Below are 72089 nucleotides of genomic sequence, written 5' to 3'. Positions count from 1 at the left end.
CGGGCCCACGTCTCGAAATATGACAAAATTTACAAAACTAGAAAGCTCATTCAATAATGAGTCTAACCATACCAAATTCATCAAAATCCGACATCGTTTGGTCCCTCAAATCCTTAAATTAAACTCTTACGAATTCCAAGCCCTAACCCCCTACTTTCACTCCAAAATTCTACTAATTAATGATGAACAAAGCCATAGATTCACGAAATTTATACCATTATGGGTTAGAATCACTTACCCCAATATTTCTCCTTGAAAACCTTCGAAAAATCGCCTCTCTCCCGAGTTTCTCAAATCCAAAAATTGAAAAATGAAGACAAAACCACGAGCTGGGGCTTTTCTGCCTAGCACAATCGCACCTGCGGCCTCTTTTTTCGCTTCTGTGATGCCGCACCTGCGGAAATTTCCATTGCAGGTGAGGAACTCACTAAAGAGCCCATATTCTGCATCTGCGGCCCAAAGCGCGTGCCTGCGCTTGTGCACCTGCGCGATACTCTTCGCATCTGCGAAGCCAGCCCAAAATCCTTCTCTCCGCATCTGCGCTCAAGGCCTCGCATCTGCGTGCTCGCAGATGCGGCCAATCCTTCGCACCTGCATTCCTAGCCTTGGCCTTCCATTTCCGCATCTGCAGCTTCCCCAAATGCAACAGCGACCTCACACCTGCGACTCCTCCTTCCGCAGGTGCGGAAATAGCAGTAGCAGCAGCTTCAACTGCATTTTCCAACTTCGATAAATCCGTTAACCACTCGGAATCACCCCGAGGCCCTCGGGACCTCAACCAAAAATAACAACAAGTCATATATCAACATACAAACTTAGCCAAACCTTCGAATCACTCAAAACAATATCCAAACACCAAATTACTCTCGGATTCAAGCCTAAGAACTTCTAAATTTCCAAATTCGGCAACCGATGCCGAAACCAACCAAACCATGTCTGAATGACCTCAAATTTTGCACACACATCAAAAATGACACTACGAGCCTACTCCAACTTCCGGAATTCCATTCTGACCCCGATATCAATTTTTCCACTGCCGACCAAAATCGCTGAATTTCCAACTTTCGCCAATTCAAGCCTAATTCTACCACGAGCCTCCAAATTACATTCCGGTTGCGCTCCTAAGTCCAAAATCACCTAACGAAGCTAATGGAACCATCAGTATTCCAATCCGAGGTCAAATGCTAAAGAGTCAAATTTTGGTCAACTCTCCCAATTTAAAGCTTCAACAATGAAATTCTTTTTTCCAATTCGATTCTGAAATACCTACAACCCAAAATCGACGATTCACACAAGTCAAAGTACATCATACGTAGCTACTCATGCCCTCAAACAACCGAGCGAAGTGCAAATATTCAAAACGACCGGTCGGGTCGTTACATCCTCCTCCACTTAAACATATGTTCATCCTCGAACATGCCTAGAGTTTTTTCAAAGGCTATCAAATCGCTGTGTAGCTTTCACATGCACATACCCGGGGGTGATCCCACGTCACCCTATCCCATACAAGTCCGATAGCACAGCATAACTGGAATTTCTCAATTCAAACTAGCCCACAAGCCTTCGAATCAAATTTCCAACATCCAAAATTTCCTATAAGATGAGAAGTTTGCATTTACATACCGTATAAGTCTGGACAATCTGTACCAAAAGTTGTAACCATAACTCAAATACTCAAATTCAATACCGCATAGCTCGAATGCTCAAAGCAATGATTTCAAATCACAGTATCGACTCAAATCAACCCAGTGCTGGTAATAAACCTCATATCAGACAAAATCGCGTTCTAAAACCTTCTTACACTGCCGATGATGAAAGAAACATACCGAATTCATAACCATTCATTAGACCAACAGGTCATGGAGCTCCCGTTCCTTCTACCAGAACTATAGCTAATTTTAAAATCGACTTCCGATATTATCCTCCCAATTATACCACAATCAAATCCGATAGCATCTATTCTATGCCTAATGACCTCGTCTCATCCCACACGACCACTCTAGTGACATGACACATCACTACAACCTAAAGCCACAACTCGTGCAATCCGTGCACCAGATTGCAACATTCCAAGTGTACCCAATCGTAACAATGACCCAAACAGGAGAACCATTCCACAAGCTTGATGGGTACCACCCCGACGCAATGCTAAGAACCCATCATACACCGCAGAACCATAACACACGAATCTTACACAAAGGATCATATTTCCGCATAACTCTGCTGCAATACGTGACCCTATCCAAATACTGGTCCATATGAAACACCTCAAGCCACCCTGCTAAAATCAATAACCCTGCGCAATTCGACATCAAGTACCCAAAGTGCATTACCATAACCACGGAGAAGCAAACGACACCATGCCACACAAAACCCGAAAGAACATGACCAATACGCTATCAACCAAGCAATATCCAATACTATTCTCGCTCAAATTCCGCTATAAGGCCACAATAGAACCGCACCATATGTGCATATAACCAACAAATCACAAATCTTCGTGGCATAGAAGAGTAACTCACAGATCATTCCAGAACACGAATAAGCTTCACATCAACCGAATGGCACATCCTTCAACAATAGTAGTATGGAGCCAATCAATCCGGCTTGGTGTAGAACACACATCCTAATTGGGCCTACCACTGGGCCCCAAATCAACTATGGTCAGCCATAAATAGATAAATAACCTCCGAAAGTCCACAATGACTAAATCATAACACATTCTATCATCTGGCTAGCTCTGGTCACAACTTCACAGTCCATACCCATGAAATAATCTGCTCCTGACAACTCCCAATCTCCAATTTCATAGAACACATGAATCACTATATTTGATTCCCTCTCCACCGCCCGAATGCCTAACACCTCTCTCATACACAATCATCCCACGAGAAATTGCAAAAATTTGAATATCCACAGTCGATCAACCAGGAGAGTGCCGCAATACCAGCGAAGTACCCATAAATCAAAACATATTGCTCCTTCTGAAATGTACACTCTCATCAAGTTATACCAGATAGTAATATCATTTATCTAGTCATCGGAAACCGTTCATGCTGCCTAAGAATTTATGTCCTTCCCTTCAAAACTAAACTGTGACCTTGTACATGTATATCCTATTCCCGCACAACACCACATCTATTACGTCATCGTATGACAAGCATAAGAATCCCATTAACAACTCTGAGTCACTAGCAAATTACATACCTTGTTAAATCAGAAACCTCTTTCTTGCTTCTTTCTAGGAAGAAATCATAACACACAACACGCTCCGTACATCGGTAGAAAATATCCGGTTCAAACCATGGTATAAACCATCATGAACATTTTGAAACCCATTTGCACATAACCAAGCTGTCCTATTTCTCCAAGTCCTTGCCAAATTACCTTCAAATTGTTACTTTTTCCTTGTTAGAACACTACTATCCTTAACTAAAACTTGCCCCACGAACTCTAGCATAGATTCATACCGCCCTAAGGCTTATAAGCCGCTGAATTCCCTTTTCACGTATCCCATAGGTACCACAACCAAAAATGCTTACTCCGAAGAGACTTTATGTGAACCTAAAACTGTTTCCTTTACCTTCTTGATACTGAAATGCATAATTCACAATGATATAAAATGCTATAAGTCCCAACACTGTTCAATGCAACTCCTAGTTTTCTAGCCATATATATAAATATTGAATCCATTAGAACCATTCTCGAGAGTCATCCACTCTACTCAATTCTCGAATTAACCGACCAAACGGACCGAAATGACATGTGCCCCATTAGCACACCAACACCCAAGGGAATAAAGAGTAACCCACACTCCTACGCATCTGAGCAAATTCCCGCTCCATGTACCCTACATTCTTCGTGAATAACTACTCAATTATTTTATGGTCCTCCTATAACCATAGAGTGTAATACAACTTGTGCCCAGAAATTCTTTTACCCGAGTCATCCTCGATATCGACCTCTGCAAGTCATAACTGATTCACCAGTATACCCTGAACCGAAACTAATACGACACATAATTATGCAATCAACTCGTCGATAGCATACTCCCCCACTTAGCCTTAAGCTACAATTATATAAAAATTAGAACCCGCAAGGATTTATCCTTCTCAAATGCCAAAGTCTCGCACCATTAAACCGCCATACTTCTCGAAGTCTTTTGTTAAGATCCTCATAAACATTCTGAATCGCTAGCCACCATCACACACGCCGGAATCCATAAATTCTCTTGAGTTCATGCTCGCCCACCATTTTTATAAGTCTGCACTTTCCCTATTGACATCAACTACACGTTCAACAATACCTTCCGAACTCAAGTCATATTGCACCTGACACTATAATCAGATCTTCACGCCTTTCTTAATTTCAAACACACTCCTTTTTGCCCTATTCAATCTTCCTTTGTACAGTAACCATCACTCCAATTAGAGTCTACAGGCCAAATCACATACTAGTACGATTCCAAACCATTCTACACTTTCTCAAGGTGCACAACTAACCTACCAGTGAATTCATATGCTAATCTGTCACTCTTACTTCGATTAAATCATCTCCTTTAAGAAACTTCTCAACCTCTACTTCTCCTACTTGACCCGCTAGTACTTCAACCACCGCGAAAAGCTTCCCATCATGTCTTCCCTCATTCCTTGCTGCCTAATTGCTGCATCAACTCGAAATACATCTCTATCGTACCAGAACCATTAGAATGCTACCGACTCTAAGTCTCTTCGAAGATCATCTTTCTTGAGCCATCAACATCAGATATACCCATTCGCAACCATAATTACTACACAATCACTTACTCTTCTTGAGTCCAAACTCATTGACAGACATGAGAATTTAATTTTCCCCAAAATTTAACAATGTGAAAGATCCTTCTAAACATTCACACTCGAGACTGTACATCACATCAAAACGAAAATCAAGCGCCAATGGCCTTCCTTTACATTTCAAGAAAACACTTTTCATCACATTTACATCGTCTTAACACATCCCACAGTTACATCATACTCATCACAAAACCATTCCACCGCTCATCGAGCCACGAATTCCACTCGTAGGGGCATTACCGGACATTTGAGTCCAAATGTACAGGTTACAACTGAAGCTACCGAGCCAAAACTACGGTTTAAACCTGGCCTTAAGTCCTCCAGACTAGCCAATCACCAAAACACATAATACACATCTCGAACCTCATTCATAGAATCACAAGCCGGTGATGCACAACTGATACCGAGCGCTCGTGTGCACATACGAGATGCATGGAAGGAATTCAAAGAGTTATGTCTCAAGCTGAATCAATTTTGCACGATAGAATACAAGAAAGTAAAATTTTCCTATGGGTTCTGCAGCCTCTCGAAGATAAATACAGACGTCTTCGTACCGATCCGCAAGACTCTACTAAACTCGCTCATGACTCGTGAGACCTATATAACCTAGGCTTTGATACCAATCTGTCATAACCCAAACTAAGCCTTGTCGTGATGGCGCCTATCGTGGAACTAGGCAAGCCGGCTTATTTCCAAAACAAATCGATATTTTATTTTAAAGATAATTTCAATGTTATTTACATAAAAACCTTCGTAAAGGAGTTCAAATCAAAATAATAGTGCGGAAGGAAAAACCCAACATCAGGGTGTCACTACTCATGAGCATCTACTACAATCTATCTAATAATATCAAGGCTAACTCAGCCTAAAAATAGCTAAATACAACTAGAGGAAGATAAGAGGGAGAAGAGCAGGGGCTGCGATCGCCAAGCAGCTACCTTACTACCTCCGAGGAAAAAATCTACAGCCAGAATAATCAACAACCGCTACCGTGTCCAGCTACACCTGGATCTGCACACAAGGTGCAGGGAGTAACGTGAGTATGCCAACTCAGTAAGTAACAACAATAAATAAAGACTGAGCAATAGTGACGAGCAATCAAGCATATAATGTTCATATCAGGAAAAATCTCAGTAGAATATCACATACTTTTAAAATCAGGATTTGAATCAAAACATCTCGTTTAAACCCAGTTTCAGTAAAATCATTTAAAGATATTTTTCAACAGTTTTCAACAGAGGAGAAATGCAAATGTGAGCAAAATGATGAAATCATAAACAGCCCATCGGGCAAACCTCACAGTCACTCGTGCCACTCGAGCATACCTCATAATCACTCTTGTCACTCAGGCATACCTCACAATCACTCTTGCCAGTCGGGCGTACCTCACAATCACTCATGCCTCCCAGTCACTCAGCACTCGTACTCAGTAGGTACCTGCGCTCACTGGGGGTGTGTACAGACTTCGGAGGGGCTCCTTCAGCACAAGCACTATAATCTGCATGGACAACTCACGTGCTGCACAACTCACGTGTTATAATAATAAAGTATGCTACAGGCGGGCAGCCCTAATCCATATTCATCCTCACAATCAGGCCCTCGGCCGATATCAATATGCTGCAGCGTGCAGCCCGATCCCATAAATATCCTCACAAATCAGGCCCTCGGCCTCACTCAGTCATAAACCTCTCAAGCCACTCGGGCATTTCAGTAAAACATGGCATTCGGCCCAAAATATTTATATGCATCAAAATAGAGTCACAAAAACTGCGTTATACGGTAAACAAGTATAAACATGACTGAGTATAGATTTTCAATTGAAAACAATAAGAGGATAGTAAGAAAAAGCCCCTAAGGGTCCAAACAACATTGGCGCAAGGCCCAAACATGGCATTCAGCCCAATTTACAGAAATTCTTTCTAAAACATATAAGTATCATATAATTTCCATAAAATATGTAACTTTACAGTTGCTACGGGACGGACCAAGTCACAATCCCCAACAGTGCACGCCCACACGCCCATCACCTAACATGTGCGTCACTTCAAAATAGTAGAATGATATGAAAATCCGGGGTTTCATACCCTTAGGACTAGATTTACAATCGTTACTTACCTCAAACCGGTCAAATCTCTACCCCTCAATGCTCTTGCCTCTGGACTCGGCCTCCAAATGCTCTGAATCTATTTATGATCAGTACAATACCATCAATATATGCTAATGGAATGAATTCCACAAGAAAAACTATCAAATTAGACCAAAATCAGAAATTGACTCAAACCCGGCCCCTGGGCCCACGTCGCAAAATTCGACAAAATTTACAAAACTAGAAAGCTCATTCACTCACGAGTCTAAACATATCAAATTCATTAAAATCCGACATCGTTTAGTCCCTCAAATCCTTAAATTAAACTCTTACGAATTCCAAGCCCTAACCCCCTACTTTAACTCCAAAATCCTACTAATTAATGATGAACAAAGCCATAGATTCACGAAATTTATAACATTATGGGTTAGAATCACTTACCCCAACGTTGATCCTTGACAACCTTCGAAAAATCTCCTTTCTCCCGAGTTTCTAAAATCCAAAAATTGAAAAATGAAGACAAAACCACGAGCTGGGGCTTTTCTGCCCAGCACAATCGCACCTGCGGCCTCTTTTTCCGCTTCTGCGATGCCGCACCTGCGAAAATTTCCATCGCAGGCACGGAACTCACTAAAGAGCCCATATTCTGCATCTGCGGCCCAAAGCGCACGCCTGCGCTTGTGCACCTGCGCGATACTCTTCGCATCTGCGAAGCCAGCCCAAAATCCTCCTTTCTGAATCTGCGCTCAAGGCCTCGCACCTGTGTGCTCGCAGATGCGGCTAATCCTTCGCACCTGAGTTCCCATCCTTGGCCTTCCATTTCTGCATCTGCGGCTTCCCCAAATGCACCAGCGAACTCACACTTGCGACTCCAACTTCGATATATCAGTAGCAGCAGCTTCAGCTGCATTTTCCAACTTCGATAAATCCGTTAACCACCTTGAATCACCCCAAGGCCCTCGGGACCTCAATCAAAAATACCAACAATTCATATATCAACATACAAACTTAGCCGAACCTTTGAATCACTCAAAACAATATCCAAACACCAAATTACCCTCGGATTCAAGCCTAAGAACTTCTAAATTTCCAAAATTCGGCAACCGATGCCGAAACCACCAAAACCACGTCTGAATGACCATAAATTTTGTACAAATGTCACAATAGACACTACGAACCTACTCCAACTTCCGGAATTCCATTTTGACCCCGATATCAATTTTTTCACTGCCGACCAAAATCGCCGAATTTCCAACTTTTGCCAATTCAAGCTTAATTCTACCATGAGCCTCCAAATTATATTCTGGTCATGCTCCTAATTCCAAAATTACCTAACGAAGCTAATAGAACCATCAAAATTCCAATCCGAGATCAAATGCTAAAGAGTCAAATTTTGGTCTACTCTCCCAATTTAAAGCTTCAACAATGAAATTCTTTCTTCCAATTCGATTCTGAAATACCTGCAATCCAAAACTGACAATTCACACAAGTCAAAGTACATCATACGGAGCTACTCATGTCCTCAAACAACCGACCGAAGTGCAAATGTTCAAAACGACTAGTTGGGTCGTTACACGTATACGATTGGATCACATGGTTATCTGCTTGTGCGATTTCTGGCTATCGAAATTTGGTGGGTTATTATGAATAATAAAATAAAGACATTGGGGGTAATCCGGGCAAGGAACTTGATGGATATGTGCTCCATTTGGCCTTATTGGTTCATGTTTAGGTTTTTGGAAAGATATCAGCCGGTTGCTTCTTTGAGAGGGTGTTCATGTGCTAGCAGAGCGTTGAAGTTTGGTTATATTCAGGATTAGGTCAGAGTAGGTGACTCTCAATAATGATCCTAGTGGGTTCAAGGATCTAAGTGCAGTACCTAAGGATTTCGGGTTCGTTGTGTGGTTAAGGATTGAGTTTTCGTAGTGGATTACGAACGGGACTTGGAATGTTCCATGTTATCATCGGATATATGGTGCAGTAAAAGAAGAAAGGAAGAAATAATTTTGGATTCGTGAAAGGTCCTTCAGAATGGGTATACCCATTGGATATATTATAGTGTGCATGAGAAGGGTGCGAGATGGTTCATGAGTATCGAGACGATGTGGTCTCGTGATTCAGGTCACTTGGGATGAGTGCTGATTGAGTTCGTCATATAATAAAGGGAGCTATTATTGTTTCTAAGTAAATTCAAGAGTAAATCGGAAGAAGTTGGGCCGGTTAGTAATGGTTTGAATCAGCATGATTGTGGCATTGATCGATTCCTTCGGTGTGTTAGTTATACATGTGGTTTGTGGTTGTACGCGTGGGCTTAAGTGCCACCACAACTTGATTGATTTGGGAGGTAGTTGATTCGGATGGCCTTGTTGTGTAAATGGATTCCAGAGGAGTCATGGCGGTTTAGATCACGACTTGAGGTTTGTATTTTCTGCAGTTTGGGAATTCAGTTGCGTGTTGCATTGGCTCTACTAAAATAAGCTAAGTGAAAGGTTTCTAGCCAATGAAGTATTTATTCTACTGGTAGTTCAGGGGTTATGATGAATTCGTGTATTCTCGCGTAGCGGCATGATAGGTGCAGTGAGCGGCATGGGAATTTGAAAGTTGAGGATCAAGGTTACGGTTCAATATTGGCAAGAATGTCACGAATTTGGATGAGTAGGGGAGAATTCAGATGTTTAGAGTAAGCTGGCGTTTTCTTTAGTGTCACCTAAGGACGGCGTTCTTGTAAGAAGCTTTGTGTATTGATTTGCGGATTCTTGATTTGCTTTACAGAATTAGAACAGTTGGTGGTATGGATATGCAGACTTTGCTACCTGGTGCGAAAGGTCATGGGAGAGTATTCCACGGGGAAAATTGTATAAGTATGACATATTAGTCACTTGATTGTTAAAGATTGAAACCAAGTATGGAGATTCTGGTACTGTCGTTAATTTGAGAGTTTATGCTTGGAAGGCGCCCTAGTCCTTTGGTTGTGAACTGTGGGAGTTTGTTCCGGATTGAGACGGCTTGATTATTCTCACATGTGTTGTGGTATCGCGTAGCTTGTGGTATTATATGAGCAGGATGGCTCTAGAGATGCAGATCATTTATTTCACCTTAGTCGTGCTTGGGTTTTGTAGCATATGGCGCTATCCGTCTCCCTAGGGTGGTATTTTTTGCACTTGGCATGCTTGTGGACGATATTCATTATTTCATAGGTATAAACATTATGGCTTGTGGGTATTTCCTTATTTATTATTATGTGTGGATCGGGTGGCACGCCGCCACGGGTACGTTATTTGGATCGGGTTGCACGCCGCAACGGTATTATGTTTGGATCGGGTTGCACGCCGCAACGGTATCATGTTTGGATCGGGTTTTACGCCGAAATAGTGATATGTTGAGTATGGATCCCCATATCTATTCCTGCGTATTTCATTTCTCATTCTCTAAGAAGGGTTCATAACAATTGTTCGACCGTTTTATTCATTAGGTAGGCTGGGTAATTCTTTTCCAGAGTTTGTTCCTCCTTATATGTCATATTCAAATTGTAGCTTATCGGCGCATTGATGGCACCATATGAGATCTGGGTTAGTGTTTGAGGTGGCTTATCGCCTGAGTAGCTTGTACTGGGTGAGACGATATTATTGGACCTGAAATTAGTGCACTTAGATTTATATAAGGTATATTTAAGAGAAAATATCATTATTCAGTTCAGAATGAGGTAATGGTTCTTGTCAAGACGAGAGGCTTCATGATTTGTTGATTCGGCATGTGGTTATTAGTTTCTATACATCTCCTCCGTTGTTGTAGTATTTCGAGAGTTGGAACAAGACTTATATGCGTCATAAGGTGTACTGCAGGCACCGGATTCGTTAAATTCCAGATATTGTGGTCAGAGGATGTTATTATGGGCAACCGACTTATATGGTGCGTGGTATGACTTCAGCATGGGTGCATGATCATATTTTGGTACAGTTTGTAGTGACTGATGAGGTGTTCGTATGTTGAAATCAGGTCTTGTAGAGAAATCTAGAGGTAGAAATTTGGTTCTAAGGCTTATTGACTAAATAAAAAGGAGGATCTTCAGTTTGACTGAGGCTAATGTCTTCAACTAGATTGTGGTGGCACGGGTAGGTGCACGAGGTATTAAACAGTGATTTTGGAGAACCCCGAGGCAGTCCCCGGCACGTTCGAGGACGAACGTATGTTTAAGTGGGGGAGAATGTAACGACCAGACCGGGCGTTTTGAGCTCTAGCACGTCGTTCGGAGGTTTGAGGCCTGGGGTAGCTTCACTTCAGGTTCAACGACTTGTACGCGTGGTCGGATTTAAATTTCGGGAAGTTCGGAGTTGATTTGGAAAGAACATTCTAATTTCGGAAGCTTTAAGTTGGAAGAATTGACTAAGGTTTGACTTTTGAGTAAACGACCTCGGAATCAGAATTTGAAGGTTCCAATAGGTTTGTATGATGATGTTTGTCTTAGTAGTGGGTTTGGTTGTTGATTTGGATGTCCGTAGGCCATTTCAGCATCAATTGGCGAAAGTTGAAAATTGGATGATTTTTGGGAAGTTTGACCGGGAGTGAACTTTTTGATATCGGGGTCGGATTCCAATTCCGGAAGTGGGAGTAGGTCCGTAATTCAATTATGACTTGTGTGCAAATTTTGAGGTCAATCGGACATGATTTGATAGGTTTCAGCGTCGAGTTTAGAAGTTTGAGGTTCTAAAGTTTATTAAGCTTGAGTTGGGGTGCGATCCATAGTTTTGATGTTGTTTGGCGTAATTTGAGGCTTCGACTAAGTCCGTATCATGTTTTAGGATGCGTTGGTGTGTTTGGATGGGGTCCCAGGGGCATCGGGTTTGATTCAGATTGAATCGGAGTGAGAATTTGGCCTTATGAAATTTCTGATGGCAACACATCTGGTGTAACCGCACCTGCGAGGTTTTTGGCCGCAGGTGCGGAGCCACATAAGTGGCCAAGAGGTTCGCAGAAGCGGGTCTGGGCGAGCTGGGTAGTGGCGCAGGTGCGAGAACATTTTCCACATCTGCGATAGCGCAGATGCGGCGTCTTTGAGCGCAGAAGCGGAATGGCTAGGGAAGGCTGGGATCGCAGATGCGGTCGAGTTCCGTAGAAGCGGAACCGCATCTGCGCATGAGGAGCCGCAGAAGCGCTGGAGGGGCCGCAGATGCGGAGGTTGAGAGGCCTGAAGGGAGCCGCATAAATGAACTCTATGCCGTAGAAGCGGCTCATGTTCCGCAGATACGAAAATGTCGTTGGGCAGTGAGGTTTTTATAAAAACGGGATTTGGCCCATTTCCTTTCATATTCACTTGGTTAGGGCGATTTTGGAGAGCTTCAAGGGGAGATTTTCATCAAGCAACACAAGGTAAGTGACTCCCACCTATTACAAGTTAAATACATGGTTTGTATATGGATTTAAACATGAAAATTAGTAGAAATTTGGAATTTTTGGTAGAAAACTTAGAATTTGGTATTTTAGAAATTTGACTACGAAATTGGACATGGAATTAGGAATAAATTATATATTTGAGTTCATGGTGTTATGGGTAACGTTTATCTTCAAACATTTTTGAAATTCGGGTGCGTGGGCCCGAGGGTTTACTTGGTTGGATTTTGAGTGAAGCTAGGAATCATTATAAATTGTTAAATTATATGTGTTGGGGTATATTGTGATTGGGTTGCACGTTGTTTGACTAGTTTTGAAGAGACATGTATCGGTTTGAGGTGTTAAAGAGGCTTTGGAGCCGGTTATGGAACTTCGGAGCGAGGTAAGTCTCCTGACTAACTCTGTGAGGGGAAAACTACCCCTAGGTGATGTATTTGTTATGTGCAACTTGTTGCGGGGGCTATATACGCATAAGGTGATGAGAGTCCATATGTAGCTAGATTCATGTTATGTCCGGGTAGACTTAGGTTCCCGCCATGCTATAACTGTACTATTTGAGTTGTCTCTTACCTATTAAATTCCTTTATTTTACGTTGCGACTTGAGACTACACTTGTGTAGAGTGATAGACTTGCTATTGTAGAGATTCAACGGGCTTCATGATTAGCCGCGAAATAATTATACTCCTCCTACGAATTTCTTCCGCACTATGCGTTCTCATCGAAAGGTTTCCCAAAGATTTATAACTCACACGTCGGTTCGTGAGTGGGGTCAAGTACCCGTCAAAGCTTCTTATTCTAATGGGATCGGTCCATTCACCTCGGTATGATAGATACATCTATGGTTCGTGTCGTTCGACCCTCGGCAGTGCGCACATTATGATGGATCGGGTCGTACGCCTTTGCAGGATTATGTATCACACTCTTATGGGAGCGGGTCATTCGCCTAGGCAATATAATAAATGTATCTATGGTTCGAAAATATTATGATGGATCGGGTCGTACGCCTCGGCATTTCTATAAAATACATTTATGAAACCGTGCGTAATAATTGATAAGAAGGCAATATATCTGTGAGTTTCCTGATTTAAACTGTGGCGACCTATCTGGTGAGGTCCATTATATATACTCCGATTGAGGAGGTAACTACTAGCTGAGAGTTTGAGTTATTGCTGAGAGGAGAATTTTACCACGTATTTATGCTTATTATTTCGTTTATTTTCACTGACTCACAGCTGTTTACTTCTACTATATCTGTCTTATTGGACCACTAGTAAGTGTTGATGTCGATCCCTTATCACTACTTCTCTGGGGTTAGGATAGATACTTACTGGGTACGCATTGATTAACATACTCATGCTACCTGTTGCACTTTTTGTGCAGGTACATATATGTCTGGTGGTCTTTTGGGCGCAGAGGCGCAGCTATTGCAGGGACTTTACAATGCGTTGCATTTGATGTTATGATCCACAGCCTGCAGAGTCTCCATGAGAGTTATTTATATTCTCGTGTCTAATTTTTATTCCAAACAGATGTTGTATTTTATTATATTTCCTAGTTGATACTCATGCACTTGTGACACCGGATTTTGGGGGTTCCTGCAGGTTGTTCATTATTGTAGTTCATGTTAATATTATCATTCACCCTATAAACTATATTTCATGCTATTTAATTAATGAAAAATTATGATTTCAAATTATTAAAATTGGTAAGTAGGTTGATAGGTTACCGTTGGCTTGCCTGACGGTGGTGTTAAGCGCCATCACGACCTTTAGTGAATTTTGGGTCGTGACACAAATATTGAAATAATTCGCTCATTCTCACAAAGAAACTCTTATGCCATCAAAGGTCGTACTATAGGCTTGCCTGTAGTGTAAGTCTCTACTAATTTAAGCTTGCAAAGTCTAGGATCAAGTAGGACTTTATAGGTTGTAATGTAGGCTAAAGAACGGTTAGGATATATTTGAGAAAATAGTGACTAACCCTCCTAAGCACTTTAATACACTATACTTCACTTCTAAATACCTTCTTGGCATGAGCAATTCAATGTCTTTCCATAAAATCACACACATTTAGGCCCTTCTTCATTAAGCACATCAATATATAGATATTTTCTATCCCAGACAAAGATATGGAGGTATATTTGTTTTCACTCTCTTTAATTTGGTATTTTCGGCTAGTACCTTTTTCTTTTTATTTGTACACAAGTGCACCTTTTCGGCCTTTCTATGGTTCCACTCAAAAGCTACCCACTCTCTTTCCTTACTCTTCTAACTACTTAAGTGCTTTTGGAGGTAAAAGTTCAACAAGATTGATTAAGAACAAAGGGGATTCGGCTTGTAATGTGGTTGCCAAAGAAAAGGTCTACATGCTCAAAATGGATGACTACATATAATATTATCACTGGTAGGTAAGCTCGAACAATTCCTAAGTTATAAATATAAAGATTTTTATGTCTAAAGAATTAACTAACAAATTAAAGAAGTGAATTAACAACTAAAGATACTAAGGGTTGGAGACAAGATGAAGGAGGTCTAGAGTTATGATTTTTTCAATTATCGGAATCCTTCCTGCTATGTCTTCTATAATTTCTCCTAATTATTCTCTACCGATCGTGAGTACTTTAGTTATCGTAATTCTCTCTCGAGCAACTACTATAATTTACTAGATGTATTCTTTCGAACTATACTAGTTGGCACTAATTCACCGCTTACTAAGATCGCATCAAGATTTCATTATCTCTAATCTCGCCTTTAAACACTCTGTATTGATCTCTCACATACGTTATGAGTGATGTTGTCCAATAATTACCTAAATGTGTACCCTCTCTCAAGCAATATACGCTAAATAGGCACGGTCAATTGATGGTCATTCATTCAACAACAACAAACACATAGTTGAATAAGTAGAGAAATCTAACGGCTCAATTATATAAAAATATAACAAGAAGTTATCCCACAAAAAGTTCCATCAAAACCCTAGATAACAAATTAGCTATTCATAATAATATGCAAAACTATAATACTAGAATTCATAACCAATAATGGAAATAGAGGAAGAAAGAGGGAAAAACGTGAAGTTGAATCCTTCTCCTTGCTCCAAGTGTGTTCTTGCCTCCCCAAAGTGTTCTCTCCCTCCAAAGTAGTGTCTTTCCTTCAAAAGCACGTTTTAGGATATATTTGTAGCGACTAGGGTTTGTATGCGGCGAATTTTTCTTCTTTTATTTCGGATTGGAGAAGTTGGTTTCTTTTGCTCTGGTCCCGGTCTGCTGAAGTGAACCTCGCTTCGCTGTCCGGGACTTTTCTGATTTTTTCTGCTGCGGTCCCGGTCTGGCGAAGTGAACCTCGCTTCGTTGTCCGAGATTTTTTTTTCTTCAGCTCTTTTTCACCAATTTTTCTCCTATTTGATCAAGTTTCCGCATAAGTTTGTTCCGACATATAAGAAACACGCAATGAGTATATTTTCACTTCAAAAACGGTGTGAATTCCCGCAACTCACACAAGAACTACACACAAACACACTCAAAACATGCACTTTTCATCCTTTATCACTTATCGGTCTATTCAGTCGCAATTGCTGGAGCTGGTGTAAGTGCTGTTGGTGCTCTTGGAGCACTAGCTTTGAGCACCACAATAGGACCTGTTGTTGTTGCTGGCCTAATTGTTGTCGTGGTTGGTGCAGCCGTGGCAGGTGGCGTTGCTGCAGAAAGAGGAATAGGAAACGATGCTCCAACTACAGCGGATAAGTTGGGCGAGGATTTCTACAAAGTTATACTTCAAGAAGAACCTGTTATGTCAACAACGGTAAGCTGCTCTTGCAAAAAGAATTCCCTTAAGCTTCTAGTATTTCATTCAGTCATCTTGATAGACCAAAAGTTCATTAAATATTTAATCAAGTTGAGTACAAGAAACCGTACCATTATCATGAACTTCAGTCATTAGTCTGAAATAGGGGTGGCAAATGGGTGGGTTGGGTCAAATTTGGGCTGATCAAAAATGGGTTACGTTAATAGACGGTCATGACCCAATCTGGCCAAAGTTTACTTGGGTCAAGATGGGTTGGTTCAAGACTCTGAAATATATGATGACTCGTGTGTAATATTGGTCCAAGATGAGCTTAGTTGTAGCTACATGGTCAGTAAGGACTCATATAGTAGACCCTCACTTGCATGGGATTGAGGCATAGTTGTTGTAAAATGACTAAAATGACGACTCGTGCACCTATTTTTGCAGGTGGTGTCCATTGTAAAATCCTATCCCAGGGAAACTTTTGGCTGTCATGCTGCTGTTATCAAAGTATAGGCTAAGGAGTGTGCCCGTGATTGAAACGGGGAAGCCATTACTAAGGAACTTCATAACTCAATCCGCTGTGATACAGGGCCTTGAAGGATGCAAAGGGAGGGAAGGATTGGTTTGATTGCAGTTCTGCTCTTCCTATATCAGATCTTGGTCTCCCTTACATGTCCCCTGATGAGGTTAACTATTTCATAGCTAATGATAGTATATTATCTTTCTGATAATATAGAAAACAACGATGCAAAGTTTGTTAGGATCGGGAACACGGGTAGTGCGGAATTTAGCCAAACAACGGTATAATGACAATAACAAAGATAATAGAAGTTGATAATAACGGCAATTAAAGAATATAAAGAAGACACAAATTTAACGTGGTTCGGTCAAGGTGACCTACGTCCACAAGCGGAGAGGAGCAATTTCACTATACCAACAAGAGTACAAAAGAGAGTACAAAATTAGAGTAAATACTCTAATTAATCCCAAATACCCCAAGAGAATAACCTCACAAGATCACTCCAAAGAAAGGTTTCACACAAGTGTTTTCCAACACTAACTCTCTTACAAAATACTCTATAATGAAATAAAGGAGGAGAAAGAAAGACAAGAGTGAAAATCTCTTGAATTGGTGTGTTTACAAATAAGGAGAAACTCCTCTATTTATAGCAAGAAATCCTTGGCCTAATAATGGATATTATGTCATGGCAAATGTCATGATCCATAAATTTGTTATAATGGATATTATGTCATGGCAAATGTCATGAACCACAAATTTGTTATAATGGATATTATGTCATGGCAAATGTCATGAAAATTTGGCCATATTACAAATCTCCACCTTGGCCTAATTTTGGCTGATATAGTAAATTTGCTCCACCTTCTCCGCAAAAACCCTAATGGGCAAAATCATTCTTCATAAATGCCAATCAAGTTCAGGCAAAGCTTGAACTTGGACACTGGAAGAGGTTTTGTGAACATGTTAGCAGAATTGTCTCTAGTGTTGATCTTCTGAACAGAGACTTTTCTTTCAGCAATGGTTTCTCGGATGAAATGATACTTTATATCAATGTGCTTCGTCCTCTCATGATACATTTGATCTTTAGTCAAGTGAATGGTACTTTGACTATAACAGAAAATGGTAATACCACTTTGGTGTAAACTGAGTTCCGCAAATAGACCCTTCAACCATAAAGCTTCTTTGGTCGCCTCGGTCACTGCCATATATTCTGCTTCGGTAGTAGATAAAGCTACTATATGTTGTAATGTAGCTTTCTAACTAATAGCGCAACCACCGATGCAAAATACATAGCCTGTCAAGGATCTTCTTTTGTCAAGATCACCTGCATAATGTGAGTCTACAAAACCAACCAAAGTGTTAGTATTTCTCCCAAACTTCAAACATGTGCTTGAAGTACCTCGCAAGCATCTGAGAATCCATTTCACAGCATGCCAATGTGCTTTACCAGGGCAAGCCATATACCGTCTTACAAGCTGTGAAATGTCTGGACGTGTACAAACTATTGCATACATAATACTGCCGACTGTACTGGAATAAGGAACATGTGCCATGTACCTCTCTTCTTCCTTTGACTGCGGGGACTGAGCAGCTGATAACTTAAAATGAGCAGCAAGAGGGGTACTAACTGGTTTAACATCTTTCATGCCAAACCTCTCCAAGACTTTCTCCAAGTACTTCTTCTGGGTCAGAAATAGCCTGTTGGCTTTTCGATCTGTTTTGATCTCCATGCCAAGGATTTTCTTAGCTGCTCCCAAATCTTTCATCTCAAATTCACTTTTCAGCTGACTTTTCAAATTGTGAATTTCTGTTAAATCCTTAGCAGCAATGAGCATGTCATCAACATATAATAATAGGTACACAAATGAACCATCAGTTAACTTCCGGAAGTAAACACAACTATCATACATGCTCCTCGAATAACCATGACCCGACATAAAGGAATCAAACCTTTTATACCATTGTCTTGGAGACTACTTTAATCCGTACAAGGATTTCTTCAACAAGCAAACATGATCTTCTTTTCCTTCAATTTCAAATCCTTCGGGTTGATACATGTATATTTGTTCCTCAAGTTCGCCATGTAAGAAAGCTGTCTTAACATCAAGTTGTTCTAATTCCAAATCATACATGGCAACGAAGGCAAGCAAGACACGAATAGAGCTATGTTTAATAACATATGAGAAAATATCATTAAAATCAACTCCTTGTACCTGACTATAGCCCTTTGCAACTAATCGTGCCTTATACCTCGCATATTCAACCCCTGGAATGCCATCCTTTTTCTTGAAGACCCATTTGCAACCAACAATTCTTTTTCCTGATGGGGGCTTCACAAGAGACCAAGTACCATTCTTGTGGAGAGACTCAATTTCTTCATTCATTGCAATCATCCACTTGGCTGAGTCAGCACCAGAAATTGCTTCTGAATATTTTGATGGTTCTCCAATTTCTTCATTTTCCTGTGCAACTGAAAAAGCAAATGCAACATAATTTCCAAACCTTAATGGTTGTTTACCTTCTCTTCTTGGTCTATGTTTGGCTATAGAATACTCCTCTTCTTCTGGTTCAACTTCAGGAATTTCAGTTTCTGTCTCAACTTCAGGAGTTTCAACTGTATTTTGCTCCAAAGTTGATGAGCTTGGCTCAGAAGGAATGCCAATCTCAATCTCCACCTGGTTCTGTGTACTCTTTCCTTTAGCTGTATTACAAGAACTAGAAGACTCTTTTCTAGAATGTAACATAGAGAATTCATCAAAGGTTATATCTCTGCTAATTCTAAATTTTGGTGCCGTGGGATCAGGATACCATAGTCGGTATCCTTTCACCCCAGATGCATACCCAAGGAAAATACACTTTTTTAGCCCTAGGCTATAATTTTCCATCATTTACATGCATGTATGCAGGGCAACCAAATATCTTTAAATCAGAATAATTAGCAGGAGTACCTGACCACATTTCCTCTGGAGTCTTAAAGTTCAAAGGTGCAGAAGGAGCTCGGTTGACAATATAACAAGCTGTAGAGATAGCTTCTGCCCAAAAGGCATTTGTCAACCCAGCATTTGAAATCATGCAACGAGCCCTTTCCAAAAGAGTTCTATTCATCCTTTCTGCCACACCATTTTGCTAAGGTGTCATTCTCACAGTACGATATCGAGCAATTCCTTCATTCTTGCAAAATTCATTGAACTCATCATTACAAAATTCCAAGCCATTATCTGTTCTAAGCCGCTTAACCTGTTTTCCTGTTTGCTTTTCAATCAAAACTTTCCATTGTTTGAAATTTAAGAAAACATCACTTTTATTTTTCAGGAAATAAACCCAAACTTTCCTTAAATAATCATCGATGAAAGTTAACATATACATGGCACCACCTTTTGATGGGGTACGTGAATGACCCCAAAGATCTGAATGAATGTAATCCAAAGTACCTTTTGTTCTATGAATCGCTGGAGATTTGAAGTTGACTCTTTTCTGCTTCCCGAACACACAATGTTCACAGAACTCCATATTTTCGGTACTTTGGCCACATAAGAGACCTCTTTTACTGAGGATGAAAAGACTTTTTTCACTCATATTCCCCAATTGCATATGCCACAATTTAGTGATGTCAGAATCTGATTTATCTGATATTGAAACTGCAGCAGCACCTGTAACAGTAGATCCCAAAAGAGTATATAACGTACCAGATCTGCGTGCTTTCATGATCACAAGAGCACCATGAGAAATTTTCAGAACTCCACCTTTACCTGTGTACTTGCACCCAAGAGATTCTAGAGTGCCCAAAGAGATGAGATTTTTCTTCAAGTCAGGAACATGTCTAACATCGGTGAGAGTTCTCACCACACCATCGTGCATTTTGATTCGGACTGTACCTTTTCCAATAACTTTGCAGGCAGCATTGTTGCCCATCAAGACAACTCCACCTCCAATAGATTCATATGTGGTAAATAAATCCCGTCTGGGACACATATGATAAGAACAACCCGAATCTAAAATTCACTCATTGTTAGATTTGAAACTATTATTAGTTGCTAAAAAAATAGTTCCCTTAGTCTCATCAGCAGTTACACTTGCTTCGGAAGTGTCAGTATTTTTGTGCTCATTTTTCTTTTCTGTATGCTTTTCTTTGTTTTTTCAATTTAAAGCATTCAGAAATAATGTGACCTTTCTTATGACAATATTTGCACATGACTTTTCTGTATCTGGATTTTGACCTTGATTTAGGTTTCTCACTACTTGAATCTTTCTTATTGGATCTACCTCTTATGAATAAGCCTTCCCCTTGGTTCCCACTAGTTTCCCCAGTAATATCTCTATCTATTTATTCTTTTGATTTCAAAATAGATTTGATATCTTTATAAGAGATATTATCCTTTCCATAAAGCATAGTATCTCTTATATGTTTATACGACTAGGGTAAGGAAACAAGCAATAACACAGCTTGATCCTCATCTTTGATTTTAGCATCTATGTTACTTAAATCCATAAGAAGAGAATCAAAAGTATCAAGATGAGTAAGTATAGAGGTACCTTCAGCCATACCAAAAGTGTAGAGTTTTTGCGTTAGGTAAAGCCTGTTTTCTACTGTTCTTTTCATATATAAGGTTTTAAGCTTTTCCCATATGCCTTTGGCTGAGCTTTCTGCTGCAACTTCACGCAAAACCTTATTTGAAAGATTTAAAATAATAAGTGCTTTTGCCTTTTTATCTATGACGGCAAACTCCTCGTCCATCATTTTATCCGACATCTTCTCATTTCCTTGCAGTGCCAAATCTAAGCCATCCTGAGTTAGGATAGCTTCCATCTTTAATTGCTACATCCCGAAGTTTGCACTTCGGTCAAATTTCTCAACATAAGACTTTGTTAGAGTCATTTTGGCTGTTTAAACTAACCCGATTAGATCTGGCTTTGATACCAATTTGTTAGGATCGGGAACTCGGGTAGTGCGGAATTTAGCCAAACAACGGTATAATGACAATAACAAAGACAATGGAAGCTGATAATAATGGCAATTAAAGAATATAAAGAAGACACAAATTTAACGTGGTTCAGTCAAGGTGACCTACGTCCACAAGCGGAGAGGAGCAATTTCACTATACCAACAAGAGTACAAAAGAGAGTACAAAATTAGAGTAAATACTCTAATTAATCCCAAATACCCCCAAGAGAATAACCTCACAAGATCACTCCAAAGAAAGGGTTCACACAAGTATTTCCCAACACTCACTCTCTTACAAAATACTCTATAATGAAATAAAAGAGGAGAAAGAAAGACAAGAGTGAAAAGCTCTTGAATTGGTGTGTTTACAAATGAGGAGAAACCCCTCTATTTATAGCAAGAAATCCTTAGCCTAATAATGGATATTATGTCATGGCAAATGTCATAAATTTGTTATAATGGATATTATGTCATGACAAATGTCATGAACCACAAATTTGTTATAATGGATATTATGTCATGGCAAATTTCATAAAAATTTGGCCATATTACAAAGTTCGTGATTTTTTCACACGTGCACCAGGTTATTAGCATCCGAAGTGATGAACTGATATTGGAAGCATTCAAGAAAATGAGAGATAACAACGTTGGAGTTCTTCCAGTTGTTCAAGGACCAAAAAAGAAGATTGTTGGCAATGTAAGCTTAAGAGACATCAGATTCTTGTTACTCAAGCCTGAACTCTTCTCCAATTTCAGGTACATTTTAGGTCAACTTGTCTGTTCCTCTTGATATATCTGATCATTTTCAAGATTATTAGAGTCCCCATTTTAGTGAAACTTTCTCATAGTTGAACTATGTTAGCAAATCAGACAGTACTATCCATGATAAACTCACACATTAAGTCAATTCTCAATTTTACTATGATGAGAATTAATCATAAGAGTTTAACTTTTATGCACTGACCCTTTAAAACTTCAATACTATATCAGGTCACCTAAACAACCATGTACGGGTAACCGTCTCCTAAAAAGTGAGACAAGTAACGTGGAAAACAAGATAGTTACTTGTTACAACAAGTTAATAAACATTGATCAGTTAAATCCTTATCCTAATAGCTCATTCATATTTCCTATCTATCGTTATAATGGTATTGGAATTTGGCCATCCTGATTGCAGGCAATTGACTGTCAAGGACTTTATGAACACAGTTGCTTTAAGTCATGAACCTTAAGACTGCTACACCAATAACATGCAAGCTTGATTCAACTCTTGGTAATGTGATAGACATTCTTGCTTCCATGTCAGTTCACAGGATATATATGTCACAGCTGGTGAAGATAATGAAGTCATTGGTGTGATTACACTCAGAGATGTCAGCTCTTGTATTTCATCTTTGAACCACCAAATTGTTTTTATAACTATTTTGGTTTTTCTGCACAAGAAACGTCGGCGGAATGATGCATCTGCTGGTGAATAAGCAAGATGTGTGTGAGTAGATGCAAATAAAACACAAGATCCATCCACTTTAAGATATGTTCAAGATTTTCTTTATGTCACTACAACAGTTTGGTTTTTCTTACTATTCTACTTTGACCGCAGACAATTCTGAAATATCTCGACCTTTTTAGAGAAGTAAATGTGTAGAGCCAAGTGTAGTGTGGTGTAGTAGTAGGCACTTCTAGGCCCCCTTCTCGGTTACTGGATTACTCCAGTGCTTCGGCTACTACGGACCCTCTGCCATCCATTGCAACAGAGCGGTTTCATGAGCGGAGGAGGGGGGAGGGGGGGGGGGAGTTTAGGGGTTAAGCTATGACCTCTGGCTGACCATCAGTGGCGGATTTAGGGGGAAAAAGCCTTCGTCGTCAAATTATATCGTGTATATAAAGCAAAATCTATTTTTTACCTCTATATATTATGTTTTGAATCCCCTTGACATAGCCCAAAAGCATTGCTTAGCGGTCAAGGGGGTTCAAAACCTTTGTGAGGTCACTAGTTCAATTCGTATTGGTCGTACTTCGAATTCGAATACATATCTACTCTTGATGTTCCCAAGCACACCGTGACACAGTCAGTGTAAGGGTGGGCATCGGTCGGTTCAGTTCGCTTGTGAATGTTATCGATTCGGCATATCGGTTATCGGTTTATAAATATACTAAATCAATAACTGAACCAATAAGATATTGGTTATCGGTTACTCGGTTATCGATCCTTATCGGTTCGGTTATTGGTTTACCTAATCAGAATCAAAAACATCCAAAAGTTTCATATTTTTATTAAAGAAATCGTGATCATATTGTTAAGAGAAAGGAACTGAATTTTTGCTTTTGAGAAAAGAGGGATTAAATGTCAACTTTAGAAAAGAAAATTTTCTTTGCATTTGAAAATCCCAATGAATGATCTCAATTTTCAAAGTTATAAGTTAGCAGGAGTAAGAAATAAGACATTCAACAATTTAATCTTACTAACTATCTTACTACGGGCGGACATAATTTACAGAAAATAATAAAATTCTAATCTTGTAAATGCTAAAGAACCAGTGCAACAAAAGAAACAAATAGAAAAACTAAAAATCTGAACAATTAGTTCTTTAAAGTTTAAAACTAAAAATCTTAACGGAAGAATTAAGATGAGAAATTAATAAAAATTTAAAACTTACTCTAAGGATTAAGGTCAGAAGAGTAACTGCCAAAAAAATTAAGAGAATGAACGAATGAAGCAATAAGGTGGCTTTATATACTTAGTAGATAAAATTATAATTTTAATAAATCTTATTGGGCTATCGGTTAAACCGTTAATAAAATTGGATAAACCGAGACCCGAACCGATAACCCAATAGTCAAAAAATATTAAATCGTTATCGAACTATTTACCTAATGTGATGACCCGAAAGGTCATCTTTAAATTTAATATTCATTTCTGTGTTCTGAGACCTCAAATAGCACCATTCAGCTTTCCTCGACTTGCGTACGCAGTTCGTATAATTTTTCGGGAAGCTTTTAAGTGAAAAATTGATTAAAATGTGAATTTGTACTTTGAAACTCACTGAAGTTGACTTCGGTCAATATTTTGAGCAAACGGACCCGGATCAGTATTTTGACGATCTCGGTGGGTCCGTATGGTGATTTTGTACTTGAAACGTATTCGAAAAATTATTTGGAGGTTCGTAGTTAAATTAGGCTTGAAATGGGTAAAATAGAAATTTAAGCTTGGAAGTTTGACCGGGGAGTTGACTTTTTGATATCGGGGTCGGAATCCTATTTTGAAAATTTGAATAGGTCTGTTATGTCATTTATGACTTGTGTGCGAAATTTGAGGTCAATTGGACTTGATTTGATAGGTTTCGGCATCGAATGTAGAAGTTGAAAATTCTTAAGTTCCTTAAGATTGAATTGGGGTATGCTTCATGGTTTTAGCATTGTTTGATATGATTTGAGGTTTCGACTAAGTTCGTACGATGTTTTAGGACTTGTTGGTGTATTTGGTTGAGGTCCTGGGGGCATCGAGTGAGTTTTGGATGGTTAACGGAACGAATTTTGGATTTGGAACCTTGCTGGAAATTTTCTGGTGCAGTATCTGGTTTCCTTCATCACGTTCGCGAGAAGTGTCTCGCGTTCGCGAAGAGGAACTGGAAGCAGGCGAAATTTACTCTTCGCGTTCGCGAAGAGGGGACCGCATTCGAGAAAGGTAATGGACAGTGTTCATCGCGAACGCGTGGGAGTGTTTGCGTTCGCGTAGAAGGGCGAGGCCTGGGTGGGCATCAGGCGATAAGGCTTCGCGTTCGTGAAGGGGAGACCGCGTTCGCGAAGGCCAAGCTTGGCAAAGCATCGCGTTCGCCAGACTGCCCTTTCGTTCGCGAAGAAGAAATCTGGGGCAGCACAAAAATGTGCTTCGCGAACGCGAGGGTCCTGTCACGTTCGCGAAGAGGAAAAAAACCCTGGACATAATATTTAAGTTCTTTCATCCCATTTTCCATTTTTGAAGATTTGGAGCTCGAAAAAAGGCGATTTTTGGGAGATTTTCAAGAAAAATAACGGGGTAAGTGTTCTTAACTTAATATTGGTCAAATTACCTGAATCCATTGTTGTTTTTAACATTTAATTGATGAATTGAATTGAAAAATTTAGAAAAGCCTCTTGGTTTAATTTGGAGATTTGAGGGTCGAGATTATGTCGGAATTTGGTAAAATTTGTGTGGTTAGACTCGTGGTTGAATGAGCTTTCGGATTTTATAACTTTTGTCGGGTTCCGAGACGTGGGCCCCACGGGCGATTTTTGAGTGCAATTTCGGATTTTGTTGGAAAATTTATATTTTCATATGGAATTAATTTCTATAATTTGTATTGACTTAATCGAATTAAGTGTGACTAGATTCTAGGCATTCAGACACTAATTCGCGAGGCAAAGGTGTATTGGAATCTTGAGCTGGTTGCAATCAAGGTAAGTGTCGTGGTTAACATTGACTTAAGGGAGTAGGACTTGTTTGTCTATTTGTTACTTGATATAATGTGCGGGTACAATGTATATGTGAGGTGATGAGTACTTATGCGTTGTGGTTGAATCAAAGCATGCTGGAAAAATTTGTTCATTTTGAATAATTGCCTATTTAATTAAGATATTCCTACTTAAGTTTATTATTGATTATTTGATCATTATTCATGAAATTATTATTGATTTAATTATTGTTGAATATTGTGGAAGAATGTAAAGCACGAAGGGTGATGTCGTGCCATTTATATTATTTATATTATCCTTGTCATGGTGAGAAAGAGTGTAAAAGCACGAAGGGTGATGCCGTGCATTTTTCAAAGAGTGTAAAAGCACGAAGGGTGATGCCGTGCCAGAAGAGAGTTAAAGCACAAAGGGTGATGTCGTGCCAGAAGAGAGTTAAAGCACGAAGGGTGATGCCGTGCCAATCTTATTATTTATTTATAAATTCATGGAAAGAATGAGAGTAAAAGCACGAAGGGTGGTGTCGTGCCATTTCCATATTATCAGCTGCTCATTTTATTATTGATGAATTAATTGGATGCTACGTGACACTTCTCCTGCTGAAATTTCTATATCATTCCCCTTCGCATGTTCCCTCCCAAATTTATAAATTATTAATTATTGTGTTATTGTTGCTTCGTATTTGTATAGCTTGTACAGGTTGTTTACATATGTGTCTTGTCATAGCATTGTCACTACTTTGTCGAGGTTAGGCTCGACACTTACGGAGTATATGGGGTCGGTTGTACTCATACAATATTATGCACCTCTTGTGCATATTTTGGAGTTGGTCCCAACGGCGTACCATAGACTTGCTCGGATTCAACTAGCTAGAGGAGACTTGAGGTATAACTGCACAGCGTCCGCAGTTCTGAAGCCCTCTTCTATCTTATCTTAGCTGTGTATTATCTTTCAAACAGCTTGAATTTTTTTCCAGACCTTTATTTGTATTATTCTAGTAGCTCGTGCACTTGTGACACCAGATTCGGGGATGTATTTGGATGATTCGATTGTTATGGTCTTCTGCACTTTATTTCAGTAATAGACTTCCGTTTAATTTGATTTGTTTAAAAATGGTTAAGATTATATTAAAGTTGGTTTGCCTAGCAAGTGAAATATTAGGCGCCATCACGGTCATGAAGGTGGAAATTTCGGGTCGTGACACCCAATAACCCGATATCGATAACCCAATAGCATTTTATCGGTTCGAGCTATCGGTTATACCCGATATATGCCCAGCCCTAACTCAGTGTTCACAACAAACCATATATTCATTTACTATGGTTAAGTGAATAAGTGAGGTAAGAATGTGTATTAATTAACTATGATTTAGTGATAACAATGTATGAGAAAGACATATTTTGGTACTCATTAAGTTGGTGTAAACACCGGATGCAAGCAAGTTTTCTCTGAGATCCCAGTATAGATTCTCAACTAACAATATATGCTTTGTATACTTGGGTGCTATTATGATGGAGAAAACAAAAACATTTATTCAGTAAGCTACTGAACTGCGCTATACAGGAGGCATACAAATGACTATAACAAGGTAAAAACTATATCATGCCAGTTCTCTATCAGTAAAACTTATTGCTAAGGTTTCCACTGACTTTCCCACTGAGGTTCCCACTGAGGTTTCCACTGTTGGTTGCTCCTTCTTGAACCTGAATTGAGTATTGCATATGCCAAAGAACATCTTCAATTGATGGCCTTCTGCTCGGTTCTTTATCAAGACAATTTACTGCAATCTGGACCATAGTTTTCAACGATTCATATGCAAATGTACCCCTAATACAAGGATCTGTTAAATCTCGTAGCTTTGATGGTGATTCCGCTAAGCAAGTCTCCACCTGCATGTCATAGAAGATGCAATTTTGGTTTTGAGGTCGTTAGATAGATTTAAGTTATATATACTGATAGCGTAAAGATTAAGTGAGTTTTAAGCTGTGATAGCAGGTTAGTGTAACGAGAGAATTCTTTCTTCGCGTGTCTCTTGTTTCTCAAAGGGTATAATACTTCTTCTATGGCTTGAGAGTTATTAGGGTCTTATTATTGTTACCTGAAGCTTAAGGTCTTCTGTCTCACTTTGGGAGTTGATTGGCCGACCAGTAATAGCCTCTAGTAGAATTGTTCCCAATTGATAGATGTCTTCCTTTTCTGCTTCTTTCGCGCTGAATGTGAAGCTTATATTAGTAGGTAAATTGGAAATGACAGCAGGAAAACAAAGAAAAAAAAGAGAAAACGGAGGTGAAAGCATACCTGGTTAATTGGTCCGGTCCAACAAGAGGACTTTCAGAACCAACCTGTAAATATTTTGTATGGTCAATAACGCGTTTTGAGCAAGATTTTTGTATTGTTGTTTGTGATTTACTAGCATTACCTTAGAAGGCAAAGATATGTTATAGCAGCTTATTCTAGCAGTAAGAGTCTCATCCAACAAAACATTCTCAAGCTTTATATCATTTCCAGTGACTCCTCCAGTGTGCAAATACTGGATTCCTTTTGCAATTCCCATTGTTATTCCCATTCTTTGTGGCCATTTCAATACATCTCTTTTTCTCCAATCTGCCAAAAGAACAAATTCCGGAAAATAAATTCAGCCCTTAATCGTTCAGATTGCAGTTTTAGGGATGCGATTAAAGTAATGATAACAATAGCTTACCGCTAAGATGATCCTTTAGTGATCCATTGACAACATTTTCAAGCACAATAAATACAGTGCTAGCTGTATTTGGGTGATCTTGGTAAGTGACAACACAATGTCCAAGTACACTAACCAAATGCCTATGTCTTAGCTTTGATATCATCTCCATGTGCTGCTGTAGAATTTGAGGTGAATGCTTCTGCTTCAATTTCAGACATTTCACTAGGACCACTGCTCCATCTCTAAGCCAACCTCTATATAGCTGTCATTAATAAAACACCAATTCCCATATCTCAAAAAACATGTCAAAAAGAAAAGTTTGTATTCACCTAGATTTTTGACAAACATATCGATATTACTATCTCCAATCTATATTATCTTTTCTTTTAAGGTTTTTGCATTTGAAGGGGAGCCTTGGCGTAACTCGTAAAGTTGGGTTCGAGCCGTGGAAATAGCCTCTTGCAGAAATACAGGTAAGGCTGCATACCCCTTAATAAAGACATTTAATAGCCTTAGTCTAAAATATAACTTATCTCTCTCTTAAACGTCTCGCTTAATTAACACTCAACTAATCGGAGCAGTAAGAGTGAATTGGGAAAAACATAAAAAATGCTTCTTGTTTTCTAAAATGTTGAATATTTTGAAATAAATTCAATTTTCCAAACCGACAAATAATATGGACCGGAGATAGTAATATCTCTTCCTATTTTTTCTTTTCATTTTATAATGAAATCAAACAATTTTACCTGACCCTGGGAACCTTCTCCAACTAGATTAGTTGGATCAAAATTGTTTGTTGCATCTTCCATTTCCTCAAGAGTGAAAACATGATATGGAGGCAATCCTAATGATGTCAACCTCATTGTCCTCCTTGCATTCCCTGATCAAATCAAGTTAATAATAATATTGATTAAACTACAATCTAAAATATAAAAAATTCAAGATTTATTAAAGAAATTTACCTCCATCAGCAGTTTTAGAAAGGGTTGAATTCTTCTCAAAAGCAAAGCTATCATTCTTGTACCCTTGAACTCTATTTCTTGTAACTTTCTTGACAATGAAAAATATCAACAAGCCTATTGCACTCACTACTACCACAATTCCTGCAATTAATCCTATTACAACACCAAGTTTGATTGTGGATTGTTTTTTCTTATCATCATCAGTTTTTGAAGGAGGCTTAACAGCTATTGCTTGTTTTTCACAAAATGTATGTGGATGTTGATACTTAGTACTACTTGTACTTGACAAACAATTCCAAACATTAATCACTGTCCTGTTTCTTGAACTTGATCCAAGACAAGCAGGCAATTTTCCTATCAAAAGATTACTCGAAACATCGACAAAATTAAGCTTATTGCTACAAGATACAGTTGCTGGAAGTGCACCACTTAGCTGGTTTTTGGCAACATTAATAGACTGAATTGCTGGCATTGAAAACAGAAAAGAAGGGATTGGACCAACAAGTTTATTTGAAGAGATATCAAGAATTTGCAAATGATTAAACTTGTTGAGTCCATTAGGAATTTCTGATCTGAAAAAATTGTTACTCAAATCGAGTGTAACAATGTTATTTCCTATAGATGGGAACTTTGGTCCTAAATGATTGTTACTCAAATCCAGTTCTTGAATTGCTATTAACCCTTTCAAATCTGGTACAGATCCATTAAGCAAATTTCTAGCCAAAACAAGAGATTTCAGATTCTTGAATTTTACTATTGATGATGGAATATCACCAACAATGAAATTTGAACTAATGTTTAGTACCTCAAGTGAGTGAAATCTACTAATCTTGGCAGGTAATGGACCCCATAATCCAAGTGAAACTAATGACAATTTCTTTAGACTTGAAAGTTTAGTGACAACAGTGAAAAATGAATCAATGGAAAATTTACCAGATAAAGCTTGAGGAGTAGAGGATTTTAAAGTCTGAGAAGGGGATTTTTTGTTGCCAACAATTGTTAATTCTGTTATGTGATTACCAGAACAAGTAATAACAAGAGAAGGAGATTTTGGAAGGTAACAAAAACTTGTCCAATTATTCCATCCTTGTAAAACTGGTGGATATTCAAGAAACTGTTGAATTTGGAAAAGGATTCTATTTTCAGCTGGAACTAACTGAGCAGAAGAAGATGGAACAAATAAAAACAAAAGCAGACCAAGAAAAAAGAGAATAAAAGGAAACTGGGAACTGTTTCTCATCATCTCTTGTAGCAGAAAAGAGAAATCAAAGCTATAATATTTTCAGCTCACAAAAGAGTGAGCACTTGCCTAAAGCCTAGAGAGTTTATGGAATGAAATAATTTCAAGAATCCAACAATAGAGTAATGATACACAGAGAAGAAGCTTTAAATGATTTACATTAATAAATAATGGAGTACAGATGTGTTGTCTGTAGCTAGTCTAGTTGTACAACTTTTGTGACAAGGATTCCATAATATGCCACACCGTGTATTGGTAGAAAAGAATGTGCAGAGACTGAGATAGAGAGAACAAAAAAAGTAGTAATTTTTATACACTAATAAAATAAAATCAAGTTATCCAAAAGATAATTACAAATAGTTATCTATAAAAAGCGAAATTATTAACATTGAAAAATAATGTATCTTACATGCGACAATAGATTTAAATATATTAATAGTATAAAAATTATTACTATAATTTATAAAAAGAGCGAAGAGAATCTTAGAGCCACGGTAAAGTTGTTTCGTCACTCTCACCCTTTATTAAGAAATGTATGTGATCAGAAGCATACCATTTTCTTGTGATATATACGTCAAGAGTTTAAACCGTGGAAGTAGTCACTAATGTTTATATTAGCGTAGGTTGTCTACATCAATACCCTTGGGGTGCGACTCTTTCATGGACCATGCGTGAATCTGAGATGCTTTGTATATCAAACTGCCTTTTTATTAATTATAAAAAAAGCAGCTTGCTACATGCAATATTTGCATTTGCAGAATTTAAAGAAGAGTCGCACCCAATGTAAACAGCTTAACCTAATACAAACGACAATAGTTGATACTATAATTCGAACCCCTGACGTGAAAGTTATATAAAAATAATTTTCATGTTATTCCAAGTCTGCCCTCATACATATTTATTAGTTTATAATTCAAAAAGAAAATTGTAAGAAAGAAATGTGGAGAGAGAGGGCTGCTTAAAAAGAATAAGGGAATTGAATGAGGGGAGGGGTCAGAGATGTGAGAGGAAAGAAAGTGAAGTTTCAATGTGAAATTAAGGTAACATGGTGAATGGTTGGATCTGTCAGTCGGTGCATATGTACAAAACAATAAAGCCAATGCACATTTCCTGGTCCTGCGGTTAAGGATAGAGCTAAGGGGTTCTATCTTATTAAATTACAAATTGTTTTTTTGTAACGTAGATTGGATTTGTATATATTTTTGTGCATGGCTGTTAGTATTGCTAAGGATGCCAAAGTCAAAAGTGGCTCTCAAATCAAAACACACTTCATATATTGTACTGTACTAACTAGTATTCTACTTGTTTGACTGTTTATACTTAGAACTAAAGTTCTTGACTTACGACTTAGTCTATCTTTATTGTCACTTGCCCAAGGGTCGTACAACTCATAATTCTTTGATAACGAGTGGTGGAATGGTAGCTAGCAATAATTGAACCAATTGCCCCAAACCCAATTCTTTCTTTGGACAAATTATTATGAACTTTCAAACTCCACTTGTATAATTTCTGCAAAATATACTTTAGTTCCAAGTTGTTCCAAACTCAAGTAAGAGGAAGATTATTTAGGGGAAAATCAATCAGATTTATAACTGATAATTGAAAAATAATCCTAATTTCAAAAGTAATTAAAATTTAGCCACTTTTTCATGTAAAGATAAAATCTAAACAAAAGTACCCTTAAAAATCCGAAAAAATTCTAGCATAATATGTTGGTGTTCGAATTTTTTACATATGATTGGATTTCAATAATGTGTTGGAGTTCCTACATAATATGCTAGAAGTTTATACGCAGAAGCTCCATAATGTAGCATATTATGATGAAACTTTCCGTGTGCTGGAGTTTCAACATATTTTTCAATGACTTTGCAAACACTGGCTATTTTTCAATTACTAGTCTGAAAACTGGTTAGCCCATACTATTTTCATAATTATTTATTCTGGTAGGTGGACAATTACCATAAATTCAAATCATGATGAAGCTTGTATTCAATGTAAAGAGTTGAATAGACCAAAATAGGATAGAAAATTCATATACCCTAGCTAAACGTTTGAGATTGAGATATAGTTGATTGAATTGAAATTCAGATTAATTTTAAATTTGGCACTAGAATAAGCATATTTATGCAAAATTAAAGCTAAAATACATACAAAATAAAATAAAAATTGATGAAAGTATCAACAGTGACGTGCATTTAGTAAGTGTAGTTCTTTAGCCAACAAGGAATGTGAAGTTGACTATATTTTGGCGACGTACATATTTGCAATTTGTTTCTTCGAAAAAAGTAATTCACGATATTATAACCTCAAGAAGAAGCAAACTGTAAAACTCCCAACTTAAAAATAACTTCAATATTGACAAACTACATAGATAGGACATAAAAATTATAAATTTCATGAACTTTATGGGTTTTTAATCAAATGTCCCGAGGATGTCGTACAGATCAATTCTTGATACATAACAATTAATTTCTTGAGAGACAAAGAAAGAAAACAAGTGTTAGAACATTAATTATTTAGACAAGGGCAGCGGCCCCTTAGGTTGGGGTCTGGCCATGACCATAAGAGTTTTTATGACACCAGAAATATATTCTTTTTATTTATAATTTAGGACCATACGATAAAAGACAAAACAAAATAATCATTTCATAATAAATTTCAATTCCAAAAATCATATCTGCTATCAAGATATTTATTAGGAAGCACAGTTGAATGGAAAAGGAATTAAATATTAACTGATCAATTATTTATTGACTCCACAGTATCATAAAATTGGATTTCTCCCCTTTCATTCATTTTGTCCAAATTCCTCCGTGCCCCATCAATTATTCAGATAAATTATCTGAATAATAAAACTTTGCCTTATGTAAACAGTAATTAAAGAGTTCATATACCAATTCCATATAATTGATCAACTAGATATGAAGAGGCTAATTAAAGTTAAATAAGTAGCAATATTTATCTTTGTACTGTTTACAAAATCATCATCACCATCATCATATACTAATAATTCATTTCTAACTAATCTCTAAGAATATATGAGTTATATCAGAAATTTAAATTCTAATTTTGGTAATAAAAAATTATTGTCCAATCTGGCTCTAGAACAATTTTTTTTAATTTAAAAAAAGAGAAAATAAGTGCATAGAATATCATGATTTGGGGTTTGTGTGGTGTGGCTATGTCACAATTTCTCAAAGCCAAAAATGAGGTGCAAAGCTAGAGAAAAAGCCTTGTAAAAAGAAATACCCAACCCAAGTGATATTATATTATACCCTTACCTAATCCTCTCATTTTGTTTCTGGCATTTAGCAAAATAACAAAATTTTATTGAGTAAGATGGAATATTATCTCCAAGAAACAAAAAATAAGTATTGTACTTACCGTAGTATTGCTACTCTTTTAATGCATCTATATAGTATTTGTTTTTCTGCTTTTATATTTTACTAAGTTTAGAGCTTTTCATATGTTTCCTTATTCATGCTAAATTTTCATCCACTTGGTCACTTAGAGAACTTTTCAAATTTTAGAGAAGTTGGACTTATAGAGCAATTTGTCAATTTTCACTTTTTTATAAAGAGTATTACATAACCAAATATATTATCTTGTTGTTGGTATTGCTTCTTTTTCATGACTTTTTCACTACTGTATTTCTTTTTAACACTGCTATGACTATGCTTTGGTTGAGCCGAGGGTCTATCAGAAATAACATCTCCACCTTCGCAAGGTAGGGGTAAGGTTGTGTGTACACTACCTTCTCGAGACTCCACTTGTGAAATTACACTGAATTTTTCATTGTTGTTATTATTGTATTGATTGAATTATATTTCATAACCCAAGGAGAAGAATATGACTCTTTACTAGTATCATAACCTCTCGATGGGAAATGGAACTTGGATCACAATGTGAACCTATTTATGAGTGGAATTTCGTTGACAAGCAAATTCCCCGGGAAAACGAATTTTTCTCCAATTGAGATGCTTCCTTCGTCTATGGATTCTATGCGAGATTCGGTTAGTGTAAAGTGTGATCCTAACTCAGAAGAAAAAGCTATATGCTTAACACATAGAGTTCGATGTAGGTAAGGATGTCATAACCAAATAATTGAAGCAAGTTTAAAATTAGGAAGTGTTACGTCGAGGCTTTCTTTCACATATTGTTTTCTAGGCATAAATATTAAAATGGAATTTATAATCTGATTATTTCTAATCACTTATAGATTCCTTCAATTAGAGATACTAGGCTTAAGGTACGCGCTTTGCGCGTGTACATATATCAATAAATATATAATTTTTAAAATTATGTAAATATTATTAAATAATATATTTGAGTTATTAAACAAATATTAAAGAGAAGATGTGAGTTCCTAAAAGTAATAAATATTAATCTCACTAAGCTAGCTTATTAAATAAAGAAATTCCACTCCACATAAGTCTTTATATGTTATATTATGCTTTATGAGACGTGAAATACATATTTGTTGACAATTATTGTTATCTTTGTTACCAAGACTATACACAAATAATAAAAATTCTTTTACCATAATTATTCAAAGATAATAAAACAAAATGAAGAATTTGAATCTTTTGGCCTTTTAGAAATTTGTGACTGAAGTGATAGAACTATAGCTACTAGAAAAATATTGATAAATAATACTATAAACTCTTATATAACTAATATTGAATTACAAAAAATAATGTAACACAATATTAAAAGAATATAGGGAACTATCATTTATTGGAATGAATATAAAAATAAAGAAAAATGATAATGACAACTTCTTTTGAATACAGTTTGTCTTATGTTAATCCTTAATGCTTCAACTTAGTATTTTTAGCAATTTAACTTTTAATACTAATTATAATGAATTTTACTCTATTTTCGTATTTCTTTCATGGCAAATGCTCTTCTTGTGTAAAATATTTAATGTACCTTAAGAGTTTTATCAACTTGGCAAATAATTTTACTTATATAATGATTTTGAAACAAAATTGAATTGATTTTTTTGTTGATTTATTAATTCAAGGACTTAATAATTTATTGAGATTTCATGCTTTTATGATAGTATAGAAGATACAAATTATTTTCGAACTTTTCTCCAACTCGAACAATATATTATTCGCTTTATCAATTTGTGTAACATTTAAAAACTATATTTAATAATTATTTAATCAGGTACAAAACCTCTTGCTTTTGGTAGTAACAGTATATAGAAACATCATGTTAGAATTATATGTTCCCTAATACGATGAATGAATGTGAGCATATTTGCATATTTCCATAGAAATTGCCGTGAGATATATAAAGAAAAGAAACGTAATACTCTTACTTCTCCTAAATAGCATCTATTTTAAAGTCCTTAGTATTTCTTACTTAATTCAAATAAGGAAAATTTAATAATTGAAATTGCAGTTGATTTTAAAGTCCTAAATATTATAAAAATAACTAAATTATAATTTTATCTAATATAAAGCTTAGTTGTGAAGGATAAAAAAGGCGAACGACATTTCGCTACTTGCCTTCGTGCTTTTAATATAATACTAGTCTTATGATACGCGCTTTACGCGTGTACCTACGTCGATAAGTATATAATATTTTTTAAAAAATCATATAAAAATAATATGCTTTCATTATAAAACTAAATTTGTTTAATATAAGTTACTGAAAATAATAAATGTTGATCATATTTAGCTTGCTCAATAAATGAGAAATATGAGTTTGATTTTTGGTGTTTCCGCCAGTTATCGAAGTTATGTAATTGACTTTTTTTCTCCCACAATCTCTCCGTCTCTTCTATATTTTTAATTATTTTTTGATATTTTTTCTGATTATTGAGTGCTGTTTAGAAAATACTATACAAAAATCCATGAAGAAGATAAATTTGTTTGAGTAAAAATTTTGAAAAATTTAAAAAATTTAAAAATAATATTAAATGGATTATAGTCATGGTATGACCAAAAAAAGGAATTATGGTCATTGTTATATTATTCAAATAAGAAAACATTTCATATGAGGTAAATCATGAGTGCTTTTAAAATTTAAAATATCAACACTTCCAATATAGTTTAAAGGAGGAAGATTTCAGAATGTTAAAATTGATGAGTATTTCAGTTCTGAATCTTAATTATTATTTTTTTAACTTCCCAAATAGGAGTCAGGTGAAATTGAGACTGATGTTGGGATGAGACACTTGTATAACGGTTTTGGACTTAGCTTTATACATGAAATTATCCTAAAGTTCTTATGCAATCATGTGTAATTTAGCTTTGTAAGTAAATCATTAAAAATTCATATAAACCCTTTGAATCGTCTAAAGCTCTCTTTATTAAAAATATTTTAAAAATTATAAATACTAATATCATGTCATGAATGTAAATTTGATAAAACCTTCCATCCGAATTTTTTTTGTATTTTAACTTTTGTTTGGTCTTCATTATTCAACTCTTTATAATATTTTTTTTCAAATTTTTATTTTATTTTATTTTGTTTGATAACAATATCTATGTATTTGTGGATTATGCAACTTATAATTTAATAGTTATTGTCCGTTGGTAACAACTTACAATAACTATAATCACTAATATTCATTTTAGTAATGAATCAGAGTATTTACAACTTAGTGAAAGCACACACTCCTAAGTTGCGTTATATAATTGTGATTTATTCCTCTAAGACCGTTTTCTAATTTATTTAATTTGTAACTTGGTTGGCTCTTAAAAAATTCAATAATGAAACTACTGTTGTTCGAGAAAAAAAAATTGAATTCTCTATTAAATAATATTTTTGTATTTACTTTTTGAATAAAAATAAATACTATTTTAATAATAATAATAAAATAGTAATAAAAATTATTACTATTATTTTTAATTATTATTACTACTACTACTACTATACACTTATTTTTACTACTGCTGCTACTATTCTTATTTATTTTGGCATAATAATAATATGAGTTGAGTTTAAAGAAAAAAATGATGAGTTATATTACTTACCAAAATTTTATTGTTGTTATTTTTTTTAAGAGGTGAGATGACAGTTTCTTCCTAAGATGATATTTTTTAAAATAATTTGTTTGTTGTTAGAACGTCGTAGCAAGGGTATATCATGGTACTTTTGTAAGCTTTTGTATTAGTCATAGCTGTGTTTGAACTCTTAATGTTTATTTCAATTGTACTTAACCTTTAAATTTTATAATCCTAAAGTTTTAGTATTTTTATGCTAATTATGTTTTAATTATATGGTTGGAACTCAAATAAGCGCCTACATCAAGTGTACCATACGAGGTTCTTTAATTATGTTTCCAAATATTATATAATCTTAGGATTTCCTATATATTTCAAATATGGAAAATTTAGTAATTACAATTTTAGTTATTTTTATTTTTAATGTCTTAAATATTAGGAAAAACATTATTAAACGACTATTATGTCTACTGTAAATTTTATTTTTAAAGGGTAAAAAAGGCGAACGACATTTCACTAAGGGTTTAGTACTTTTAATATAGTATAGATATAGATATATTAGTATTGATTGGTCACTTATTAAACTCACTCTCGTAGATGTTAGTATATTGTTAATAAATCATGGGAATCTTTGGTTAGTTGAAACTCTGGATTGTTTATTTGTTTCCTATATCTTTGTCATAATGGTCACAAGAAGGACAAAGTTGGTATGAGCTGTTTCTTATAAGTTATAAGTCGAAATACTAGTTCTCAATTGGATAAAAACAAAAAATCAAGCTTACTTAAAGTTTAAATTAGAAGTGTCAGACTTCAACACTTTTTAATTTTAAAAAAAAAAGGGATTCTACTCCATTATAGTGTGGGATTAGGGAAGGTGAAGGGAAATAGGAAAGTCGGATCTTCAAACAATATATCATATTTAACGAAAATAGGTATAACTTAAACGAATTAATCTTACATTAAATCCAACTATTGATCTCTCATTACTGATGAGTTCCTTCGGTTACATTAATATTTACATCAATCATACAATTTGCATTTGATAAAGAATCACTTAAATGTATGATATTGTTTATCCGAAAAATCGGATAACGTTGAATTTATGTATAGTTGGCAAGTAGATTTCCTTGATCTGAAAATAACAATACACATCTTTATGGTGCAAAAATAAAAAATGATGAACAAAGATATTTAGTGAGCTTTAGAAAGATAAACACAATTAATTCTGAATCCCAGCGAAGGTGTCTTCTATTACAATCTATCTTGCCTTTTATAGTCAAGGATCACTACTTTATCTATAGCAACATGATGGAATAATATTACTAGTGGAGGACCCATGATGGTGTGTCTCCTACTTAATTCCCGCCGAGATTCTCTCCTTTGGTGCGGTTGTAACAGCTTTTTGTCTGTGAATTCGATACTGACTCGAGCTCGACATCGGATCGGAACCTCGGCCTTGGTTTCGAGCTAGGTGATCACTTTCGGGCATCGATATTCGGGAACTGTATCGGTCGACGTTACCTCGGTCGATTCGAACGCCCCGAGCTCGACGCCCCCATCTCGGAATTCGTTCGGGTTCTCCATGAAGATACCCCTTGACTGAAATGCCATCCTCGATCGATCTTCATAATCGAGGATCGGTTTTAACCGTATACAGATAGCCCCCTCGTTTCTTGGAAAGGAGATGGCGAGAAACGATGTGATTTCCCTAAGGTTCGACCGAATCAATGATGACGTTTCTATCGACTTTGACTATGACGTGCGTGATAGCTGTCCCATCGATTTGGTTTTATCGAGGCATTTAATTTGTGTCAGTCGGTGGTCGGCCACCACTAGAAATGAATCGCCATGCCTTATAAATAGTTTTCCCATATAATGTTTTCCACTTTTGTGCTTCCTCTTTTCCCAAATTTCCTTTGATTATTTTCTCTTATTTCGTTGCTTTAGTGCCGCTTATACCAGAGTTTTGGTGATGTCCCCTCTTTCACCTTTCTTTGCGACTTTTTCTTCTCATATTGATGGCGAAAACTTCAAAAATCGTACCTCACAAGGAGAAAGCTTCTTCCTCATGGCCGTGTGACGATAAGGCACCGACCGAGTCGTCCGTTCAAGATTATATTCCCGGCCCGTGTATTTTAAGAACTGATTTTAAGGTGGAGAACCCTTCGTCCGTTCCGGGTCGGTGTGAGCACGTATCGATGAATACGTGCTCTATAGCGGAGGTTCACCTCGAGGCTGTCAGAAAAGACTGCGACTGGGGTTCTAAGGTTGTGTTACAAATCCCATCCTCCGATGAGAGCGTCACTACCTATGTGGAGGGATTTTTAAGTGTTTACACCTATCCCTTTACGTTGGGAGCTGTCGATCCCGTGATTTTTGATTTCTGCAGGAGATATCAGGTCACCCTCGGCCAAATTCATCCTTCCTTATGGCGTATAGTCATCTTATTGCGTTTCTTCTCTACCAAAGCCGGAGGGTTGGATTTTTCTCTGAACCACCTTATACGACTGTATCGGCCTCAGATTTATCGTGGACTAATTAGGCTATATCGTCGGGCGTCGAAGGCTTTGATGTCGAGCATCGATGAAGATAAGGATTGAGGTTGGATGGGTCGATATATTCGAGTGAGGACTCGTGATCTTATCCCGGAGGAAAAGATGTCGTTTCCTGAAAAATAGAATTTCGACCGTAAGTGATCCATGTTTGCTTTTCGTATCTTTTTTCGTATTTGTTAATATTATTTTCTGATATCCAGCTGCACCTTGGATGCCACAAGCTGTGCCTGATCTTGAGGATTGGGTTCAAAAGTTAGCCTCGACTTCATCATATGCCGAGCGCGCTTGGCGCGATTTGGCTAAAGGTAGATGGGAGACCAAGAATCATGGTGAGGTTTGGTTCCTGTTTCCCTCGAGGTATATTCTGCGTTCGTTTCGTTATCAACTTTTCTTTTGTATATAGGTGTAACTAGGGATGCCGTTTTGCGGCCTTCGAGCGGTGATGAAGGAAACAAGCCCCCGATCCTGGAACAGGGAAAAGAATAGAAACGAAAGGCTTCCTCTCGGCCGGAGGACCCTAAGCCCAAAACTCGAAAGGTGAGGAGAAAAATCATTGCCCCTTCGATCGACTCGGTCCAACGACTGAGGGAGGAAAAAGAAGAAGAAGATAGCTCCTCGGCTTTGGTAGTCCGACCTACGGAGGCAGTCGAGGTTGCTAGAACTGCTGAGCCGATGGCGGCCGTGCCCATCGGGGTTGCTTCCGAAGACCTAAGTCTTGATCAGAGTATTCCAAGTGATTTGCTCGGGGAAATGGCAATGGGTCATTCACCTTCCCTTCCGTCTTTTTCTGAGGAGGCGTTGAAGGAGGCTCGAGAGCTGAAGACTCCCGATATTGGTGCTGGCTCAGGTGCAGCGGATCCTTTTAAGTATTGTTTTACTGGTGTTGATGACAGTTCCGATATCGGTGATGCTTCTCTTTTGTTAGAGGAAGCTCAGCATTTTATTACTCGGGTAATGATTCTTCCATACTTGGATTCTTTATTCTTTTCCATACTTGACGGTTCCGATATCGGTGATCCTTCTTTGCTTTATTGGTGTTGATGATAGTTTCTAACTATGCAGGCCATCGGTAGGTTTTGAGTTGATCTTAGCCAGTGTGAGGCCGAACTCCGGAAGGTCCTAAGTGAAAGAGATGACCTTCGGCTTCTTTGTAGCAAAAAGGAGGAGGATATAAAGGATCTTCAAGCGGATTTGGCTAAGGTTCGTGAAGAAAGGGTCGAGCTCGATCAGCAGGTGAGCCTCGTTCTGTTAAAGTATGGATTCGACTCGACTGTGGAAGTTAACCCTCCGTTGTCTCAGTTGCAGCAAAAGATCGAGAAAATCGGGCTACTTCGAGAGGAGGTCGATCAAATCCGGGCCGAATGCAACTAGTGGAAGGAGACTATGGATCGCCTGGCGGCGGAGAAAGAAACCATCTTAACAAAGTTATTATCAGCCGACGTTCAGCTTCGAAACGTCAAGCAAAAGGTGTCGGTTCAGGCTAAGAAAATCGATGAGCTTGAGATACGACTTGCTGAGTCTAAGGCGGAGGTTGAATCGTCGAAAGTTTTGGCAGATAAGTCTATTGATGTATATCGAGCTGATGCTGAGGCCGCTCAGGTGGAGGCCCGGGAAGCGGCGAAGATTGCCGATGCTCGAGCTCATTGGGTTGCCGAACTTGTTAAGTGTAGATCTCGGAGGGAGACCCTCGAGGAGATTCATGCTCGAGGTTTCGATCTTACCGAAGAGGTAAGAAAGGCAAAAGAGCTTGAAGCGGAAGCTGAAGCCTTGGCTTCTGATGATGATGACGATGATAATGATGATGGTAGCAAAAGCGGGTCCTAGGGTAGGGAAGACCCTGACCCAGAAGCTTAGAGTCTAATTCTCATTATCTGTAAATTAATTATGTAGGCAATTTTGTATATATATAACAAGGTCGATTTTGATCGATCAGATTTGGAGTGACATTTTGTTTGTTGAGTTGATGATAATGTGGTGGTTAACGTAAACTCTGAGTAAACGTAGCTTTTTCAATGTTTCAAATTCGATTGGGTCCTTGTTCGAACTCGGCAGCCCGTAGGCTTTAATATTTGAGTGTTTATTTTGAACTCGATATAGAAGTGGCCTGTGGGCTTAATATTCGAGTGTTTATTTTGAACTCGAGATAATGTGGTAGCCTGTAGGCTTAATATTCGAGTGAGTATTTCGAACTCGATGTTGAAGTAACCCGTAGGCTCAACGATCGACTGAGTATTTCGAACTTGATATAGAAGTAGCCCGTAGGCTTAATATTCGAGTGTTTATTTCGAACTCGAGATAATGTGGTAGCCCGTAGGCTTAATATTCGAGTGATTATTTCAAACTCGAGATAATGTGGAAGCCCGTAGGCTTAATATTCGAGTGATTATTTCGAACTCGATGTTGAAGTAACCCGTAGGCTCAACGGTCGACTGAGTATTTCGAACTTGATATAGAAGTAGCCCGTAGGCTTAATATTCGAGTGTTTATTTTGAACTCGAGATAATGTGGTAGCCCGTAGGCTTAATGTTCGAGTGATTATTTCGAACTCGATGTTGAAGTAACCCGTAGGCTCAACGGTTGACTGAGTATTTCGAACTTGATATAGAAGTAGCCCGTAGGCTCAAGTCATTGTACATATGTTTTGGGGCAATCTAATATGAGCATGGTTCATTTTGACTATTTTGGCTCTTACAATTTTTCCTCTATTGTTGTGAGAAGACTTTGTTGCATCTAAACTCGATGTACTTGAGGCCCTGGTGCCCTCCCGGTATTCGAGGCCGTTCGGGCTAAGGGTCGAAAGCCTCGGATACTGCTTTGAAAGCGCAGCATGATCGATGGTTGCCTCATTAAAAACCTTGCCGCAAAAAACCCATTTGGGAAAAAACCGGTCTAAGGAAAAAAGAGTGCAACACGTGCTTTTGAGTAAAAGAATACTTCTGTTCTTTGTTCGAACTTCTGTACGGGACAGTTGAATAAATATGGGAAAGGTCGGACCTTAGCAGTAGTACCGTTTTAGATGTGATACATTCCAACTGCTTGATAGCTATTTGCTGTTTATGATGCCGAGCCTGTACGATCCTTTCCCAAAGTTCTCGAGCACCTGGTACGGTCCTTCCCAATTTGGTCCTAGTTTTCCTTCGTTTGGATTCCGAGTATTTATGGTGACTTTCCTTAACACCAAGTCCCCTGGCTTGAAGTGGCGAAGTTTAGTTCTTCGATTGTAATACCTTTCGATTCGTTACTTTTGTGCGGCCAACTGGATGAGGGCCGCTTCTCGTCCTTCGTCCGATAATTCAAGGCTGGTGTTCATAGCCTCGTTATTTGATTCTTCCGTCATGAATCGAAATCTGGGACTAGGCTATTCGACTTCGACTGGTATCAATGCTTCAGAGTCATATACTAAGGAGAACGGGGTCGCCCCTGTACTGGATTTCGATGTTGTTTGGTATGCCCAAAGGACTTCGGGCAGGATTTCTCTCCATTTTCCCTTAGCGTCGTTCAATCTCTTTTTCAGGTTTTGAAGAATAGTTTTGTTTGTTGATTCGGCTTGTCCGTTTCCACTGGGGTGGTATGGGGTTGCTAGTATCCTTCTTATTTTATGGTCTTCGAAGAATTTTGTGATTTTGTTGCCAATGAATTGCTTCCCATTATCACATACTATTTCGGATGGTATCCCAAATCGGCATATGATATGATCCCACAAAAAGTCGATAACCTCTTTTTCTCTTACTTTCTCGAACGCTTGCGCTTCAATCCATTTAGAAAAATAGTCAGTCATAAACAAAATAAATCTGGCTTTACCTGGGGTCGAGGGTAGGGGGCCGACGATGTCCATTCCCTATTTCATGAATGGCCATGGCGATAGGACCGAGTGAAGTTGTTCTCCGGGCTGATGGATCATTGGAGCAAACCTTTGACATTTATCGCATTTACGAACAAATTCTTTTGCGTCTTTGCCCATATCGATCCAATAATACCCTGCTCTGATCACTTTTCAAACTAACATGTCGGCACCAGAGTGATTGCCACAAGTGCCCTCGTGTACTTCCCGGAGGATGTAATTGGTATCTCCCGGACCTATGCATACCGCCATCGGTCCGTCGAATGTTCTTCGATATAACGTTCCGTCCGCAGTCAAAGTAAATCGAGCAGCTTTAGTTCGAAGGGTCTTGGACTCTATGTGGTCTGAAGGGAGCTTTCCGTTTTTTAAGTATTCAATATACTTGTTTCTCCAATCCCAGGTTAAGCTAGTAGAATTTATTTCGGCGTGCCCTTCTTCGATTACAGATCTTGAAAGTTGAACGACAGTTTCCGAGTTCAAATCATTCACCTCGACCGATGATCCCAAATTAGCAAGCGCATCGGCCTCGTTATTCTGTTCTCGTGGAACATGTCGTAGACTCCATTGTTTGAAAAGGTTCAAAGTGATAAGCAGTTTGTCCAAATACCTTTGCATTCTGCCTTCTCGGACTTCGAAGGTTTTGTTTACTTGACTCACCACTAGCAAATAGTCGCAATTGGCCTCAACGACCTCCGCTCCCAAATTTCTAGCTAGCTCGAGACCTGCAATTATAGCTTCATACTCGGCCTCGTTGTTAGTTAACCTGATAGTTTTAATAGCTTGCCTAATAATGTTACCCGTGGGAGATTTTAAAACTATGCCTAGCCCGGACCCCTTTACGTTCGAAGCTCCGTCTGTAAAGAGGATCCATGCCCTCGTCAATAAATTTGATTTTAAAAGTAGTTCTTTTTCGACTTCGGGTACGAGGGTCGGCGTGAAATCGGCCACGAAGTCTGCTAAAATTTGAGACTTGATGGCCGTTCGAGGTCGATATTCGATATCATACCCGCTGAGTTCGATGGCCCATTTGGCCAATCGGCACGATAGTTCAGGCCTATGTAAAATATTATGAAGTGGGCAGGTGGTTAATACGCTTATGGGGTGGCATTGGAAGTACGGTCGTAACTTCCTAGAGGCGCTAACCAGCGCAAGCGCCAATTTTTCCAAGTGCGGATATCTAGTTTCTGCTTCCCCTAAGGTCCGACTTACGTAGTAAACAGGAAATTACATACCTCCTCTTCTCAAACCAAGACACTGCTTATGGCGACTTCTGATACTGCCAAGTACAAGTAAAGTTTTTCGTCGGCTTTTGGAGTGTGCAACAGTGGTGGGTTCGATAGATATCGTTTCAGTTCTTGTAATGCTAGTTGGCATTCCGGTGTCCAAGCGAAGCCGTTCTTTTTTTTGAGTAGAGAGAAAAATTTATGGCTTCGATCTGATGATCTCAAAATGAATCGGCCTAAGGCTGCTATTCTTCCTGTTAACCTTTGTACAGCTTTCACGCTGTTCACGATGATGATGTCTTCAATGGCCTTGATTTTGTCTGGGTTAATCTCGATTCCCCGATTTGACACCATGAAGCCGAGGAACTTACCCGAGCCGACTCCGAAAGCACATTTTTCGGGGTTAAGCCTCATGTTGTATTTCCTCAGAATATCGAATGTTTCCTGCAAATGGGACAAATGGTCCTCTGTGCGCAGGGACTTGACTAGCATGTCATCAATATAGACTTCCATTGATTTACATATTTGTTCTTTGAACATTCTATTTACTAGGCGTTGATAAGTAGCTCCTGCATTTTTTAGCCCGAAGGGCATTACGTTATAATAATATGTTCCATATCTGGTCACAAATGAAGTCTTTTCCTGGTCTTCCGGGTTCATCTGGATTTGATTATACCCGGAATAGGCATCGAGAAAAGTAAGGATCTCGTGGCCGGCCGTGGCATCGATCAAGTGATCGATGTTGGGCAGTGGATAAGAATCTTTGGGGCATGCTTTGTTCAAGTCCTTGTAGTCTATACACATTCTAAGTTTGTTTCCCTTTTTAGGCACTACGACCACATTGGACAACCATTCGGGGTATTTTACCTCTCTAATGGATCCTATTTTGAGCAGTTTAGTTACCTCATCTTTTATGAATGTGTGCTTTACCTCCGATTGGGGTCTTCTTTTTTGCCTCACCGGTCTGAATCCAGGGGACACACTTAGTCGATGTGTCATTATGTCCGGCGGGATTCCTGTTATATCTAAATGGGACCAAGCAAAGCAATCGATGTTATCGATAAGAAATTGAATGATTTTCTTCCTGAGTTCGGGTCTCAAACCCCTTCCCAGGTATACCTTTCGTTCGGGCCAGTGATCGATCAAAATGATTTGCTCCAATTCCTCAATAGTTGATTTGGTGGCATCGGAGTCATCGGGGGTCACGAAGGATCGAGGGATCCACTGATCATTATCTTCTTCGATGCTCTGCTTATCTGGCTGGGTCGGGGCCGATGTCTTTGGTTGCTATTTGGCGTTCCGGTCTTCGACTGTCCCTCCTTTTGAACCTGATCCATTCACTGGCGAAGACGAAGATGTTGGTTTTGCTTCCTCGACGGAGAACATTTCCTTTGCGGCTGGTTGTTCTCCGTACACTATTTTGACACTTGTTGGTGTTGGGAATTTGAGGACCTGGTGTAGGGTCGAAGGTACAGCTCTCATGTTGTGGATCCACGGCCTTTCGAAAAGGGCGTTATATCTGATATCGCCTTCAATCACGTGAAACTTTGTTTCCTGAATTGTTCCGGCGACGTTTATCGGTAGGGTTATCTCGCCTTTGGTGGTTTCGCATGCCATATTGAATCCGTTTAAAACCAAAGTTGCGGATACGACCTGGTTTTGTAGGCCGAGCTATTTTACGACCTTCGATCTGATGATATTGGCCGAGCTACCTGGATCAATTAACACACGCTTAATTTTAATTTTATTCATAAGTACGGATATTATCAGTGCATCGTTATGGGGTTGGATGATTCCCTCTGCATCTTCATCATTGAACGATAAAGTCCCTGAGGGAGTGTAATCTTGAATTCGAGATCGCTTTTCCCTCACAATCGACGTTTTAGCGCATTTGAGCATAGGTCCCTGAGGGGTATCGACGCCGCCGATGATCATGTGAATGATGTGCTGTGGTTCTTCTTCTTCGTTTTGCTTGCCGAAGTCCTTGTTTTTAAAATGGTTCTTCGCCCTATCACTCAAAAATTTTCTAAGGTGCCCTTTGTTAAACAAGCGGGCTACTTCCTCTCTTAATTGTCTGCATTTTTCAGTTTTGTGACCATGGGTGCCATGATACTCGCATATCTGATTGGGATTCCTTTGGGCCGGATCGGTCTGCATCGGTCGAGGCCATCTGGTATCTTTGATGCGTCCGATAGCCGATACGATGGCGGATGCATCGATGTTGAAGTTATATTCCGATAATCGAGGAACTTCTATAGGATCGGCATGTTTATCAAAGCCTCTCTTGCTCATAAGTCCCCTAGAATTTTGCCCCCGATCATACCTGCGGTTATTCCTAACTGTCTCATGTGCTGAACCGTGGTTCACCCGATCTGTGACGTACGGCTGGTGTCGGTCTCTGTTTGACCTTTGTTCTCTATTGGTTTCTTTCAGAATTTTAGTGGTTGCGCGGTTCTGACTCGTGGGTTCATACGGAAATCCCAATTGATCATCTTCGACCCTGATTTTCAATTGATACCGATTGTGTATATCCGCCCAAGTTATTGCAGGGTATTCGATCAAGCTTTGTTTCAGCCGACGTGATGCTGTCGAACTCAGTCCGTTCAACCCTTGGGTGAAAGCTTGTACGGCCCAGTCGTCTGTGACTGGTGGCAAATCCATGCGTTCCATTTGAAACCGGGATACGAATTCCCTCAGTATTTCGTCACCCCTTTGTTTTACTTTGAATAGATCCGATTTCCTCGTTGCGACCTTTATGGCACCAGCATGTGCTTTTACGAAACGAATCTGCTAACATGGCAAAAGAATCGATAGAATTCGGTGGCAAGTTGTGATACCAGATCATTGCTCCTTTTGCGAGGGTCTCTCCGAACTTTTTCAATAATACGGACTCGATCTCATCGTCTTCCAAATCGTTGCCTTTGATGGCACATGTATAGGAGGTGAGATGTTCGTTCGGATCGGTCGTACCGTTATATTTGGGAATTACGGGCATACGGAACTTTTTTGGGATCGATTTCGGGGCCGCGCTCGATGGAAAAGGCTTTTGTATGAATTTCTTCGAATCCAGCCCTTTCATCATGGGCGGAGCCCCCGGGATCTGATCGATCCTAGCATCATATGTTTCGAATTTTTTTGTCATTGGCTTCGACTCGTTTTGTGAGTTCCTCGAGCAGTTTAGCAATTTCAGGAGCGGTTCCTGATTTTCGTTCGTTCGATTTCACTGTGTCGGGCTCCGTTCTGGGGGTTACTTCTCAAAGAAGTGGATTGGAGTTTGGATTACTTTGCATATGAGTTTGGCTCTGCAACTGAGCTATCACTACTTGTTGGGCTTGTAGCATTTCGAAAATCATACGCAAGCTGACCCCGATTTCCCCCGTGCTGTGGGTGTCTCGGGCTATGGGTCGAGCGCCACCCTGAACGCTTCTTTCCTGCTCGGAACGTTGATTCGCTTCTAGAGCTATTCGTGAATTGATATCTACTGGTACTTCGGCTCGAATTTCGGGTTCCTCGATTCGAGCCTCGTTGCCGTTGTTAGGTAGTCTTTCGGCCATCAAGTTGTTGGTTTCATCCTGAAGGCCGGCTTCGAGGTCGATTGGCGAAGCCATTGCTGGTATGAAGTTGTAAGCTGGAGTGTACTGTATATTTGTATCAAACAATCACTTGTTATCCTTAGCCCCACGGTGGGCGCCAAACTGTTTATCCGAAAAACCGAATAACGTTGAATTTATGTATAGTTCTAAGGGCAAGTAGATTCCCTTGATCTAAAAATAACAATACACGTCTTTATGGTGCAAAAATAGAAAATGATGAACAAAGATATTTAGTGAGCTTTAGAAAGATAAACACAATTAATTCTGAATCCTAGCGAAGGTGTCTTCTATTACAATCTATCTTGCCTTTTATAGCCAAGGATCACTACTTTATCTATAGCAACATGATGGAATAATATTACTAGTGGAGGACCCATGATGGTGTGTCTCCTCCTTAATTCCCGTCGAGATTCTCTTCTTTGGTGCGGTTGTAACAGCTTTTTGTCTGTGAATTCGATACTGACTCGAGCTCGGCATCGGATCGGAACCTCGGCCTTGGTTTCGAGCTAGGTGATCACTTTCGGGCATCGATGTTCGGGAACTGTATCGGTCGACGTTACCTCGGTCGATTCGAACGCCCCGAGCTCGACACCCCTATCTCGGAATTCGTTCGGGTTCTCCATGAAGATACCCCTTGACTGAAATGCCATCCTCGATCGATCTTCATGATCGAGGATCGGTTTTAACCGTATACAGATATATATTTGAATAATTCATGAGAATCTATTATTAGTTGTGATATTGAAGAATACTTTATTTCTTTCATATATCTTAGTCAGATTGATCCAAGAAGGAATAAAACAGCATTAGCTGTTTTTCAGAACAAAGAAGTCAAAAAAGCCAAATATAAATCGAATAACGATCCAAAAAAGATTTAAATTCCTTTCTTTTTTCTTTTAGAATAAAGCATTTTTTCCCCATCTATTTCCTTAAAGTTATCCAAGCTCTATCCACAAACTGGAAAACTTTACGAGAGTCAACATTTAGTTGAAGTTTATTTTGCCCAATATTGACAAAAGAAGGAGAAAATATAAAATCATTGATTTCCTAGTTAGCTTATTTTATCTACTTTATTTGTTTCAAACTGTCTCAATTTTATAACTTTGGTTGTCCCCGGATGTGGCCATTTATTTCATAGACAAATCTATATTTCTTCAGTACATTCTATTATCAAGAAATGTGTGGTGCGATTAGCTTTTATGTTAAAACAAATTTCAATTCTTTAAAAAATGACACCTTTTTTCTGCACTTTTGGATCTATTTTCATATGAAAAGTGTCAAAACTCTTTCATAGTAATGTTCAAGCAAAACCTTAACATGTATATAAAAGCTATAGCTGATAATCTTGTTTGAAAATCACTAAATTCAAACTCGTAGCATGAAACTTCGATTTGAAATTGTAATATTGAAGATTTGAAGTCCAAGTAAGGAAATGCAACATAAATTGGTTATGTAATCCTCGAGAGTCTAGACATTTCTATTGAGAACTCTCGAATTATAGAGAGATCAACTTTAAATTAGTCCGTATAATATTATATATCTTCAATTTATATGATTTAAGTGATGAGAATATTTTGCATGTCACTTTCACATTACGTACGAATATATATCAGTAAATAGAATAATTAACGTAAACAACCATCCACACAACCGCTTAAACTAAAATAACTGACAAATATATAATACGTGTATTGATCCAAGTATAATATGTATATAACTATGTATAATCAGTGTATACCGGCTAAGAAAAATAAATAATGAATCTGACAGGCTATTTGAGTATACTTAATGAATATGTTCGGTAGAAATAATTAATTGGTGATCAAGTAATTAACAACGACAACAACATACCCAATGTAATTCCACAAGTGAGATCTGGAGAGTATAGTATGTACGCATACCTTATCCCAACATCATAAAGGTAGATAGGCTATTTCCGATCGACCATCGGTTCAAAGAAAATATTTCAAAATAGTTTTGTAAAAGAAAATGGTGATCAAGTAATTAAGATGAAGAAAGGACTAGCTTGTAAAGTTACAATATTGGGCCAAAATCTGAGGGAAAAATGATACTGTATAACCACTCTCAAAATAAAAAATAAAAATAAAAATAAATAAATATATATTATGTATGTTATATACAAAAATTATACAAATTTTACATACTTTTTCGGCTAATGAATATAAATAATTTCTGGCGCTGGCTAAAAATGAAAAAAAAGCCCAAATCTGAGACCACAATCATTTGGGCTAAAGCTATAGAGAGTAATGATCCAACAAAACCCCCCAACTATGCCCAATGCAACTTCTTTGGAAGACAGCATTCAGTTTTTAGCATTTTGGGTAATTTCCAAAATCTTGAAAACTGAAACAGGCAAAAACAAATACAGAGGCAGTAGTACAGTGTACCAATTTTCCAGGTTCTTTTCAAAAAACTTTACCCTGCTTCTTGTTGAGTGCCGTTTGGCTCTCTCTACTCTTCTTTCAAGATGAAAAAAATGGTGAATGTGAAACCTCTCTCCTAAATAGCATTCCTCAAAACTCTTTTTCAGATCTTTCAGTAAATAAAGTTGTATTCTCTAGCTGCCTTTTTTTTTCCTTTTCTTTTCTGCACTTTTTCTCTTGACGCTTTTCATTTTTTCAGTTCTTTTGTTGAATCCAGTTTTATTTTTTGCAGCTAGAGAAGGGTTTTTGTTGAAGTTACAATATTGTACTGTTGAGGTAAGTTGTAGATCCAATGTACTTTACATGGTCCTTTAAAATGTTGGCTTCTTGAGCTTACTCTGAAGCTAATGGTTATACCTGAACTACATTGTTGTGATATTGTCATTGTTAGATATTATTAGTAATATCCGTTACTTATATGTGCTAGGGTTAATCTGTGTACACTTTAACTGTTTCCACATTGTTGCATTTGGGGTTCTGATTTAATTGGAAATTGGGTATCCTCAAAGATATGCCTGGAGTTATTTGGTGATCGGGTTTTTTGCAAAAGGGCATTACTTTTTTTATTTGTTTCCTTCAAATTTTAAAATATGGTTACACTTGCTAAATTTTAGAAATAAATAGGAAAAAAAAATTCAAATCCCAATGGAGGCAAACAAGACTAGGTGATTTCTTTCTATCAGCTTGTCAGCTTCTTGTTTATCCTTTTCTATTGTATTTTTCATTGAATAGACTAGAGAATAATCATTGTTTGACTTCTAAATAATAGGATGAGCTGAAGAGATATATTAATGATGTAACCAAGGGTTAATGGCAGTGTCTATTTTGAGCATGCTGGGAATAGTGTTTTTTAGTTGAATGATAATTGTTCAACTAGAAGGATCTTGAGAATTAAGAGCCGACAAAGCTTAGACATGGTGTGTCTCTTAGTATATTCTGGTTGGAGTGAGATGGACGCCTCGGGAAATTGACAAATGCTTCTGGTAGAATCATCTCTTATTTGATTGGCAGCTCATAACCTTTCTTTTGGGGAAAGAACATTCTAATCTGACAGAGTGGTTTCTGATCTCAATTTTTTTTTTGTGCTACATAACATCTCCTGGGCTTTGGCATGGGTTGGTAAGGACTGGGTTGGAGAATGGCGCTTCTTAGTTTTAGTTGATGAGGTTCTTTGATATCCCAGTCCCCCATTGAAATGAATATGAACCTTTCTATCTATAGCAGTGTTATCAAGGCGCAAAGCGCAAATAAAGCGTGGGCTTTAAGAAGAAAGGCGCAAATGGAGAAAAAGTACAAATATGTATGTGTAGTTCAAGACTAATAATTAATAGGCATGAATAACAAATATATGGACAAAAAAATTAAAAAGAATTACGATAAAATGAAATATCAATTGTTTAGTGTGCGCCTCTTCATAATTATGCTCATTCACTAGGAAAAGTATGCTTTAGAGCCTTGATGACGACTCTGAAGCGCCTGCTAAGCAAGACAAAGCGCTCAACATGTTTTGCGCCTCGCTTCAGGGCTTAGCGTGTCTTCGACAACACTGTACATTCCAATACTGAGACAATGAAACTTCTTAACTGTTGCAATGGAAATTTGTCTCTGCCTCTCATCAGTGAAATATCTGAAATCCTGCCTGATCAACTGTGATTAAGGAGTTTTAGAGTGTAAAATATATAGTTCCCTGGATAATTATTATACGAAATGGTACTCATTTGAGCACAAAATCTGATATCCTGATCCAATTGTTTCTGACAGAAGCTTGGGCAGCTTTAATTAAATATGCCCAAGGCCCATGAGGGTTCTTATTATATTTTAATTTTGTCCTTTTTATTGCAAGTCAAACATAAATCACCAAATTGATCTGCAGATGTAGTTTCTCACTTATGAGGGAAGTAAGATAATGTCAAAGAACCTATTGTTCAATGTGTTATAGGTGACTACTTAGAGTATGTAAAGCTTTTCCTTCCCCGCTCTCAAACAAACCACAAAAGAGGAAGGGAACACAACCTTATAGGAAGGAAGTTTCTCTATTACACTCATCAAGTTTGCGAAACATCTAATTCTCTTCTCTTCTGGAAGAGATTGTGTTTGGAGGCTTCCATTGGATAGGTGCTGAATTCGTGAATATATAACATGGCCTTTTCACGTGTTTTTCAGGAATTTCTTATTGTCCTGTTTTTGCTTTTCTTCTTTCATTTGTAGACATGTCGATAACCCCATTAGGCTCTAGGTCCTTCAAAAATAGGATATATTGACAATGAATCCTCTTTTGAGTCACTAAATTGATCACTGATGGTAGGCTTTGTGTTGGAAATCTAAACTTTCTTTATGCTACTTCACATTTATATATGCAGAAGCACTATTGTTCTCTGGTTCCGGGAAAAAGAAACCATAAATGAACATTTTAAACCACATTAAGAGATTATATTACTTCTATGCCTCCTTATTGCTGCAAGTTTGCATGTGTTTACCTGATATAGCAGTTTTTTGAAACTTTCAGGCGTTCTATCACAAGGTTCTTACAGTGTAGGCGTCAAACTTATTACTATGGGAAAATCTCCTGGAAAATGGTTCAGGTCTTTGCTGGCAGGGAGAAAGTCTTCCAAATCTAGCACATCAAAAGTAAGATAGACGATTCAATTTTGTTTCAAATTGAAGTTTGCTTTGGTTATGCCTTTTGTTTATATATGCCTGTGTAAATTTGGTATTACATTTTTAATATTTAGTGTATTCAAAACATGCTAGCTACTTTTTGTTCCTTTTAAAATTGAAGTGGAAAAGGTTTATATTGAGAAATGTAATATTGTTGCCCTTAAAGTTAAAACCTTTGTATGGCGTAAGCCATGGTAGTACTTTCCTTGGAAAGTGGACATTCTTATGAGGCAAGCCCTAAGGCGAACTGTCTAATTACTGTTGTGAATACCATTCAAAGTGAACCTTGTCTTCTGATGTTAATGCCTATGGTCGCTGGTGACATGCTGCAACCAGGAAAGCGATATTGTCATCATAATGCAATAAACTTGAATTGAGCCACTTGGAAAGAATATTTTCTTTTGAGAAGGAGTTTCCACAAGTATTACATGTTCATGCAGCTTATCCCTCTTTTTGATTTGGGGTTTATTTTATTCCTGTAATTTCTAATGAGCTATTATACTCTATATTTCTTTCTTTAAAGAAATCTTCAAATGAGAAAGCATCAGTAATTTCCACCAACGCGGCATTATCTGGTTTGTCTGCCCCTCCGCCTTTGATATCTGAGTCAGTTGCTGGTAGTGGTGGAATAAAAGAGGACTCAAACCTTGATAAAGGAGGGTTCACTGATGAGGTGAGTCTCCCTTCTATGAAGCAAGATGAAGATGAACAAAATGCATGTCTTACCTTACCCGAGGATACTGAGAAAATGAGGCTTGAGGAAGCTGCTATGAAGATGCAAGCTATTTTTAGGGGTTATCTGGTAACTGCTCTAACCTTAAAGATTTACTTGCTGTTGTAAAATATATTTGGTTTTCTCTTTGTTCTTTATCACAATTACGATAGTGAATTATGTTTATTTTCTTCCGCAAGCTTCGTCTTGTACCTTTTGGTATTTTTCCACTTGCACTTTAATATTGTGGCAGCGAGTTACTTTCATAGTCTTTACTGTAATATGCTAGTTTTCTTGTGTTTAATGAATGTGCGAGCGGTTCAATCTGTTTCTTCTTTAATGCATTTGTATTGTTCATCCAGCTACATGTATGAATAGGTCTTGATTTTCTGTTACAATGGTTAGAGACAGAAAGTATTGTTTGACGTTAAGAGATTAGAAAGTCGTCGCACGTGCTATTTTTTCTCATAGTTCAAATGAAACTAAGACATTACGCAATTGTCCATGTTTGTGTAGTAGGGTTTATTTATATAAACGTTTTTTGTTCACAAGGGTGCAGGAGGTGGGGGGAACACTGGAAATTTTCTTCCGTCTTCTACTTATTTTCTAATGCATCTTGCCAGCTAAAATTGTTGCCATGGATATCATATAATATAAGAACAACGAGACTGGATGTTTATGTTTTTATGTGCTTATGCTTGGCGGTACATTTGATTTAATCCTTGTCTTGAGGGGGTGGGGGGCAATAAGTCAAGATTATATTGGAAAGACGTAAACAACTTCCATTAAGGAGGGAAGTTATGCTACCTTCGAATTGCTAGAAAAGATTTCTTTTGAGCCATAAATCTTGGTAAATGACTATCATCACTGAGTTCTTTTACTGCCTACAAAATTGGGTCACCAGTGGCTCCGAAGTCCAAACATCCAAAAGTGACCAACTTTGCATCTTTTCATTGCGTAATACTCCCTAGGGGCAATAAGTTAAGATTATATTGGAAAGACGTAAACAACTTCCATTAAGGAGGGAAGTTATGCTACCTTCGAATTGCTAGAAAAGATTTCTTTTGAGCCATAAATCTTGGTAAATGACTATCATCACTGAGTTCTTTTACTGCCTACAAAATTGGGTCACCAGTGGCTCCGAAGTCCAAACATCCAAAAGTGACCAACTTTGCATCTTTTCCATTAAGGAGGGAAGTTATGCTACCTTCGAATTGCTAGAAAAGATTTCTTTTGAGCCATAAATCTTGGTAAATGACTATCATCACTGAGTTCTTTTACTGCCTACAAAATTGGGTCACCAGTGGCTCCGAAGTCCAAACATCCAAAAGTGACCAACTTTGCATCTTTTCCATTAAGGAGGGAAGTTATGCTACCTTCGAATTGCTAGAAAAGATTTCTTTTGAGCCATAAATCTTGGTAAATGACTATCATCACTGAGTTCTTTTACTGCCTACAAAATTGGGTCACCAGTGGCTCCGAAGTCCAAACATCCAAAAGTGACCAACTTTGCATCTTTTCATTGCGTAATACTCCCTATGTCCCAATTTATGTGTTGTGCTTTCCTTCTTGGTCTGTCCCAAAAAAGAATGATACCCTTTTATATATAACTTTAAACTTTTCATTTTACCCTTAATGAGATGATTTATAGCCGCACTAATATCAATAGCTTGTTTAGAAATAAGTTTCAAAAGTCTTTCTTTCTTTCTCTTTAACACCATGCTTGGTCAAGTGCTTCACATAACATGGGACGATACTGGTCCCATCTATGAATTATGTATAGATAAGTTTGCCTGACTGATAGTTTCTCTTTTTCTCTATGTATGTGCTTCCTTGGTTTGCAAATGATTGGCTGTTAAAGGACTTGACTACTTCACTTTGACATGATCTTGCTACTGTTGATGTTTAAGAACTTGTTCTATTGAATTTTGCTCATTTCTAATTTAACTTGAACATTTAACCTGTACTAATGGCAATATGGTTTCTCTGAAGGCTCGTCGAGCATTTTTTAGGCTCAAGGGCGTCATAAGGCTACAAGCTGCCATACGCGGCCATCTGGTCAGAAGGCAGGCTGTTGCCACATTATACTGCATACATGGCATTGTCAAGCTTCAAGCACATGCACGTGGCCAGATTGTTAGGCGTTCCAGTATTGGCTGTGAAGTGATAACCAAACGAGGACTTGGACAACAGGTAAACCGCCAAATTGACTTAATGTTGCTAAGATCTATAATCTTTTGACATCTTTATATTATCAACGCTTATTTTGATTTGAAATTACAGCATCCACGAATCCAAGTTTCTCACAATTTATGCTGCTAGGGTGTTCAGTGTACCATTTTAACTGTTTTGCTATAACTTGATTTAGCGGTTTATAGTTTTTAATGGTACCTTTCATCATTAGGATGCCAAACAATTGGAGTATCAAAGAAATAATGCATCCAAACTAGCACAAGAGCTATCCAAGAATGAGTTCACTACAAAGGTAAGCATCCTACTTCTTGCTATTTTTTCGCACCAAGGGTTTTTCATACCGTTACTGTGTTCGGTTCACTGGACCTAATGTCAACATGAAAAGTGGTTATCCGTAAAATGTAAATAACCAGAAAGCAGTTACCCAGATATTGACCTTTTGCATATATTAATCAGACATGCAAAACTCCTCTTATTGCTAAAATCAAGAAATTTCAAGCACTGAATGAAAGAACCCACTTATCTCGTCTTTACTTGGTTGTTACTAAGTTTACTGATACACTAATTAATCAATGCTTGTCATGTGGTGTATTTCAGCTACTTGGTTCATCACCTACTGTAATGCCTCTACGCCTCCAATATGGTCCAGAGGAACCAAATTCTAGTCAGGAATGGTTAGTCCGCTGGACTTTATCACATATTTGGCGACCACGGTCCAAACTGAAAATGCTTTCAAAAACAAAGCATAAAAAAGTTGAAGCAGACATGGCTACGTCAAAGCACAATGGACGGAAAGTGCTTTCTAGAAAGACGCAGAATGGTTCAAATCATTCCATTTCGGGGTCAGAAAAGAAGAAATCAAGTCCTTTAGTAAACTCTGTTCTTCAGAATCCAGGAAGTGAGATAAAGAAAGTAAAGCATAATTTAAAGAAAATGTCCAGCCCTATATTGGAAAAGCCTGTTCAGTCTGAGGCTGACTCTGAGAGGAAAAGGCTAAATCATGACACAACATCAACTATTCTAGTTCCTGAGGGGAGCATGACATCTGGCGAACTGTTTAAAAGATTAGAAGGGACAACAGAAAATTCTACTAATGTGGAGACACCTCCAGAAACACTAGTGATGGATAATACTATCACTCATTTGGATTGCCTTTCTGTATCTGATAAGCATCAGAAATCAATTTCTGATGCTGTTGATAGTTTTTCTCCATCTGATATGCATCAGAAATTGATCACTGATAACAGAGAGGATATTCCTGTTGCAAATGACAATTCTTGCACTAACCATGATAATGAAGGAAATGAGAGTAACATGACTGACAGAAGAGTTTCTTTACCTGCAAAGCATGATGTAGATGCAGGTACGCCAACGGCAAGAAAGGTGCCCAGCTATATGGCTCCAACCAAGTCAGCTAAGGCTAAGTTGAAAGAGCAAGCCTCACCAAGGTTTGGGCAAGATGTGTCCGAGAAGAATGCCCTAAGTAGACGTCATTCTTTGCCATCCCCTATGAATGGCAAGCTGAGTTCATCGCCGCGGGTGCAGAGGCTGGTCCAAGCTAGTGCAAAAGAAGGAATCAAGATTGATAGATCTTTATCATCTTCAAGGGATGGTACTGGTGAGTATTTCTAAGTGCCAAGTGGTGCTGTTTGATAAAGGTTGAATTCTCAAATGATTAGTTCACTTTATGGAGTATGTCTATTAAAACAGACAAACAAGATCCTTTAAACAGAATACAACTTGTGCATTATTGACTGAAACCAAGAAACTTTAAGCTTTAACAATAGAAAATTGTCCTACAGTTTTATTAAGAGACTAATGCATGTATCGGCAACATCTTATATTAAATTTCTCTGCTTAATTTTAAAGTAGATCAGCTCCTGATAAAAAGAAACCATTGAAGTAGATCAGCTCTTTCTGGTGAATGGGGAGATTTCAAGTTTCTTGACTAATCCTGGAGCAACATCGTTGGTCCAATGAAATAGCAACCCCATGAACTTGGATTCAAGTTTATCTTAGCTTCTTTTTCATTTAGTAAATTCTGAGTATCCTCAAACCAATGTGTGCTTAATTTTGGAGTTTTGTTTAAGAGGTAGAGTCTAATAATTTAGTGCATTATACCCATATGCAATGCTTCTACTTGACGTTATGCGATTAACTTTTGCCTTTACCATTTCAGATAAGATAACTCGAGCAGAATGGAAGCGGTAATTCAGCAAGATCCGATGTAACAGGAAAGTAGTACCCTCCTAAGAAGTAAAAAGGTGATCACTGACAGAACAAAACTTCATTTTGTCCATATTCCTACTGTTAATGTTAGAAAAGGGATCAAGTTATAAGATATAGATTGTGTGGCTTTTGTTGTCTTTTCATTTTTGCTTTGGAAATATTCCAAGAGTTTCTTGTGAGTTTGTACTCGCTATACTTTAGATAGGTTTGTCTTATTAAGGCTTCACCAGGTTGGCTTTGATATAGAATGTGCTGTTTTGAGGCAAAATCTCTCTGTATGTTCAGTCGATGTTTGCTTTGAAATGTTTGAGAATGCCTTAGAGAAAAGTGATTTGCAAAACACTATAATAGAGAAGGTATAGTTCATAATTTTAGAACTAAGGCATCCAAATTGAAAAGAAAAAGAAGGAAAATAAAAAGATTTGGAAGAAACTTTCAGACCTTGGTGACTAAAGATTTGCTGTTCAGAAAATAAATTTTATATGGAAACAACCTCTTATAAAAATACAAGGTCTACAAGGTATGTCCGTGTCCTTTGCATTGCGAAGTTTAGTGGACAGGCAACAATGTTTTCTAAGACATACTTTCGTTGAGACCTCTATACGGTGACACATTACTAGTATGGTAAAAACTTACTCACCCGATGTTTACATCAAACTATACTAATTTAGCTATGTTATATTTTGCAAGAACTTTCTGCATACTACTGTACTCTATAGACTTAGTCCGAAAAAGAAACTTGTACAGCAATGTAGCAAAAGGTAGAGAGATTTGTGGTCACTTGTTACAAAAATATGATTCCATTTCTTGCATTCAACCCACAATTGTGACCACGTTCAATATTACCAAAGGCGGACCCAAGATTTGAAGGTGGCAGGGGCACCACTATCCCACTATCGAATAAAAGTCAAGTTGTGCCCCTCCCCCTCCTCCCAAATCGACCAATGTAGCTATTTAAGCTGAGTCTTAGGATGTCAATAAAAATATATACTTATTATTAAAGGTATATACATATGTATACATATATTTTTCCAAAATTACCGGGAGTTGGTAACCTCCTACCCTAAGGGTAGGTCCGCCTCTGAATATTACTTATGTTAAAACTACCCATGTTAGCTACATGAATTATATTCTTGGCTTCTCTATAAATATGTAAGTTTTTCCAATCCATAGAGCAACATATCATTTCCTATCAAACTAGGAATGGAAGATTAATTAAAAAAGTCAGGTTTCCCCTAGAGTTCTCCTGAATCACTTCATTGAGATTTCAAAAATGCCTACTGAAGTGTTTGGGGGAACTCTGGGAGCCACCTGACATCAATCATAAATATTTATTATCTTGATATTTGGAAAGTTTAACAAAATTTATTGAGAAGCTCAGAAAATCAAGTGTATATATATTGCCCCGACTAATGTTGGTACGTAAAATGTTCATCACAAAGTCAAATTTTTGGACTTCTTATTCAGTTGTGTTTGGTTTGGAATAATATTAGGAGTGGAGATGATCATTTTCCTTAGTATTTTATAAGGTTTGGGGTTACTCATATTTTGTGAGAAATACTTATAAATCCAATCACATTAGAGCTCGTTAGGAAATGCTTGATATTATAAGCAAGTGCACAGATAACCATTCTCAGGGATGCTATTTAGAGATTATTAGTCAGTACTTATTTTCTCCTGAAATTTTAAACTAAAAACCGTAACTTCAGGACAATTCAGGATATTTTTGTCTTGAAAAATTGAAATTCGGGACGCACTGACTAATTCCTAAATAGCAGCCCTTTAAAGTGGCTATCTGGTGTCATTTCTACTATAATTAATGAGGAATAATACCTAGATTAAACGAGAGTGAAAGTAGGATTTAAGGGAAGAAAAAAGGTCTCCATAACCTCAATATCAACAGCTTTAACCCCTCAAAATCTCGACATGAAGGAAGTATATCTTAATTTCTACAATAGGTTTAGGTTATATATTTTTACTGATAATGTGAAATTTTATTTTACATCAGCAGTGTTTAAGCTATTATCATAGCATGTTAGCTACTAATAAAAGCCTTGTGCATGCTTATATATATATATATATATATATATATATATATTTTTTTTTTTTAAAAAAAACTACCTTAAAAGTGACATGATTATGTAGTAGCAAAACAAAGGTCGGGTTCACCATCAACCTTCGACGTGCATCAATCACCAAAAACAATCATCATACTCTAGCTAATAAAGATTTAAGGAGCATGGGGTTGAGATTTCTCCAATTATCGGAATGATTTCTTAGTTTATTTGTTATAATCTCATTGAAGACTCTCTACCGATCATGAGTTCTTCACTTACCGCAAAATTATCTCTCGATCAAAAGTGATATTTTACTAGAAGTATTTTCTCGAACTACTCTAGCTAGTACTTCTAACGACTCATTACGGTCATGTCAAAGTTGTATTATCTCTAAAACTCACTTTTAAACTCAATCAATTAATCTCTCAAATACATAAGAGTGACGCTGTTCAACAACAACCTGATCAAGTATTCTTTCTCAAGCAACACAATGATATATAAATTGAGGGTCATTTAATGAGCAACAATAAGCACGTAGTTGAATAAATAGAGAGTAAACGACTATATTATAATATATAATAAAAAAGTGTATCTAATAATTAGTTCCATCAAACCCTAGAGTAGAAGTTTAGCTACTCATATAGTATATGAAATACAATACTAGAATTCATTACCAACAAGAAAAAAAGAACTCGTTGCGGAATCCGTTCTTCTTCGCTACTTATATGTTCTTGCCTCCAAAAAGTAGTGTGTAACCCTTAAAAAGTCGTACTAGGATATATTAATATGAGCTAAGATTTGCATGAGGCGGCCTCAACCAATTAATTCAACCTCGGACGAGAAGCTTAAGTTGTTTTTCTCTTAAGCCTCGCGATTGTGGACTCTTTCTCAGACCTCTGGGAGGCTAAAAGCTTATTTATTACTCAGGTCAAAGTAGGGTTTATTTATTTCACGACAAATCTACTGGAAATATAAAAATTTCAGAGAAGATCTTTAACTCATGACAACAATAATATTCATAACATTATCAATAACGATATAATTTTATAGTAGCAATACAAGTAATATTGACAATGGCAACGAAACAACAACATGAATAAATTGTAATAAAAATAATAAGGTGACAACAACCATTCTATTTAATAGTTAAACTTCTTATGATAAATTCTTGACTTTACGAACAACTCAAATTTTACAGTCACAATATTTTGTTGCCCTCATTTGGAAAGTAGTCGTCATGTTTCACATTTGTTTCTAAGTAACTATATTTCATGTGATGGATTATTATAAGCAACGGAAGCAATCTTAGTATCAAAATCACATGTAATCTAGACAACTAGTATATACGGGGTTTCACGGGTTACGTTACCTCTTGAAGCGTGAACAAATCTCTTCTATCACGTGAGTCTTCAGTTCCATAACTTCTCAATGGAATCTCCACCACCCGTACAATCATGATCCTCGAACGTTCCACGGTCTTCTACTGTGTTACCCAAATAGTATCCAAAATAACTATTTCGTGTGGGCGAAATTTCTTGGAAAATATGGCTGAAATTTCGACCACCATGTCTTCCCTCTTCTAGGTGGAAAACCTTATGTTGGGTTTTCCTTTCCACCAGAAAAAAGATTCCTTTATTTCCTATTATTTAGGCACAACAGGGACCACATAATTTAATTAACAAGGCTTCTTATTATGGAATTAATTTCTAATTTTCGAAATTAATATCCACCATAATCAATTATGAATTATTCCACTAAAAATTCGTAATTACACTCCTTATTTAATTTCGAAATTCATCCATTAAATCTTATTTAACTCACCATGTTAAGATTCAGATACTAATCAATTAAATTAAATTACTGATAATTTAATTTATTGATTATTTCCTTTAGACTTTCGTTTAACTTATTTCATGTGTCAGATACAAAATCCACCGGCCAAATTTACACATGAAAACTTATAAGCTTTCATAAAGGTGTATCATCAATCTCTAAACCGAGACATGGATTCCATCAACTAACTATTACTTTATTATTATTATTATTATTATTATTATTATTATTATTATTATTATTATTATTATTATTATTATTATTATTATTATTATTATTATTATTATTATTATTATTATTATTATTATTATTATTATTATTATTATTATTATTATTATTATTATTATTATTATTATTATTATTATTATTATTATTATTATTATTATTATTATTATTATTATTATTATTATTATTATTATTATTATTATTATTATTATTATTATTATTATTATTATTATTATTATTATTATTATTATTATTATTATTATTATTATTATTATTATTATTATTATTATTATTATTATTATTATTATTATTATTATTATTATTATTATTATTATTATTATTATTATTATTATTATTATTATTATTATTATTATTATTATTATTATTATTATTATTATTATTATTATTATTATTATTATTATTACGGAAGGATCTCGCCTTTTAATAAATCAAAACAATAATAATATACACAACTAATAATAATTATATCAAGATTAAGATCTGTATAAGTACATTTAATGGCTAGAGAGTTTATTTTATTAAATCAGTATAAAATACTTATCTCTACTTGGTCCGTTCAATATATACAAAATGTACTAGCATAAGAAGTTGGAATTAAATCATTCCCATAATCAAGATAAATTATATTTAATCTTGTGCTACAATCATCCATGATGGTTTGTCCAATTCCATCATTAGATTGTGAACTCAAACTTTATACTTATAAGAACCGATAATTTAATCTTCTGTTTATAAGCTAAACTCTATACACTAAATCATCTACTATATAAGTAAATGATACAAACTAATATATGATCTATTTAAAACTTTATTAAAACTGAATAAATAATTATTTCATAATAAATATTATATCTAAACCAAACCCATGGTTAATAGTATATATCCCAACAATCTCCCATTTAGACTTTTAACCATGACAATTGTTAGAATATACTTTACCAAATACATGGTTAATAGTATATGCCCCAACAATCTCTCACTTAGACTCATAACCATACATCTACAACTTTCTCAGGCATTCTTTTTACATGACTATTAAAAGTCTTCACCAAATAAGGTTTTGTTAAAGAATCTTGCCAAGTTATTTTCTGATGCAATCTTTGTCCAGTAGTTCTTTGTCGTCACTATCTAGTTTGGTATTAAACTCTTCAGGGATCCTGTTACCAAATCTATCCCAAGAGTGTACATCGAACTATGATTTTTCTTAGTATTCTCCCACTACGACGAAGTACTACTAATATTACCTTCATTACCTTATAGTATTAAAATATTAGCGACTTCTTGCTATAGTATTTACTGTTCAAACATCACTCCCACTCGATAAAGGCATATTCTGCCTATTAACATTTTTCCACTACTTAAATGTAATGGAGCGTCAATTCTAATGTTTGGGTTTTGATGTTCTTGAACATCTAGTTATTTCTTTGCCTAGTTCCTATAAAACTAGTTTACTTCTAGGAACATGGTTTATTAAGAAGTCCTTATCTAGAAAACTGTATTTGTTTTAATAATTGCCTTATTTTCTTTAGGACAATAAAAGAAACCTCCAATCGTTTTCTTGGATATTCAATAAATATGCACCTATCCATTCTTAGTTCCAACTTACATATCCACTTTCCCTTTCAGCACATATGCTGGACAATCCTATATCTGAACATGCCGCAGACTGAGCTTACATTCAGTCCATAGTTCTATAGATGTCACAGGTACTAACTTAGAAAGAACTAAATTTAGAATGTAATTTGCAGTTTCTAGGAAATATTCCAAAAACGAATAAGGCAAATCTAAATAACACTTCATTAATCTATCCATGTCCAAAAGAGACTTATTTTTTCTTTCTACCACACCACTCTATTATGGAGTTTACAGTGTAGACAATTGAGATGTAATCCCTTATTCTGATAATTAACAAAAGAACTCTTTAGAGAGGTGTTCGCCACTACAATTCAATTGTAGTAACTTAGTATATTTCCTTGGTGCTTCTCCGTTTCAAGTCTTAAAAACCTTGAATTACGTAAATCATTAAGACTTACGGTGCATCAAATAAATATATTAATAATTTGAGTAATCATTTATGAACGTCACAAAAATACTCAAAACTATCTCTTACTAGTATGTTCATTTAACCATACAAATAAGAAGGGATTCATTCTATCACTAGCTTTATTTCCTTTTGAAGGGAAACATCCTTTAGTCAAATTTCCTTCCAAATAGGATCCACAAGTTGGTAGTGCCTCTACTTTCAATGGACCTTAAGGTCCATCCTTGACCAACTTGAAATCCTATCCAGATTAATATGACTTAGACAAAAGTGCACAGATAAGTTTTACTCAATTTTGAAGAACATATTCTCTTATGAGGTAGACTAATATTGTTCTATTAAGGAAAGACATTAATATAAAATAACAAGGTCATGCATTCATGTACCACAAGAGATAAAATATTTATCAAGATCAATAACTCAAGAGTTATTCGAAACATAAAACAAATATCCATCTCTTATTTTGCCCAGAAACCGAAATTAAATTCCTTCTAACAAAAGGTACATATATTGCATTCTTTAACTTAATGTCTTATCACTATCAAAAGAAAATTTTAACAAGTAATACGACAAATTGCATAAAGTCATTGTGGAGTTGAGATAAAAATATTAAATAGATCATAAAGGATTACCTCTAACCCTTGTAGCAACCAGCCACAGACTGTTGCGACTGCTTCAAGTTAACTCTAACTTGAACAATACAACTAGAGTTTATAACCTCTTTTAAACCTAAGGATTAACTACTTCAACGTTTGTGCGTACCTGTAAAATTAGAACATCCTGCAATTTATAGAGTTAGTAGAATAGGAAATAACTAGAGTTCTAATGCTATACTCTTCCTTGGTAGAAGAGTTTTAGTTATTATCAACTTCTAACTCCTCCCTTATCTAGGATAGAGTTCTCTCGAGTAAGGAGTCCTTCTCCTTATCAATTATGCAGCCTTTTCGTTTAGGAGATATCAGTTATAACCACTTAAGCTTATCTCCTTCAAGTGCCTGCCTTGTGCCGAATTCTGCTCGTGTCTGTGTACATTGTGTATGGACCTGGTTCATGCTTGAGTTTCTTTGTCAATCATCAAAGCAAACTTCACTTGGGCCAACAAATTCTCCCTTTTTGATGATGGCAAACTATGTGCTTTTCATAAGCATAAGCCATGTTTCAACTCAGCTCAATATCAACACAATGTTAGAATACTTTCCATTTTAAAGTCACTAATCATCAAGGACCAGGTTCATTAGGTTATAAACATCACAGTCTAAAGTAAAAAGCACAATCTATCTTCCCCCTTTTGGCATCATCGAAAAGTTGCATAATTATTTTAGAGAACCAGATTTTACTAGATATTACTCATGGCCACTGAGGCTACTTCAAATGCAATCATGGAGTCAAGCATCATATATCAATCTAATGATATTAGCTATCTAAGAAGCATCAACAAACAGTTAGAACACAAAAACAGTTGATTAACATTGATACTAGTTATCCATAAAACATAAAGAAAAATAAAGATACTGGGTCATGAGCAAAATGAAACAAACAGAAATCTCATCCGGGTCACTGGTTTGTCTAACTAGTCTAGGAAGGTTTCAAGGCTGGGAAGGACCAGGTTAACACCCGTTTCGATACGAGTTCAACCATATAAAAATTATCAAATTCCGACATCGGATTGACCTTCAAATCTTTATTTTATATTTTTGGAAGATTTTATAAAAATCTGATTTTTCTTCCATAAATTCACGATTCATGATGTAAATGAATATGGAATCGTGAAATATACTCAATATAGGATAAGGAACACTTACCCCAATATTTTCCCGTGAGAATCACCCAAACATCGCCTTCACCGAGCTCCCCAAACTCAATAATGAGTAAAAATGGCAAAACTCCCCATTTTATGGGGTTTTTATGTCTGTGGAGCCGCAGGTAGCGTGGGGTACTGTCTATGGCGCCCTTTTCAGTACCTCCAGCAGTCCCAGTGCCAGGGATGGCGCCCTACGCTACCCTAAGCACTGACGTCGACAGGAAATCAATCTCGACACGGAAATGGGCATAACTCTCTCATACGATGTCTGAATTCGATGATTCTTTTTGCTATGGATCTGTAATTTTAATACGGATCATATTCTTCAATAAAAACCGAATTTAGAGCTCATTTTCTTAATGTGATACCACGTATTCTTGAAGAATCGACATCGAAGATTCTAGGTTCGAGGACGAAACCTATCAAATCAAGTCAGAATGAACTCAAATTTTGCGAACAAGTCATACATGACATAACAAAGCTATTCAAATTTTCAAAATATGATTCCGACCTCGATATCAGAAAGTCAACTCCCCGGTCAAACTTCCAAATTTTAAATGTCATATTTTTGCCATTTCAAGCCGAATTTAACTACGAACTTCAAAATGAATATCCGGACGCACTCCTAAGTACAAAATCACCATACGGGGCTATTGGATCCATCAAAACTCTGTTCCGGAGTCTTTTGCACAAAAAGTCAAATCGGACAACTCTTTTCATTTAAGCTTCTAAACGACAAGTCGGGTCGTTATAATTTACTTGCAATTCCCTTGACTGTTTACCTGATTTATTTGCTTATCTTCCTTATATGCTGGATTGTTGACTGAACAAAATATTTTAAAATAAAGAATTATGAGCACCAAGGTGGTTTTACTTCAGATTTTCCTGATTTGATCATATACATGTTCTATACTTGTTGAAATTATGAATTGTACAAGTGATAATGACTATCATTTATGATTCTTGCTTCTAATACCTCGTCGAGGTTAGTTAGGATATTTATTGAGTACATGGGGTCGGTTGAACTCTTACTACACTTTTGCATCTTGCGTGCAGATCTTGGAGTTGATGTTGTTGTGAATGGCAGGAGCTGACATTGAAGATATACTCGCATTCCAGTTTTCGCTACCACTAGTTTTTGGTATTTCTAGATTTGCGATTATGTTTATGCATATTTCAAACAGATATTATATCATTTTCATTTCAGTTTGTACATCTAAGTCTTATGCTAGGTGACGGGCATGTGGGCGTGCACCGTGTGAACTATGATTCCGTTATTCCTGTGGTACTATGTAGTTACCTGAACTTATCTGAAATCATGGAAATCTCAACGTACTAGAGCTATTGAGCTGAGAATTATGTTAAAATCATGTTGAGGCTATATGCCAGTATTATTGAAACCCACAAAGGTCATTTTATTGTTGAATTTGTTTAAATTAAAATTTTAAAACTCAGTTATGTTCATTCATTTCATATCATCTCTCAGTCTCTGTTGCTATTTATTGATTCGTCATATCATCATTTTGGGCTAATTTTCATGACATTGTGAGCCCGAGAGACTGGAGAGATTGATGACTGAGTGAGGCTGTGTGATGACCCAAAAGGTCATCTTATATTTTAGAACTCGATTCTGCACTCTTAAGTTTTACAAATCTAATTCTTACCCTCCTCGATTTGCATGTGCAGTCCGGGCATGTTTCCGTAAATGGGCCCGGATATGTATTTTGACGATCCCGGTGGGTCCGTATCGAATTATGGGACCTGGACGTATGCCCTAAATCGAATTCGGAGGTCCCCAGCTCGAGTTATGGATTTTTGATGAAAACTAAAAGTTTGAAAATCTATTGTTTTGAAGAATTGATTGATGTTTGACATTGTTAGTATCGGGTCCGTATTTTGGTTTCGGAGCCCGGTACAGGTTCATTATGATATTTAAGACTTTTATGTAAAATTAGGTGAGAAACAAAGTTAATTTGACGTGATTCGGACATCCAGTTGAGAAGCTAGGAATTTTAAAGTGTTCTTGAGAATTTCATTTGATTTGGTGCTAAATTCGTTGTTCTAGGGTAGAAACTAAGGATTTCAAAAATAGGGAGATTTAGACCTCAATTTGAGGTCGGATTCCAAAACTAATTATATATCCGGGCTCGGGGGTTAATGGGTCATTGGATTTTGGTCCGAACCTCGGGTTTTGACCAAGCAGGCCCGGGTCGATTTTTAATTTTTTTAGAAAAAGTTGGAAAATTTAATTTATGCAATATAATTGATTCCTTTAGCAATATTTGATATTATTGAGTCATTTTCGAATAGATACGTGTTGTTTGGAGGTAAATTCTAGAGAAAAAATTGTGATTGAGAATTAAGTGGCCTTCGGATCAAGGTAGGTATTGTGTCTAACCCTGACTTGAGGGAATTAGGAACCTTAGACTATTTGCTATGTGAAATTCATGTGAGCGCCGTATATGTGAGGTGATGAGTACTTATGTGCCGCCAATTTACCTGTTTTCCATGTTTCTTCCATTTTTTCTTATATTGTCTCTTTCCTATGCCTAATTGCTACGTGCTTATACTAGTGTTGTTAAATTGATCGTTCTTATCATGTTTACGGATTTTCTGGTGATAATTGAGAATTTATTTCAAAGTTGAGATCGATATTGTGGAACCAAATGTTGAAGTACGGCTTGTACTTGTTATTCTATATCCCTGTTGTTATTTATGCATTGCATTATGGTAAGGGAGAGTGTTAATGCACGAAGGGTGATGTCGTGCCATATTGTGAGTGTTAATGCACTAAGGGTGATGTCGTGCCATATTGTGAGTGTTAATGCACGAAGGGTGATGTCATGCCATATTGTGAGTGTTAATGCACGAAGGGTGATGACGTGCCATATTGTGGGTGTTAATGCACGAAGGTGATGCCCCGTTTCTATTAATTTATGGTTAGATTGAGAGTAAAAGCATGAAGGGTGATGCCATGCATTTTTCCTTTAATGTATTCGTGTTCCTGTTGATTCATAATATATTGGTTGTTCCAGTTATAATTCTATTGTAGTTCTTTATCTCGTATTTCCCCCAGCATGTTTCCCCCTCCCGATATCTCCTGTCAATTCTTCATTACTGTTATTTGTATATATATTGTTAAACTGTACAGGTTGATTTGTAGGTGCCTTGCCTTAGCCTCGTCACTACTTAGTTGAGGTTAGGCTCGACACTCACTAGTACATGGGGTCGGTTATACTGATACTGCACTCTGCACTTTCTATGCAAATTTTGGTACCGGCTCGGGTTGATCGAGACTCTAGCTATTGGACCCGCTATCCGGAGACTCAAGGTAGATCTATCGGCGTTCTCAGACCTTGAAGTCCCCATCTATCTTTTCTGTTTTACTGTTTTCTTTCATTCAAACAATTGTATTTCTCTCAGACTATTACTTGTAGTGAATTCTAGAATGCTCGTGAATTGTGACTTCAGATCCGGGTGGTAGTAATTAATGTAGTTTTTATATTATTCCACACTCATTGCATTTCACCTTAGTTAATTTGCTGTTATTTACTGAATGGGATAAGAATTGGTTTAATGAATTCTCTAACGTTTGCTTGCCTAGCAAGTGAAATGTTAGGCGCCATCACGGTCCCGACGGTGGAAATTTCGGGTCGTGACAAGTTGGTATCAGAGCACTAGGTTGCCTAGGTCTCACGATTCACGAGCAAGCTTAGTAGAGTCTGGAGGATCGGTACGGAGACGTCTGTGCTTATCTTCCAGTGGCTATGAAGTTTAGGAACAAATTTCACTTCTATTCTCCTCTGTCGCGCGATATTGTTTTCTTAATACCAAATGAACTCTTCTACTCTTGTTCTCTTGTAGATGGCGAGAACATGTACCGCTTTCTCAGCTGAGCAGTAGCCAGAGCCTCTTGTGGAAGCTCCTACGCAGGGCAGAGGTCGAGGCTGAGGCCGAGGTAGGGGTAGGGCTTAGCCTAGAGGCCGAGGTAGGGGCAGGGCTCAGCCTAGAGCCTGAGCAGCAACCTCAGTAGTGGAGCCTCAGATAGATCTTGACGAGGAGGTTCCAGTCCAGACTGTTCCTGCCGGGCCAGCTCAGGTTCCGGGCAGGTTCATTGCCATCCCAGTACTTCAGGACGCTTTGGTCTGTTTGGTGGGCCTTATGGAGAGTGTGGCCCAAACTGGTGCATTTCCCATGGAACCAGCAGTCTCTCAGGCTGGAGGAGGAGCCCAGACTCCCACTACTCCCTCTCCGGAGCCGGTAGCTCCCCAGTATCAGGTTCTAGCAGCTGAGCTAGTCGGAGTAGTTCAGCCGATTGTTGCGGCACAAGTTAGAGATAGGCCAGCTATGTCTTCTGATTCTTTATGGAGATTGGGCAGGTTTACCATGCTCTTCCCAGTTCACTTCAGTTGTTCCCCTTTAGAGGATCCCCAGGAGTATCTCGACAGCTGTCACGAAGTTCTATGGAACATGGGTATAGTGGAGACCAATGGGGTCGATTTTGCTGCATTTCAGATGACTGATTCCGCCAAGAAATGGTGGAGATATTATTTGTTGACTAGACCAGCTAGGTCGCCTGCTCTTACTTGGGACCAGTTCTCTCAGCTCTTCATAGTGAAGTTTTTACCTATCACATTGAGTGAGGAGCGTCGCCATCAGTTTGAGCATCTCCATCAGGGCAGTATGACTGTTACTCAGTATAAGACACGTTTTGTGGATTTGGCCCGTCATGCTATTCTTCTGCTTCCCACAGAGAGAGAGAGACAGGGTGAAGAGGTTTATTGATGGACTTGCTCAGCCTATCAGATTGCAG

The 72089-nt window shown here is 37.4% G+C and overlaps 2 protein-coding genes and 1 pseudogene across 5 annotated transcripts; 2 read left to right on the top strand and 1 right to left on the bottom strand.

Annotated features, from left to right (window-relative positions):
- Positions 1-15755: 15755 nt before the first annotated feature.
- Positions 15756-23013, top strand: LOC107763734 (SNF1-related protein kinase regulatory subunit gamma-1-like; annotated as a pseudogene).
- A 4500-nt stretch (positions 23014-27513) lies between these two features.
- Positions 27514-31229, bottom strand: LOC107763733 (putative LRR receptor-like serine/threonine-protein kinase At1g14390). The gene is made up of 7 exons (XM_016582225.2): positions 29649-31229; positions 29433-29566; positions 28705-28948; positions 28423-28607; positions 28302-28345; positions 28102-28213; positions 27514-27892 (listed from the first exon to the last, which is right to left on the bottom strand). Exons 1-7 carry the CDS (start codon positions 30889-30891, stop codon positions 27620-27622), a joined length of 2235 nt encoding a protein of 744 aa, XP_016437711.1. The 5' UTR covers positions 30892-31229; the 3' UTR covers positions 27514-27619.
- Positions 31230-51370: 20141 nt separating this feature from the next.
- Positions 51371-59566, top strand: LOC107776618 (protein IQ-DOMAIN 31). 4 transcript variants are annotated; one of them, XM_016596531.2, is made up of 8 exons: positions 51371-51481; positions 51739-51782; positions 54013-54134; positions 54688-54966; positions 56869-57069; positions 57281-57361; positions 57667-58687; positions 59249-59566. In XM_016596531.2, exons 3-8 carry the CDS (start codon positions 54060-54062, stop codon positions 59278-59280), a joined length of 1689 nt encoding a protein of 562 aa, XP_016452017.2. In that variant the 5' UTR covers positions 51371-51481; positions 51739-51782; positions 54013-54059; the 3' UTR covers positions 59281-59566. The 4 variants fall into 4 exon arrangements, with proteins under 4 accessions (XP_016452017.2, XP_016452016.2, XP_016452018.2 ...); XM_016596530.2 differs by having other exon boundaries at positions 51425-51562; XM_016596532.2 differs by having other exon boundaries at positions 51472-51630.
- Positions 59567-72089: the final 12523 nt, after the last annotated feature.

Source organism: Nicotiana tabacum, chromosome 24, assembly GCF_000715075.1.
Source record: "Nicotiana tabacum cultivar K326 chromosome 24, ASM71507v2, whole genome shotgun sequence".
In the NCBI taxonomy this organism is placed as follows: Eukaryota; Viridiplantae; Streptophyta; class Magnoliopsida; order Solanales; family Solanaceae; genus Nicotiana; species Nicotiana tabacum.
Note: the sequence above shows the minus strand (reverse complement) of the source record. Positions and strands in the feature narration are given on the sequence as shown.

Coding starts and splice junctions, on each gene's coding strand:
- LOC107763733 (XM_016582225.2), bottom strand. CDS start 30,891: ATGATGAGAAACAGTTCCCAGTTTCCTTTTATTCTCTTTTTTCTTGGT. Junction 28,608..28,704: donor ACTAAAGGATCATCTTAGCG/GTAAGCTATTGT, acceptor TTCTTTTGGCAG/ATTGGAGAAAAAGAGATGTA. Junction 28,346..28,422: donor ACATATCTTTGCCTTCTAAG/GTAATGCTAGTA, acceptor AAATATTTACAG/GTTGGTTCTGAAAGTCCTCT.
- LOC107776618 (XM_016596531.2), top strand. CDS start 54,060: ATGGGAAAATCTCCTGGAAAATGGTTCAGGTCTTTGCTGGCAGGGAGA. Junction 54,135..54,687: donor CCAAATCTAGCACATCAAAA/GTAAGATAGACG, acceptor CTTTCTTTAAAG/AAATCTTCAAATGAGAAAGC. Junction 57,362..57,666: donor AGAATGAGTTCACTACAAAG/GTAAGCATCCTA, acceptor GGTGTATTTCAG/CTACTTGGTTCATCACCTAC.